Here is a 72,089-nt window from a genome sequence, read left to right as displayed (position 1 = left end):
TCGGGCCTCTCGCCTGGTCCACTTGAAGCCGGGCAGGAGGAGATTACATGTAGAAATGCCCAAATATTTGAGCAGCCACATGAGACACAATTGCCAGAAAGTCAGGAGGAGGACCAGGGTGTGTAAATGGAAGACGAGGTGATGGATGATATAGTAACTGACCCAACTTGGCAGGAGGACATGCAAAGCAAAGACAGCAGCACACAGAAGGAGGGAGGCAGAGCACCCCAACAGGCAGGAAGAAGCAGTGTGGTGGCCACAGACAGAAGACGGGCAACCAGTCCCCATGAGACCAACACAATGGACGTTGCCAGCAAAACTGTTAGGTCTTCCCGAGTCTGATTGTTTTTTAAAGACTGCTGATAACCCCAAAAAGGCCATTTGCACCACCTGCCAGGCAAGCATTAGCAGGGATAGCAAAACTACTAGCCTGACCACCAACAGCATGATCAGGCACTTGGCAGCAAAGCACCTGACTTTGTGAGCCAGACCCCAGGGTCCAGGAACAGTGTTTGCGGGGGACACCACTGCTTCTTCCGCTGTTGTGTGTGCTAGCCAATCCCCTGTCCATACTGCATGCAAAGATGCCTCCGACCTTGCATTTGTCATTGCACACTCTCAACTAGCACCATCAGCAAGCACGTCATTGTCCAAGCACAGCATTCAGTTGCCAATACCCCAGTCCTTGGAACGCAAGCGCAAATACGCAGCCAACGCCCCATTGGCCACGCTACTAAATCCCCACATTTCGCGACTGCTTGTGCTCGAAATGTTGCCTTTTAGACTCATGCATTGCAGGCGGAGCATGATGAGATGGAGCAAGGAATCATATAGGGTGATTACACACAGCCCAGCCTCATCTCATCCCAACGTGGATTGGTTGACAATGAAGAAGAGGAGGAGGAAGAACAGGAGCTAGTTTCATGCGCTATAGACAGTACTACCTGCACAACTGTCTTACCGTCTGTTCAGCGTGGATGGCCTGAGGACAGAGAGGAGGAGGAGACCATGGTCAGTCGTCCTCTTTTTGAGGACACGGAAGACTTGCCTATTAGCAGTCTGGCTTGCATGGCTTAGTTTATGTTAGGCTGCCTTTCCCATGACCCTCGTGTTCTCAAAATTTTGGGTGACAGTCATTACTGGTTGGTGACAATTCTAGACCCACGCTACAAGGAGAACTTTATATCTCTTATTCCTGAGGCTGACAAGTCTACAAAAATGGAGAAGTACCAGAAAGCCTTTGTTGCGGAACTATTTAAAAAATCCCATCTGAAAACGCTGGCTGCAGAGGTCACAGTTCAATGGACAACCAAGGAATACAGGCGAGAGAGACACAACTCCAATCCAGCAGAGGCTGAGGAACACTGTCAAAGTTCTGGGAGAGTTTTCTCAGCTCCTCTCATTGCACAGGCACTGAGGCGCGGGGTACTCTCACAAGTAGTGCAAGTTTGGGAAATTGGTGAGGGAGTACTTTGCCGACCATACCAATGTCCTCCGTGATTCCTCTGAGCCTTATAATTATTGGGCATTCAAGCTGGACACGTGGAATGAACTGACTCTCTATGCTTTAGGGGTCGTGGCCCACCCTGCCGCTAACGTTTTATCAGAGTGGGTTTTTAGTGCTGCTAGTGGAATTATAACTAGTGATGAGCGAGCACTAAAGTGCTTGGGTGCTCGATGCTCGGGTCGAGAACATTGGAATACTCTGCTACTCGACCCGAGCAATGAGCCCAATGTAAGTCTATGGGAAACTCGAGCGTTTTTCAGACGGCACCACCGGCGGTCTGCAGAGGGCCTAAAAATTGCCCTAATCGATGGGAACAGTGCTCAAATGACATGTGGACAGCATAGGGATGACTCCTGAAAGCATTTCTGACTCCCAGGACACTTCTGTCAACAACATTGTCAGAGGTATTACACCACTTTTACGGACTTACAATTAGAGACGAGCGGTGTTCGACTCGAACTGTTCGCCATTCTCAAATTCGAGCTGTTTTGGGCGGTGTTCGAGCCGTTTGGCGAACACGAATGGCTGTTCGAGGTTATGTTCAATAACTGTTCGTGCACCAAAATCATAACTGGATTTTTTCTCAGTAATGCTGAAAATTAATGTTAATACGCAGTTTGAGTGTACAGCGGGGCGGGGGGAGGGGCAGGGGATGGATCTCTGCAGGAATAATGAAGATCTCCATTTTTTTTTCTCTTTCCCGCATTTACAGTGGGGAGGTGCAATCTGTCAGCCTATCAGCAGCGCACACACGGAGCGAAGTGCTTTTTTTCACACAAGCAATGGCATGTGTCATTGGCAGTGTATGTCACATGTCCTTGCCCTATAAGACCCAGCCATTTTCCCCGTCGCCACCATTTTCTCACAGCTGCAGCTGCGTGTTAGACGGCACCGCTGTTGCTGTGTGCGCTATACTTTCAGTGTTAATTTCAAGCCAATTTTCACACAAATCTACAGATAGCTTGGGAGTAGGGAATAGTTGTGATTGCAGTCCTTTAAAGGACTAGATTACATCATTTCATACGACTTTTATCACGCAGGTCTGTGCTCTAAAATTGATAGGTTGGGAGTAAAGACAAATTGTAATTGCAGTCCTTTTCAGGACTAAGTTACATCAGTTCCTATCACTTTTATCAGGCAGGTCTGTGCTCTTAAATAGATTGGTTGGGAGTAAAGACTAATTGCAATTGCAGTCCTTATCAGGACTAAGTTACATCATTTCCTTTCACTTTTTGCCAGGCAGGTCTGTGCCAGTGCTGTGCAAGTTTTTTTCACAGCATTTGGCAAAATCTAGCAAAGCAAATCCTTTTTGGCCTATTGCAGAGTGTGCTAGTCAGTGGAGTAGTCTATCTGTGTTGCAAGCTACACCACCTGTGTATAGAAAACAAATTTTTTTACTGCACCTAGTGAAGTGAAACCTTTTGGGCACAGCATCATTCTATTAGTCCATCTAAACTAACCTCCATCAGGTTGCAAATGCAATATAATATTTTTCTGCATCTAGCTCTGAAAAAATATTTAGGCTTCTAGCAGTGTGTGGGACTTGTTCTATTAGTCCATCTATACTGACCTCCATCAGGTTACAAATTGAATATAATTTTTTTCTGCATCTAGCTCTGAAAAAATATTTCGGCTTCTAGCAGTGTGTGGGACTTGTTCTATTAGTCCATCTATACTAACCTCCATCAGGTTGCAAATTCAATCTAATTTTTTTCTGCATCTAGCTCTGAAAAAATATTTCGGCTTCTAGCAGAGTCTGGGACTTGTTCTATTAGTCCATCTATACTGACCTCCATCAGGTTGCAAATTCAATCTAATTTTTTTCTGCATCTAGCTCTGAAAAAATATTTCAGCTTGTAGCAGTGTGTGGGACTTATTCTATTAGTCCATCTTTACTGACCTCCATCAGGTTGAAAATTTAATCTAGTTTTTTTCTGCATCTAGCTCTGAAAAAATATTTCAGCTTGAAGCAGTGTGTGGGACTTGTTCTATTAGTCCATATATACTGACCTCCATCAGGTTGCAAATTCAATATAATTTTTTTCTGCATCTAGCTCTGAAAAAATATTTCGACTTCTAGCAGTGTGTGGGACTTGTTATATTAGTCCATCTATACTAACCTCCATCAGGTTGCAAATTCAATCTAATTTTGTTCTGCATCTAGCTCTGAAAAAATATTTCATCTTCTAGCATTGTGTGAGACTTGTTCTATTAGTCCATCTATACTGACCTCCATCTGGTTGCAAATTCAATATAATTTTTTTCTGCATCTAGCTCTGAAAAAATATTTTGGTTTCTAGCAGTTTGTGGGACTTGTTCTATTAGTCCATCTAAACTAACCTCCATCAGGTTGCAAATTCAATCTAATTTTTCTCTGCATCTAGCTCTGAAAAAAATATTTCAGCAAGTAGCAATGTGTGGGACTTGTTCTATTAGTCCATCTATTCTAACCTCCATTAGGTTGCAAATTCAATCTAATTTTTTTCTGCATCTAGCTCTGAAAAAATATTTCAGCTTGTAGCAGTGTGTGGGACTTGTTCTATTAGTCCATCTATATGGACCTCCATCAGGTTGCAAATTCAATCTAATTTTTTTCTGCATCTAGCTCTGAAAAAATTTTTTGGCTTCTAGCAGTGTGTGGGACTTGTTCTATTGGTCCATCTATACTAACCTCCATCAGGTTGCAAATTCAATATAATTTTTTTCTGCATCTAGCTCTGAAAAAAAATGTCAGCTTGTAGCAGTGTGTGGGACTTGTTCTATTAGTCCATCTATACTGACCTCCATCAGGTTGCAAATTCAATATAATTTTTTCTGCATCTAGCTCTGAAAAAATATTTCAGCTTGTAGCAGTGCGTGGGACTTGTTCTATTAGTCCATCTATACTGACCTCCATCAGGTTGCAAATTCAATATAATTTTTTTCTGCATCTAGCTCTGAAAAAATATTTCTGCTTCTAGCAGTGTGTGGGACTTGTTCTTTTAGTCCATCTATACTAACCTCCATCAGGTTGCAAATTCAATCTAATTTTTTTCTGCATCTAGCTCTGAAAAAATAATTCAGCTTGTAGCAATGTGTGGGACTTGTTCTATTAGTCCATCTATACTGACGTCGATCAGGTTGCAAATTCAATCTAATTTTTTTCTGCATCTAGCGCTGAAAAAATATTTCAACTTGTAGCAGTGTCTGGGACTTGTTCTATTAGTCCATCTATACTGACCTCCATCAGGTTGCAAATTCAATATATTTTTTTTCTGCATCTAGCTCTGAAAGAATATTTCAGTTTGTAGCAGTGTGTGGGACATGTTCTATTAGTCCATCTATACTGACCTCCATCAGGTTGTAAATTCAAAATAATTTTTTTCTGCATCTAGCTCTGAAAAAATATTTCAGCTTGTAGCAGTGTGTGGGACATGTTCTATTAGTTCATCAATACTAACCTCCATCAGGTTGCAAATTCAATATAATTTTTTTCTGCATCTAGCTCTGAAAAAATATTTCGGCTTCTAGCAGTGTGTGGGACTTGTTCTATTAATCCATCTATACTAACTCCATCAGGTTGCAAATTCAATCTAATTTTTTTCTGCATCTAGCTCTAAAAAAATATTTCAGCTTGTAGCAGTGTGTGGGACTTGTTCTATTAGTCCATCTATACTGACCTCCATCAGGTTGCAGATTCAATCTAATTTTTTTCTGCATCTAGCACTGAAAAAATATTTCAGCCTATAGCAGTGTGTGTGACTTGTTCTATTAGTCCATCTATACTGACCTCCATCAGGTTGCAAATTCAATCTATTTTTTTTTCTGCATCTAGCTCTGAAAAAATATTTCAGCTTGTAGCAGTGTGTGGGACTTGTTCTATTAGTTCATCTATACTGACCTCCATCAGGTTGCAAATTCAATATAATTTTTTTCTGCATCTAGCTCTGAAAAAATATTTCAGCATGTAGGAGTGTGTGGGACTTGTTATATTAGTCCATCTATACTGACCTCCATCAGGTTGCAAATTCAATATAATTTTTTTCTGCATCTAGCTGTGAAAAAATATTTCGGCTTCTAGCAGTGTGTGGGACTTGTTCTGTTAGTTCATCTATACTAACCTCCATCAGGTTGCAAATTCAATATAATATTTTTCTGCATCTAGCTCTTAAAAAATATTTTGCCTTCTAGCAGTGTGTGGGACTTGTTCTATTGGTCCATCTATACTAACCTCCATCAGGTTGCAAATTCAATATAATTTTTTTCTGCATCTAACTCTGAAAAAATATTTTGCCTTCTAGCAGTGTGTGGGACTTGTTCTATTGGTCCATCTATACTAACCTCCATCAGGTTGCAAATTCAATATAAATTTTTTCTGCATCTAGCTCTGAAAAAATATTTCAGCTTGTAGCAGTGTGTGGGACTTGTTCTTGTTAGAACCTTGCTGTTAGGTTTTTTTTCCTTTGCTGGTCACATGACCTTGTTGGCCTATTTAGTCCTGCTCCGCCCTTCTGGCTTTGCTGGACTTCATTGTATATCTACTTTCTAGCTAGCCTGTGCTCTGTATCTAGCTCTGTTAGTTTGCTTGGTCTACGGACCTCTATGTTCTATCTATTTTGTTTGTTCGTCTGTCTGCTACTATTTCTGTTAGGAGGTGTCCCATATTCCTCCCAGTCCTTAGTACTTGTAGGGATTCCCTCCCCACATCTATAGGTCTCCGTACAGACTAGATTAGGACTTTAGCAGGTCTGATCGCAGGATCAGGTTCCCTGTTACATCGTAGGGATTCAGCTGAGTCCTATAGTAGGGACAGATCTCCTCTCTTTCCTTAGCTTTGGTAGCAGAACATAACAGTAAGTCCAGCCAGCAAATTCTCTAAGGAAAGATTTTTCTGTTCCATCATGGTGTCGGTTCAGGATTTGGCTCATCGCCTGCAGGGACTCTCTCTGGAGGTGGCCGAGCTCCGTCAGCACGTGAGTAACTGTCCTGGAGCACATTTCTTGGAGCCTAAGGTATGTTTGCCGGATTTATTTTTTGGTGAACACCGAGAATTTTTTTCATTTAAAAATGCTTGCTTATTGTATTTTCGTTTGAGACCTAAGTCCTCTGGGGATGAATCCCAGCGCGTAGGGTTCATAATGTCACTTTTGCGCAAAGAGCCTCAGGAGTGGGCCTTTTCTTTGCAACCTAGTGATTCATGCTTCAGATCAGTGGATAGTTTTTTTTCTGCTTTGGGACTATTATATGATGATCCTGACCGTGTCGCATCAGCTGAGACTGAGTTGAGACGTCTAAAACAAGGATCGGGTAATGTGGAAAAATATTGTACACATTTTCGTCGTTGGTCCACTCAAACAGGGTGGAACGATTCTGCTCTGAAAAGTCTATTTCTTGCTGGGCTCAGTGAAAGGGTTAAAGACCTGCTAATTGCTTATCCTACACCTGAAGATTTGCAACAGGCTATGCAATTAGCTATATGGGTGGATAGAAGACTGCGTGCTAGGGTTAATGAGAGCAAATCCTCTGCTATGTCAGTTTCTGGTTATGATAATGTGTGTATTAACAGTGGTGAACCGATGGAGATTGGATTGGTGGCACCTCGCTCTCAAGAAAAAGACCGTCGTTTTTCGGAAGGCTTGTGTTTCTATTGCGGAAAATCTGGTCATTTGATTAAAGGCTGTGAGCTTCGTATGAAGAAAGAAAAAAAAATGGTCAGTCACGCCCGTATTGCCTGTTTAAATTCCAAGGGTATATTTTTAGCTGCTTCCACGATTGCTCAGAAAAAATTGATGGAATTTCGGGTGTTTGTTGATTGCGGGTCTACACTGAATGTAATTGATGGGGGATTCGTGGAAAAACTCAATTTAAAACCTGAACCTTTATCATCCCCCATTGCTGTGGTTTCTGTGGATGGCTCCCCTTTGAAGAATATTACTCTCAAGGTCAGTGAATTTCCTCTCACTATTAATGGTGTTCACCATGAGAAATTGGATTTGGTAGTGTTGAATAACTTGCCTTCTCCAGTAATATTGGGTTTGCCCTGGTTAAAATTTCACAATCCTGTACTGGATTGGTCTACCAGTGAAATTAAATCCTGGAGCCATAAATGTTATGACAAGTGTTGTAACGGGCGTATTGCAGCTTTGGATAGGGGAGAATTGCCTGTTCCTATTCAGGATTTTTGGAGAGTTTTTTCTGAGAAGGAATCGCAGGTTTTGCCTCCCCATAGAGACTATGATTGTTCTATTGAATTTGTCTCTGGAGCGACTCTTCCTAAGAGTCGTTTATTTAACCTTACTATTCCTGAGAGGAAGGCTTTGGAGGAATACATACAGACAAGCTTGGCCGCCGGTCACATTAGGCCCTCTAAGTCTCCTGTGGCGGTTGGATTTTTTTTTGTAAAAAAAAAGGACGGCGGTTTACGTCCTTGTCTGGATTTTCGTGAGATTAACAAAATTACGGTACGCAATCCTTACCCACTGCCATTGATTCCTGATCTGTTTAACCAGTTATTGGGGGCCAAGTGGTTCTCTAAAATTGACCTTAAGGGGGCATACAATCTGTTGCGCATGAAGGAGGGTGATGAATGGAAGACTGCTTTTAACACTCCTGTGGGTCATTTTGAGAATCTAGTTATGCCTTTTGGTCTTACTAATGCTCCTGCATTTTTTCAGAATCTGATTAATGACATCCTTAGACCTTTGATCGGTAAAAATGTGGTTGTGTATTTGGATGACATTTTGATTTATTCGCCAGATCTGGAGTCTCATTGGCGGAGCGTGCGTGAGGTATTACAGTTATTAATGGACAATTCGCTTTTTGCTAAGCTGGAGAAATGTGAGTTCGCTGTACAGAGAATTAGTTTTTTGGGCTACATTATCTCCAGCAAAGGTTTTGAGATGGATCCGGTTAAGGTTCAGGCTGTGCAGGAATGGCCTAGGCCTATTGGTTTGAAATCGATACAGAGGTTTTTGGGTTTCGCCAATTACTATAGAAAGTTCATAAAAAATTTTTCTAGTATTGTCAAACCTCTGACTGATCTCACCAGGAAAGGTGCTGATGCGGTTCAGTGGTCTTCTGAGGCCATTGAAGCTTTTGTGTATCTCAAGGAGAGGTTCACCTCTGCTCCCATCCTTATGCAGCCTGATGTTACTAGGCCGTTTTTGGTTGAGGTTGATGCTTCCTCTGTGGGGGTTGGCGCAGTATTGTCTCAGGATAACGGGGATGGATTACATCCCTGTGCCTTTTTTTCAAAAAAATTTTCGGAGACTGAATTGAATTACGATATTGGTAATCGGGAATTATTGGCTATTAAACTCGCATTTGAACACTGGCGCCACTTCTTGGAAGGTGCGGAATTTCCCGTTCAGGTTCTTACGGATCATAAAAATCTGATATATCTTGATGCTGCCAAGCGCCTGAATGCCCGTCAGGCTAGGTGGGCACTGTTTTTCTCGCGGTTTAATTTCTCCGTTACTTACATCCCTGGTACTAAGAATGTTAAGGTGGATGCCTTGTCTCGCAGTTTTTCTCCCATAGTCGGTGCTGAGAAAGAGGAAAACATTTTACAAGAAGGTGTTGTGATAGCTGCTTTAGACTCCGTTTTGGAAGATGAGATTCTTAAAGCTCAGGAGAATGCCCCATCTAACACTCCTCATGGGAGGTTGTTTGTGCCTGGGACCTTTAGGAGAGATTTGTTTGTTGAGTGTCACGAATCTCGGTTGGCAGGTCATCCCGGAATCTCTGAGACCAAGAGACTGGTGGGTCGCAGTTTTTGGTGGCCTGGATGGCAGAAGGAAGTCATTAAGTGGGTGCGCCAATGTACTATATGTGCTAGATCTAAGTCCTCACATACTCCTGCTGCGGGGTTGCTTTGTCCTTTGGAGGTCCCCAGTGCTCCTTGGACACATTTGGCTATGGACTTTATAACTGACCTTCCCCCCTCTGAGGGTTTTACTGTCATCTGGGTGGTCGTGGACCGTTTTAGCAAGATGTGTCATTTGGTTCCCTTCGTCAAACTGCCCTGCGCTAAAACTCTCGCTAAGGCCTTTGTCAAGGAAATTGTCAGACTTCATGGCGTTCCTACTGACATTGTTTCTGATAGGGGTCCTCAGTTCGTGGCTCGTTTTTGGCGTGCCTTTTGTGACAGGTTGGGAATTCATTTGTCGTTTTCGTCCGGATATCATCCTGAATCTAATGGCCAGACAGAAAGGAAAAACCAGGATGTTGAGCAGTTCTTGCGTTGTTTTGTGGCAGACAATCAAGAGGGGTGGTCTGAGTTTCTGCCACTTGCCGAATTTGCTCTGAACAATCATACATCTTCTTCTGCTGGTTGTTCGCCTTTTTTTTGTTGTTCTGGGAGACATCCGTCGTTTGGGTCGTTCTCCAAGTTGGGATCTGCCGTGCCTGAGGAGAATTTTTCCGGTGATTTGGAAAGAGTTTGGACGGATGTGCGTGGTAATCTTCAGGAGGCCAACAGAAAATCTAAAGACTACTTTGATAGGAAACGACAGGAGGTTTTGTTCGCTGTTGGTGACATGGTTTGGTTGTCCTCTAGGAATCTGCGGTTGAGGATTCCTTCTAAGAAATTGGGTCCCAAGTTTGTAGGGCCCTTTAAGGTGCTTCAGGTTGTCAACCAATCTGCTGTTAGGTTGGAGGTTCCTACCTCCTGGAGAATTAATCCGGTCTTTCATGTCTCTCTGTTAAAAAAAGCTGTTGTGTCGGATAGTGACGCCTCTGCCTCTGTTCCTCCGGTGGTGGAGGACGGGGAATATGAAATTTCTCGCATCCTTGACTCTAGACGGTATAGAGGTAGTTTGCAGTATCTTGTGGCCTGGAAAGGTTTCGGACCCGAGGATAACTCTTGGGTGAGGTCAGATGATGTTTCCGCGTCCAGACTTATCAGAGCGTTTCACAGGAGATTTCCTGATAAGCCTGGTCCTAGGGGATCCGGAGGATCCTCTTAGAAGGGGGGGTACTGTTAGAACCTTGCTGTTAGGTTTTTTTTCCTTTGCTGGTCACATGACCTTGTTGGCCTATTTAGTCCTGCTCCGCCCTTCTGGCTTTGCTGGACTTCATTGTATATCTACTTTCTAGCTAGCCTGTGCTCTGTATCTAGCTCTGTTCGTTTGCTTGGTCTACGGACCTCTATGTTCTATCTATTTTGTTTGTTCGTCTGTCTGCTACTATTTCTGTTAGGAGGTGTCCCATATTCCTCCCAGTCCTTAGTACTTGTAGGGAATCCCTCCCCACATCTATAGGTCTCCGTACAGACTAGATTAGGACTTTAGCAGGTCTGATCGCAGGATCAGGTTCCCTGTTACATCGTAGGGATTCAGCTGAGTCCTATAGTAGGGACAGATCTCCTCTCTTTCCTTAGCTTTGGTAGCAGAACATAACAGTTCTATTAGTCCATCTATACTGACCTCCATCAGGTTGCAAATTCAATCTAATTTTTTTCTGCATCTAGCTCTGAAAAAATATTTCAGCTTGTAGCAATGTGTGGGACTTGTTCTATTAGTCCATCTATACTGACCTTCATCAGGTTGCAAATTCAATCTAATTTTTTTCTGCAACTAGCTCTGAAAAAATATTTCAGCTTGTAGCAGTGTCTGGGACTTGTTCTATTAGTCCATCTATACTGACCTCCATCAGGTTGCAAATTCAATATATTAGTTTTCTGCATCTAGCTCTGAAAAAATATTTTAGCTTGTAGCAGTGTGTGGGACATGTTCTATTAGTCCATCTATACTGACCTCCATCAGGTTGCAAATTCAATATAATTTTTTTCTACATCTAGCTCTGAAAAAATATTTCAGCTTGTAGCAGTGTGTGGGACTTGTTTTATTAGTTCATCTATACTGACCTCCATCAGGTTGCAAATTCAATATAATTTTTTTCTGCATCTAGCTCTGAAAAAATATTTCTGCTTGTAGCAGTGTGTGGGACTTGTTCTATTTGTCCATCTATATTGACCTCCATCAGTTTGCAAATTCAATATAATTTTTTTCTGCATCTAGCTCTGAAAAAATATTTCGGCTTCTAGCAGTGTGTGGGACTTCTTCTATTAGTCCATCTATACTAACCTCCATCAGGTTGCAAATTCAATCTATTTTTTTTCTGCATCTAGCTCTAAAAAAATATTATAGCTTGTAGCAGTATGTGGGACTTGTTCTATTAGTCCATCTATACTTACCTCCATCAGGTTGCAAATTCAATCTAATTTTTTTCTGCATCTAGCTCTGAAAAAATATTTCAGCTTGTAGCAGTGTGTGGGACTTGTTCTATTAGTCCATCTATACTGACCTCCATTAGGTTGCAAATTCAATATATTTTTTTTTCTGCAACTAGCTCTGAAAAAATATTTCAGCTTGTAGCAGTGTCTGGGACTTGTTCTATTAGTCCATCTATACTGACCTCAATCAGGTTGCAAATTGAATATAATTTTTTTCAGCATCTAGCTCTGAAAAAATATTTCAGCTAGTAGCAGTGTGTGGGACTTGTTCTTTTAGTCCATCTATACTGACCTCCATCAGGTTGCAAATTCAATCTATTTTTTTTCTGCAACTAGCTCTGAAAAAATATTTCAGCTTGTAGCAGTGTCTGGGACTTGTTCTATTAGTCCATCTATACTGACCTCCATCAGGTTGCAAATTCAATATATTTTTTTTCTGCATCTAGCTCTGAAAAAATATTTTAGCTTGGAGCAGTGTGTGGGACTTGTTCTATTAGTCCATCTATACTGACCTCCATCAGGTTGCAAATTCAATATAATTTTTTTCTGCATTTAGCTCTGAAAAAATATTTCAGCTAGTAGCAGTGTGTGGGACTTGTTCTATTAGTCCATCTATATTGACCTCCATCAGGTTGCAAATTCAATATAATTTTTTTCTGCATCTAGCTCTTAAAAAAATATTTCGGCTTCTAGCAGTGTGTGGGACTTCTTCTATTAGTCCGTCTATACTAACCTCCATCAGGTTGCAAATTCAATCTTTTTTTTTTCTGCATCTAGCTCTGAAAAAATATTTCAACTTGAAACAGTGTGTGGGACTTGTTCTATTAGTCCATCTATACTAACCTCCATCAGGTTGCAAGTTCAATATAATTTTTTTCTGCACCTAGCTCTGAAAAAAATTTTAGGCTTCTAGCAGTGTGTGGGACTTGTTCTATTAGTCCATCTATACTGACCTCCATCAGGTTGCAAATTCAATATAATTTTTTTCTGCATCTAGCTCTGAAAAAATATTTCAGCTTGTAGCAGTGTGCGGTACTTGTTCTATTAGTCCATCTCTACTGACCTCCATCAGGTTGCAAATTCAATTTTATTTTTTTCTGCATCTAGCTCTGAAAAAATATTTCAGCTTGTAGCAATGTGTGGGACTTGTTCTATTAGTCCATCTATACTGACCTCGATCAGGTTGCAAATTCAATCTAATTTTTTTCTACATCTAGCTCTGAAAAAATATTTCAGCTTGTAGCAGTGTCTGGGACTTGTTCTATTAGTCCATCTATACTGACCTCCATCAGGTTGCAAATTCAATATATTTTGTTTCTGCATCTAGCTCTGAAAAAATATTTCAGTTTGTAGCAGTGTGTGGGACTTGTTCTATTAGTCCATCTATACTGACCTTCATCAGGTTCAAATTCAATATAATTTTTTTCTGCATCTAGCTCTGAAAAAATATTTCGGCTTCTAGCAATGTGTGGGACTTGTTCTATTAGTCTATCTATACTAACCTCCATCAGGTTGAAAATTCAATCTAATTTTTTTCTGCATCTAGCTCTAAAAAATATTTCAGCTTGTAGCAGTGTGTGGGACTTGTTCTATTTGTCCATCTATACTGACCTCCATCAGGTTGCAAATTCAATCTAATTTTTTTCTGCATCTAGCTCTGAAAAAATATTTCAGCTTGTAGCAGTGTGGGGGACTTGTTCTATTAGTCCATCTATACTGACCTCCATCAGGTTGCAAATTCAATATAATTTTTTTCTGCATCTAGCTCTGAAAAAATATTTCAGCTTGTAGGAGTGTGTGGGACTTGTTCTATTAGTCCATCTATACTGACCTCCATCAGGTTGCAAATTCAATATAATTTTTTTCTGCATCTAGCTGTGAAAAAATATTTCGGCTTCTAGCAGTGTGTGGGACTTGTTCTATTAGTTCATCTATACTAACCTACATCAGGTTGCAAATTCAATATAATATTTTTCTGCTTCTAGCTCTTAAAAAATATTTAGGCTTCTAGCAGTGTGTGGGACTTTTTCTATTAGTCCTTCCATACTGACCTCCATCAGGTTGCAAATTCAATATAATTTTTTTCTGCATCTAGCTCTGAAAAAATATTTTGGCTTCTAGCAGTGTGTTGGACTTGTTCTATTGGTCCATCTATACTAACCTCCATCAGGTTGCAAATTCAATCTAATTTTTTTCTGCATCTAGCTCTGCAAAAATATTTCAGCTTGTAGCAGTGTGCGGGACTTGTTCTATTAGTCCATTTATACTGACCTCCATCAGGTTGCAAATTCAATCTAATTTTTTTCTGCATCTAGCTCTGAAAAAATATTTCAGCTTGTAGCAATGTCTGGGACTTGTTCTATTAGTCCATCTATACTGACCTCCATGAGGTTGCAAATTCAAAATAATTTTGTTCTGCATCTAGCTCTGAAAAATATTTCAGCTTGTAGCAGTGTGTGGGACATGTTCTATTAGTTCATCTATACTGACCTCCATCAGGTTGCAAAATCAATATAATTTTTTTCTGCATCTAGCTCTGAAAAAATATTTCGGCTTCTAGCAGTGTGTGGGACTTGTTCTATTAGTTCATCAATACTGACCTCCATCAGGTTGCAAATTCAACATAATTTTTTTCTGCATCTATCTCTGAAAAAATATTTCAGCTTGTAGCAGTGTGTGGGACTTGTTCTATTAGTCCATATATACTGACCTCCATCAGGTTGCAAATTCAATATAATTTTTTTCTGCATCTAGCTCTGAAAAAATATTTCGACTTCTAGCAGTGTGTGGGACTTGTTATATTAGTCCATCTATCCTTTCCTCCATCAGGTTGCAAATTCAATCTAATTTTGTTCTCCATCTAGCTCTGAAAAAATATTTCGTCTTCTAGCATTGTGTGAGACTTGTTCTATTAGTCCATCTATTCTAACCTCCATCAGGTTGCAAATTCAAGATAATTTGTTTCTTCATCTAGCTCTGAAAAAATATTTCAGCATGTAGCATTGTGTAGGACTTGTTCTATTAGTCCATCTATACTGACCTCCATCAGGTTGCAAATTCAATATAATTTTTTTCTGCATCTAGCTCTGAAAAAATATTTTGGCTTCTAGCAGTTTGTGGGACTTGTTCTATTCGTCCATCTAAACTAACCTCCATCAGGTTGCAAATTCAATCTAATTTTTCTCTGCATCTAGCTCTGAAAAAAATATTTCAGCAAGTAGCAATGTGTGGGACTTGTTCTATTAGTCCATCTATACTAACCTCCATTAGGTTGCAAATTCAATCTAATTTTTTTCTGCATCTAGCTCTGAAAAAATATTTCAGCTTGTAGCAGTGTGTGGGACTTGTTCTATTAGTCCATCTATATGGACCTCCATCAGGTTGCAAATTCAATATAATTTTTTTCTGCATCTAGCTCTGAAAATTTTTTTTGGCTTCTAGCAGTGTGTGGGACTTGTTCTATTGGTCGATCTATACTAACCTCTATCAGGTTGCAAATTCAATATAATTTTTTTCTGCATCTAGCTCTGAAAGAATATTTCAGTTTGTAGCAGTGTGTGGGACATGTTCTATTAGTCCATCTATACTGACCTCCATCAGGTTGCAAATTCAATCTATTTTTTTTCTGCATCTAGCTCTGAAAAAATATTTCAGCTTGTACAGTGTGTGGGCCTTGTTCTATTAGTTCATCTATACTGACCTCCATCAGGTTGCAAATTCAATATAATTTTTTTCTGCATCTAGCTCTGAAAAAATATTTCAGCATGTAGGAGTGTGTGGGACTTGTTATATTAGTCCATCTATACTGACCTCCATCAGGTTGCAAATTCAATATAATTTTTTTCTGCATCTAGCCGTGAAAAAATATTTTGGCTTCTAGCAGTGTGTGGGACTTGTTCTGTTAGTTCATCGATACTAACCTCCATCAGGTTGCAAATTCAATATAATATTTTTCTGCATCTAGCTCTTAAAAAATATTTAGGCTTCTAGCAGTGTGTGGGACTTTTTCTATTAGTCCATCTATACTGACTTCCATCAGGTTGCAAATTCAATATAATTTTTTCTGCATCTAGCTCTGAAAAAATATTTTGCCTTCTAGCAGTGTGTGGGACTTGTTCTATTGGTCCATCTATACTAACCTCCATCAGGTTGCAAATTCAATATAATTTTTTTCTGCATCTAGCTCTGAAAAAATATTTCAGCTTGTAGCAGTGTGTGGGACTTGTTCTATTAGTCCATCTATACTGACCTCCATCAGGTTGCAAATTCAATCTAATTTTTTTCTGCATCTAGCTCTGAAAAAATATTTCAGCTTGTAGCATTGTGTGGGACTTGTTCTATTAGTCCATCTATACTGACCTCCATTAGGTTGCAAATTCAATCTATTTTTTTTCTGCAACTAGCTCTGAAAAAATATTTCAGCTTGTAGCAGTGTCTGGGGCTTGTTCTATTAGTCCATTTATACTGACCTCCATCAGGTTGCAAATTCAATATATTTTTTTTCTGCATCTAGCTCTGAAAAAATATTTTAGCTTGGAGCAGTGTGTGGGATTTGTTCTATTAGTCCATCTATACTGACCTCCATCAGGTTGCAAATTGAATCTAATTTTTTTCTGCATCTAGCTCTGAAAAAATATTTCAGCTAGTAGCAGTGTGTGGGACTTGTTCTATTAGTCCATCTATATTGACCTCCATCAGGCTGCAAATTCAATATAATTTTTTTCTGCATCTAGCTCTGAAAAAATATTTCGGCTTCTAGCAGTGTGTGGGACATCTTCTATTAGTCCATCTATACTAACCTCCATCAGGTTGCAAATTCAATCTAATTTTTTTCTGCATCTAGCTCTAAAAAAATATTTCAGCTTGTAGCAGTGTGTGGGACTTGTTCTATTAGTCCATCTATACTGACCTCCATCAGGTTGCAAATTCAATCTAATTGTTTCCTGCATCTACCTCTGAAAAAATATTTCAGCTTGTAGGAGTGTGTGGGACTATTTCTATTAGTCCATCTATACTGACCTCCATCAGGTTGCAAATTCAATATAATTTTTTTCTGCATCTAGCTCTGAAAAAATATTTAGGCTTCTAGCAGTGTGTGGGACTTGTTCTATTAGTCCATCTATACTAACCTCCATCAGGTTGCAAATTCAATATAATATTTTTCTGCATCTATCTCTTAAAAAATATTTAGGCTTCAAGCAGTGTGTGGGACTTTTTCTATTAGTCCACCTATACTGACCTTCATCAGGTTGCAAATTCAATATAATTTTTTTCTGCATCTAGCTCTGAAAAAATATTTTAGCTTGTAGCAGTGTGTGGGACATGTTCTATTAGACCATCTATTCTGACCTCCATCAGGTTGCAAATTCAATATAATTTTTTTCTGCATCTAGCTCTGAAAAAATATTTCAGCTAGTAGCAGTGTGTGGGACTTGTTCTATTAGTCCATCTATATTGACCTCCATCAGGTTGCAAATTCAATATAATTTTTTTCTGCATCTAGCTCTGAAAAAATATTTCGGCTTCTAGCAGTGTGCGGGACTTGTTCTATTAGTCCATCTATACTGACCTCCATCAGGTTGCAAATTCAATCTAATTTTTTTCTGCATCTAGCTCTGAAAAAATATTTCAGCTTGTAGCAATGTGTGGGACTTTTTCTATTAGTCCATCTATACTGACCTCGATCAGGTTGCAAATTCAATCTAATTTTTTTCGGCATCTAGCTCTGAAAAATTATCTCAGCTTGTAGCAGTGTCTGGGACTTGTTCTATTAGTCCATCTATACTGACCTCCAACAGGTTGCAAATTCAATATATTTTTTTTCTGCATCTAGCTCTGAAAAAATATTTCAGTTTGTAGCAGTGTGTGGGACTTGTTCTATTAGTCCATCTATACTGACCTTCATCAGGTTGCAAATTCAATATAATTTTTTTCTGCATCTAGCTCTGAAAAAATATTTCGGCTTCTAGCAATGTGTGGGACTTGTTCTATTAGTCCATCTATACTAACCTCCATCAGGTTTCAAATTCAATCTAATTTTTTTCTGCATCTAGCTCTAAAAAAATATTTCAGCTTGTAGCAGTGTGTGGGACTTGTTCTATTTGTCCATCTATACTGACCTCCATCAGGTTGCAAATTCAATCTAATTTTTTTCTGTATCTAGCTCTGAAAAAATATTTCAGCTTGTAGCAGTGTGGGGGACTTGTTCTATTAGTCCATCTATACTGACCTCCATCAGGTTGCAAATTCAATATAATTTTTTTCTGCATCTAGCTCTGAAAAAATATTTCAGCTTGTAGGAGTGTGTCGGACTTGTTATATTAGTCCATCTATACTGACCTCCATCAGGTTGCAAATTCAATATAATTTTTTTCTGCATCTAGCTGTGAAAAAATATTTCGGCTTCTAGCAGTGTGTGGGACTTGTTCTATTAGTTCATGTATACTAACCTCCATCAGGTTGCAAATTCAATATAATATTTTTCTGCATCTAGCTCTTAAAAAATATTTAGGCTTCTAGCAGTGTGTGGGACTTTTTCTATTAGTCCATCCATACTGACCTCCATGAGGTTGCAAATTCAATATAATTTTTTTCTGCATCTAGCTCTGAAAAAATATTTTGGCTTCTAGCAGTGTGTGGGACTTGTTCTATTGGTCCATCTATACTAACCTCCATCAGGTTGCAAATTCAATCTAATTTTTTTCTGCATTTAGCTCTGAAAAAATATTTCAGCTTGTAGCAGTGTGCGGGACTTGTTCTATTAGTCCATTTATACTGACCTCCATCAGGTTGCAAATTCAATCTAATTTTTTTCTGCATCTAGCTCTGAAAAAATATTTTAGCTTGTAGCAATGTCTGGGACTTGTTCTATTAGTCCATCTATACTGACCTCCATCAGGTTGCAAATTCAATATATTTTTTTTCTGCATCTAGCTCTGAAAAAATATTTCAGTTTGTAGCAGTGTGTGGGACATGTTCTATTAGTCCATCTATACTGACCTCCATCAGGTTGCAAATTCAAAATAATTTTTTTCTGCATCTAGCTCTGAAAAAATATTTCAGCCTGTAGCAGTGTGTGTGACTTGTTCTATTAGTCCATCTATACTGACCTCCATCAGGTTGCAAATTCAATCTATTTTTTATTCTGCATCTAGCTCTGAAAAAATATTTCAGCTTGTAGCAGTGTGTGGGACTTGTTCTATTAGTCCATCTATACTGACCTCCATCAGGTTGCAAATTCAATATAATTTTTTTCTGCATCTAGCTCTGAAAAAATATTTCAGCTTGTAGGAGTGTGTGGGACTTGTTATATTGGTCCATCTATACTGACCTCCATCAGGTTGCAAATTCAATATAATTTTTTTCTGCATCTAGCTGTGAAAAAATATTTCGGCTTCTAGCATTGTGTGGGACTTGTTCTAATAGTTCATCTATACTAACCTCCATCTGGTTGCAAATTCAATATAATATTTTTCTGCATCTAGCTCTTAAAAAATATTTAGGCTTCTAGCAGTGTGTGGGACTTTTTCTATTAGTCCATCCATACTGACCTCCATCAGGTTGCAAATTCAATATAATTTTTTTCTGCATCTAGCTCTGAAAAAATATTTTGGCTTCTAGCAGTGTGTGGGACTTGTTCTATTGGTCCATCTATACTAACCTCCATCAGGTTGCAAATTCAATCTAATTTTTTTCTGCATCTAGCTCTGAAAAAATATTTCAGCTTGTAGCAGTGTGCGGGACTTGTTCTATTAGTCCATCTATACTGACCTCCATCAGGTTGCAAATTCAATCTAATTTTTTTCTGCATCTAGCTCTGAAAAAATATTTCAGCTTGTAGAAATGTGTGGGACTTGTTCTATTAGTCCATCTATACTGACCTCGATCAGGTTGCAAATTCAATCTAATTTTTTTCTGCATCTAGCTCTGAAAAAATATTTCAGCTTGTAGCAGTGTCTGGGACTTGTTCTATTAGTCCATCTATACTGACCTCCATCAGGTTGCAAATTCAATATATTTTTTTTCTGCATCTAGCTCTGAAAAAATATTTCAGTTTGTAGCAGTGTGTGGGACTTGTTCTATTAGTCCATCTATACTAACCTCGATCAGGTTGCAACTTCAATCTAATTTTTTTCTGTATCTAGCTCTAAAAAAATATTTCAGCTTGTAGCAGTGTGTGGGACTTGTTCTATTTGTCCATCTATACTGACCTCCATCAGGTTGCAAATTCAATCTAATTTTTTTCTGCATCAAGCTCTGAAAAAATATTTCAGCTTGTAGCATTGTGGGGGACTTGTTCTATTAGTCCATCTATACTGACCTCCATCAGGTTGCAAATTCAATATAATTTTTTTCTGCATCTAGCTCTGAAAAAATATTTCAGCTTGTAGGAGTGTGTGGGACTTGTTATATTAGTCCATCTATACTGACCTCCATCAGGTTGCAAATTCAATATAATTTTTTTCTGCATCTAGCTGTGAAAAAATATTTCGGCTTCTAGCAGTGTGTGGGACTTGTTCTATTAGTTCATCTATACTAACCTCCATCAGGTTGCAAATTCAATATAATATTTTTCTGCATCTAGCTCTTAAAAAATATTTAGACTTCTAGCAGTGTGTGGGACTTTTTCTATTAGTCCATCCATACTGACCTCCATCAGGTTGCAAATTCAATATATTTTTTTTCTGCATCTAGCTCTGAAAAAATATTTTGGCTTCTAGCAGTGTGTGGGACTTGTTCTATTGGTCCATCTATACTAACCTCCATCAGGTTGCAAATTCAATCTAATTTTTTTCTGCATCTAGCTCTGAAAAAATATTTCAGCTTGTAGCAATGTCTGGGACTTGTTCTATTAGTCCATCTATACTGACCTCCATCAGGTTGCAAATTCAATATATTTTTTTTCTGCATCTAGCTCTGAAAAAATATTTCAGTTTGTAGCAGTGTGTGGGACATGTTCTATTAGTCCATCTATACTGACCTCCATCAGGTTGCAAATTCAAAATAATTTTTTTTTGCATCTAGCTCTGAAAAAATATTTCAGCTTGTAGCAGTGTGTGGGACATGTTCTATTAGTTCATCTATACTGACCTCCATCAGGTTGCAAATTCAATCTAATTTTTTTCTGCATCTAGCTCTGAAAAAATATTTCAGCTTGTAGCAATGTCTGGGACTTGTTCTATTAGTCCATCTATACTGACCTCCATCAGGTTGCAAATTCAATATATTTTTTTTCTGCATCTAGCTCTGAAAAAATATTTCAGTTTGTAGCAGTGTGTGGGACATGTTCTATTAGTCCATCTATACTGACCTCCATCAGGTTGCAAATTCAAAATAATTTTTTTCTGCATCTAGCTCTGAAAAAATATTTCAGCTTGTAGCAGTGTGTGGGACATGTTCTATTAGTTCATCTATACTGACCTCCATCAGGTTGCAAATTCAATCTAATTTTTTTCTGCATCTAGCTCTGAAAAAATATTTCAGCTTGTAGCAATGTCTGGGACTTGTTCTATTAGTCCATCTATACTGACCTCCATCAGGTTGCAAATTCAATATATTTTTTTTCTGCATCTAGCTCTGAAAAAATATTTCAGTTTGTAGCAGTGTGTGGGACATGTTCTATTAGTCCATCTATACTGACCTCCATCAGGTTGCAAATTCAAAATAATTTTTTTCTGCATCTAGCTCTGAAAAAATATTTCAGCTTGTAGCAGTGTGTGGGACATGTTCTATTAGTTCATCTATACTGACCTCCATCAGGTTGCAAAGTCAATATAATTTTTTTCTGCATCTAGCTCTGAAAAAATATTTCAGCCTGTAGCAGTGTGTGTGACTTGTTCTATTAGTCCATCTATACTGACCTCCATCAGGTTGCAAATTCAATCTATTTTTTATTCTGCATCTAGCTCTGAAAAAATATTTCAGCTTGTAGCAGTGTGTGGGACTTGTTCTATTAGTCCATCTATACTGACCTCCATCAGGTTGCAAATTCAATATAATTTTTTTCTGCATCTAGCTGTGAAAAAATATTTCAGCATGTAGGAGTGTGTGGGACTTGTCATATTAGTCCATCTATACTGACCTCCATCAGGTTGCAAATTCAATATAATTTTTTTCTGCATCTAGCTCTGAAAAAATATTTCGGCTTCTAGCAGTGTGTGGGACTTGTTCTATTAGTCCATCTATACTGACCTCCATCAGGTTGCAAATTCAATATAATTTATTTCTGCATCTAGTTCTGAAAAAATATTTCAGCTTGTAGGAGTGTGTGGGACTTGTTATATTAGTCCATCTATACTGATCTCCATCAGGTTGCAAATTCAATATAATTTTTTTCTGCATCTAGCTGTGAAAAAATATTTCGGCTTCTAGCAGTGTGTGGGACTTGTTCTATTAGTTCATCTATACTAACCTCCATCAGGTTGCAAATTCAATATAATATTTTTCTGCATCTAGCTCTTAAAAAATATTTAGACTTCTAGCAGTGTGTGGGACTTGTTCTATTAGTTCATCTATACTAACCTCCATCAGGTTGCAAATTCAATATAATATTTTTCTGCATCTAGCTCTGAAAAAATATTTTTGCTTGTAGCAGTGTGTGGGACATGTTCTATTAGTCCATCTATACTGACCTCCATCAGGTTGCAAATTCAAAATAATTTTTTTCTGCATCTAGCTCTGAAAAAATATTTCAGCTTGTAGCAGTGTGTGGGACATGTTCTTTTAGTTCATCTATACTGACCTCCATCAGGTTGCAAAGTCAATATAATTTTTTTCTGCATCTAGCTCTGAAAAAATATTTCAGCTTGTAGCAGTGTGTGGGACTTGTTCTATTAGTCCATCTATACTGACCTCCATCAGGTTGCAAATTCAATCTAATTTTTTTCTGCATCTAGCTCTGAAAAAATATTTCAGCCTGTAGCAGTGTGTGTGACTTGTTCTATTAGTCCATCTCTACTGACCTCCATCAGGTTGCAAATTCAATCTATTTTTTATTCTGCATCTAGCTCTGAAAAAATATTTCAGCTTGTAGCAGTGTGTGGGACTTTTTCTATTAGTCCATCTATACTGACCTCCATCAGGTTGCAAATTCAATATAATTTTTTTCTGCATCTAGCTCTGAAAAAATATTTCAGCTTGTAGGAGTGTGTGGGACTTGTTCTATTGGTCCATCTATACTAACCTCCATCAGGTTGCAAATTCAATCTAATTTTTTTCTGCATCTAGCTCTGAAAAAATATTTCAGCTTGTAGCAATGTCTGGGACTTGTTCTATTAGTCCATCTATACTGACCTCCATCAGGTTGCAAATTCAATATATTTTTTTTCTGCATCTAGCTCTGAAAAAATATTTCAGTTTGTAGCAGTGTGTGGGACATGTTCTATTAGTCCATCTATACTGACCTCCATCAGGTTGCAAATTCAAAATAATTTTTTTCTGCATCTAGCTCTGAAAAAATATTTCAGCTTGTAGCAGTGTGTGGGACATGTTCTATTAGTTCATCTATACTGACCTCCATCAGGTTGCAAAGTCAATATAATTTTTTTCTGCATCTAGCTCTGAAAAAATATTTCGGCTTCTAGCAGTGTGTGGGACTTGTTCTATTAGTTCATCTATACTGACCTCCATCAGGTTGCAAATTCAATATAATTTTTTTCTTCATCTAGCTCTGAAAAAATATTTCAGCTTGTAGCAGTGTGTGGGACTTGTTCTATTAGTCCATCTATACTGACCTCCATCAGGTTGCAAATTCAATCTAATTTTTTTCTGCATCTAGCTCTGAAAAAATATTTCAGCCTGTAGCAGTGTGTGTGACTTGTTCTATTAGTCCATCTATACTGACCTCCATCAGGTTGCAAATTCAATCTATTTTTTATTCTGCATCTAGCTCTGAAAAAATATTTCAGCTTGTAGCAGTGTGTGGGACTTGTTCTATTAGTCCATCTATACTGACCTCCATCAGGTTGCAAATTCAATATAATTTTTTTCTGCATCTAGCTGTGAAAAAATATTTCAGCATGTAGGAGTGTGTGGGACTTGTCATATTAGTCCATCTATACTGACCTCCATCAGGTTGCAAATTCAATATAATTTTTTTCTGCATCTAGCTCTGAAAAAATATTTCGACTTCTAGCAGTGTGTGGGACTTGTTCTATTAGTCCATCTATACTGACCTCCATCAGGTTGCAAATTCAATATAATTTATATCTGCATCTAGTTCTGAAAAAATATTTCAGCTTGTAGCAGTGTGGGGGACTTGTTCTATTAGTCCATCTATACTGACCTCCATCAGGTTGCAAATTCAATATAATTTTTTTCTGCATCTAGCTCTGAAAAAATATTTCAGCTTGTACGAGTGTGTGGGACTTGTTATATTAGTCCATCTATACTGACCTCCATCAGGTTGCAAATTCAATATAATTTTTTTCTGCATCTAGCTCTGAAAAAATATTTCAGCTTCTAGCAGTGTGTGGGACTTGTTCTATTAGTTCATCTATACTAACCTCCATCAGGTTGCAAATTCAATATAATATTTTTCTGCATCTAGCTCTTAAAAAATATTTCGGCTTCTAGCAGTGTGTGGGACTTTTTCTATTAGTCCACCTATACTGACCTCCATCAGGTTGCAAATTCAATATTTTTTTTCTGCATCTAGCTCTGAAAAAATATTTTAGCTTGTAGCAGTGTGTGGGACATGTTCTATTAGTCCATCTATACTGACCTCCATCAGGTTGCAAATTCAAAATAATTTTTTTCTGCATCTAGCTCTGAAAAAATATTTCAGCTTGTAGCAGTGTGTGGGACATGTTCTATTAGTCCATCTATACTGACCTCCATCAGGTTGCAAATTCAATCTAATTTTTTTCTGCATCTAGCTCTGAAAAAATATTTCGGCTTGTAGCAATGTGTGGGACTTGTTCTATTAGTCCATCTATACTGACCTTCATCAGGTTGCAAATTTAATATAATTTTTTTCTGCATCTAGCTCTGAAAAAATATTTCGGCTTCTAGCAATGTGTGAGACTTGTTCTATTAGTCCATCTATACTAACCTCCATCAGGTTGCAAATTCAATCTAATTTTTTTCTGTGTCTAGCTCTAAAAAAATATTTCAGCTTGTAGCAGTGTGTGGGACTTGTTCTATTTGTCCATCTATACTGACCTCCATCAGGTTGCAAATTCAATCTAATTTTTTTCTGCATCTAGCTATGAAAAAATATTTCAGCTTGTAGCAGTGTGGGGGACTTGTTCTATTAGTCCATTTATACTGACCTCCATCAGGTTGCAAATTCAATATAATTTTTTTCTGCATCTAGCTCTGAAAAAATATTTCAGCTTGAAGGAGTGTGTGGGACTTGTTATATTAGTCCATCTATACTGACCTCCATCTGGTTGCAAATTCAGTATAATTTTTTTCTGCATCTAGCTGTGAAAAAATATTTCGGCTTCTAGCAGTGTGTGGGACTTGTTCTATTAGTTCATCTATACTAACCTCCATCAGGTTGCAAATTCAATATAATATTTTTCTGCATCTAGCTCTTAAAAAATATTTAGGCTTCTAGCAGTGTGTGGGACTTTTTCTATTAGTCCATCCATACTGACCTCCATCAGGTTGCAAATTCAATATAATTTTTTCTGCATCTAGCTCTGAAAAAATATTTCAGCCTGTAGCAGTGTGTGTGACTTGTTCTATTAGTCCATCTATACTGACCTCCATCAGGTTGCAAATTCAATCTATTTTTTATTCTGCATCTAGCTCTGAAAAAATATTTCAGCTTGTAGCAGTGTGTGGGACTTGTTCTATTAGTCCATCTATACTGACCTCCATCAGGTTGCAAATTCAATATAATTTTTTTCTGCATCTAGCTGTGAAAAAATATTTCAGCATGTAGGAGTGTGTGGGACTTGTCATATTAGTCCATCTATACTGACCTCCATCAGGTTGCAAATTCAATATAATTTTTTTCTGCATCTAGCTCTGAAAAAATATTTCGACTTCTAGCAGTGTGTGGGACTTGTTCTATTAGTCCATCTATACTGACCTCCATCAGGTTGCAAATTCAATATAATTTATATCTGCATCTAGTTCTGAAAAAATATTTCAGCTTGTAGCAGTGTGGGGGACTTGTTCTATTAGTCCATCTATACTGACCTCCATCAGGTTGCAAATTCAATATAATTTTTTTCTGCATCTAGCTCTGAAAAAATATTTCAGCTTGTACGAGTGTGTGGGACTTGTTATATTAGTCCATCTATACTGACCTCCATCAGGTTGCAAATTCAATATAATTTTTTTCTGCATCTAGCTCTGAAAAAATATTTCAGCTTCTAGCAGTGTGTGGGACTTGTTCTATTAGTTCATCTATACTAACCTCCATCAGGTTGCAAATTCAATATAATATTTTTCTGCATCTAGGTCTTAAAAAATATTTCGGCTTCTAGCAGTGTGTGGGACTTTTTCTATTAGTCCACCTATACTGACCTCCATCAGGTTGCAAATTCAATATTTTTTTTCTGCATCTAGCTCTGAAAAAATATTTTAGCTTGTAGCAGTGTGTGGGACATGTTCTATTAGTCCATCTATACTGACCTCCATCAGGTTGCAAATTCAAAATAATTTTTTTCTGCATCTAGCTCTGAAAAAATATTTCAGCTTGTAGCAGTGTGTGGGATATGTTCTATTAGTCCATCTATACTGACCTCCATCAGGTTGCAAATTCAATCTAATTTTTTTCTGCATCTAGCTCTGAAAAAATATTTCGGCTTGTAGCAATGTGTGGGACTTGTTCTATTAGTCCATCTATACTGACCTCGATCAGGTTGCAAACTCAATCTAATTTTTTTCTGCATCTAGCTCTGAAAAAATATTTCAGCTTGTAGCAGTGTGGGGGACTTGTTCTATTAGTCCATCTATACTGACCTCCATCAGGTTGCAAATTCAATATAATTTTTTTCTGCATCTAGCTCTGAAAAAATATTTCGACTTCTAGCAGTGTGTGGGACTTGTTCTATTAGTCCATCTATACTGACCTCCATCAGGTTGCAAATTCAATATAATTTATATCTGCATCTAGTTCTGAAAAAATATTTCAGCTTGTAGCAGTGTGGGGGACTTGTTCTATTAGTCCATCTATACTGACCTCCATCAGGTTGCAAATTCAATATAATTTTTTTCTGCATCTAGCTCTGAAAAAATATTTCAGCTTGTACGAGTGTGTGGGACTTGTTATATTAGTCCATCTATACTGACCTCCATCAGGTTGCAAATTCAATATAATTTTTTTCTGCATCTAGCTCTGAAAAAATATTTCAGCTTCTAGCAGTGTGTGGGACTTGTTCTATTAGTTCATCTATACTAACCTCCATCAGGTTGCAAATTCAATATAATATTTTTCTGCATCTAGCTCTTAAAAAATATTTCGGCTTCTAGCAGTGTGTGGGACTTTTTCTATTAGTCCACCTATACTGACCTCCATCAGGTTGCAAATTCAATATTTTTTTTCTGCATCTAGCTCTGAAAAAATATTTTAGCTTGTAGCAGTGTGTGGGACATGTTCTATTAGTCCATCTATACTGACCTCCATCAGGTTGCAAATTCAAAATAATTTTTTTCTGCATCTAGCTCTGAAAAAATATTTCAGCTTGTAGCAGTGTGTGGGATATGTTCTATTAGTCCATCTATACTGACCTCCATCAGGTTGCAAATTCAATCTAATTTTTTTCTGCATCTAGCTCTGAAAAAATATTTCGGCTTGTAGCAATGTGTGGGACTTGTTCTATTAGTCCATCTATACTGACCTCGATCAGGTTGCAAACTCAATCTAATTTTTTTCTGCATCTAGCTCTGAAAAAATATTTCAGCTTGTAGCAGTGTGGGGGACTTGTTCTATTAGTCCATCTATACTGACCTTCATCAGGTTGCAAATTTAATATAATTTTTTTCTGCATCTAGCTCTGAAAAAATATTTCGGCTTCTAGCAATGTGTGAGACTTGTTCTATTAGTCCATCTATACTAACCTCCATCAGGTTGCAAATTCAATCTAATTTTTTTCTGTGTCTAGCTCTAAAAAAATATTTCAGCTTGTAGCAGTGTGTGGGACTTGTTCTATTTGTCCATCTATACTGACCTCCATCAGGTTGCAAATTCAATCTAATTTTTTTCTGCATCTAGCTATGAAAAAATATTTCAGCTTGTAGCAGTGTGGGGGACTTGTTCTATTAGTCCATTTATACTGACCTCCATCAGGTTGCAAATTCAATATAATTTTTTTCTGCATCTAGCTCTGAAAAAATATTTCAGCTTGAAGGAGTGTGTGGGACTTGTTATATTAGTCCATCTATACTGACCTCCATCTGGTTGCAAATTCAGTATAATTTTTTTCTGCATCTAGCTGTGAAAAAATATTTCGGCTTCTAGCAGTGTGTGGGACTTGTTCTATTAGTTCATCTATACTAACCTCCATCAGGTTGCAAATTCAATATAATATTTTTCTGCATCTAGCTCTTAAAAAATATTTAGGCTTCTAGCAGTGTGTGGGACTTTTTCTATTAGTCCATCCATACTGACCTCCATCAGGTTGCAAATTCAATATAATTTTTTCTGCATCTAGCTCTGAAAAAATATTTCAGCCTGTAGCAGTGTGTGTGACTTGTTCTATTAGTCCATCTATACTGACCTCCATCAGGTTGCAAATTCAATCTATTTTTTATTCTGCATCTAGCTCTGAAAAAATATTTCAGCTTGTAGCAGTGTGTGGGACTTGTTCTATTAGTCCATCTATACTGACCTCCATCAGGTTGCAAATTCAATATAATTTTTTTCTGCATCTAGCTGTGAAAAAATATTTCAGCATGTAGGAGTGTGTGAGACTTGTCATATTAGTCCATCTATACTGACCTCCATCAGGTTGCAAATTCAATATAATTTTTTTCTGCATCTAGCTCTGAAAAAATATTTCGACTTCTAGCAGTGTGTGGGACTTGTTCTATTAGTCCATCTATACTGACCTCCATCAGGTTGCAAATTCAATATAATTTATATCTGCATCTAGTTCTGAAAAAATATTTCAGCTTGTAGCAGTGTGGGGGACTTGTTCTATTAGTCCATCTATACTGACCTCCATCAGGTTGCAAATTCAATATAATTTTTTTCTGCATCTAGCTCTGAAAAAATATTTCAGCTTGTACGAGTGTGTGGGACTTGTTATATTAGTCCATCTATACTGACCTCCATCAGGTTGCAAATTCAATATAATTTTTTTCTGCATCTAGCTCTGAAAAAATATTTCAGCTTCTAGCAGTGTGTGGGACTTGTTCTATTAGTTCATCTATACTAACCTCCATCAGGTTGCAAATTCAATATAATATTTTTCTGCATCTAGCTCTTAAAAAATATTTCGGCTTCTAGCAGTGTGTGGGACTTTTTCTATTAGTCCACCTATACTGACCTCCATCAGGTTGCAAATTCAATATTTTTTTTCTGCATCTAGCTCTGAAAAAATATTTTAGCTTGTAGCAGTGTGTGGGACATGTTCTATTAGTCCATCTATACTGACCTCCATCAGGTTGCAAATTCAAAATAATTTTTTTCTGCATCTAGCTCTGAAAAAATATTTCAGCTTGTAGCAGTGTGTGGGATATGTTCTATTAGTCCATCTATACTGACCTCCATCAGGTTGCAAATTCAATCTAATTTTTTTCTGCATCTAGCTCTGAAAAAATATTTCGGCTTGTAGCAATGTGTGGGACTTGTTCTATTAGTCCATCTATACTGACCTCGATCAGGTTGCAAACTCAATCTAATTTTTTTCTGCATCTAGCTCTGAAAAAATATTTCAGCTTGTAGCAGTGTGGGGGACTTGTTCTATTAGTCCATCTATACTGACCTTCATCAGGTTGCAAATTTAATATAATTTTTTTCTGCATCTAGCTCTTAAAAAATATTTCGGCTTCTAGCAATGTGTGAGACTTGTTCTATTAGTCCATCTATACTAACCTCCATCAGGTTGCAAATTCAATCTAATTTTTTTCTGTGTCTAGCTCTAAAAAAATATTTCAGCTTGTAGCAGTGTGTGGGACTTGTTCTATTTGTCCATCTATACTGACCTCCATCAGGTTGCAAATTCAATCTAATTTTTTTCTGCATCTAGCTATGAAAAAATATTTCAGCTTGTAGCAGTGTGGGGGACTTGTTCTATTAGTCCATTTATACTGACCTCCATCAGGTTGCAAATTCAATATAATTTTTTTCTGCATCTAGCTCTGAAAAAATATTTCAGCTTGAAGGAGTGTGTGGGACTTGTTATATTAGTCCATCTATACTGACCTCCATCAGGTTGCAAATTCAGTATAATTTTTTTCTGCATCTAGCTGTGAAAAAATATTTCGGCTTCTAGCAGTGTGTGGGACTTGTTCTATTAGTTCATCTATACTAACCTCCATCAGGTTGCAAATTCAATATAATATTTTTCTGCATCTAGCTCTTAAAAAATATTTAGGCTTCTAGCAGTGTGTGGGACTTTTTCTATTAGTCCATCCATACTGACCTCCATCAGGTTGCAAATTCAATATAATTTTTTTCTGCATCTAGCTCTGAAAAAATATTTTGGCTTCTAGCAGTGTGTGGGACTTGTTCTATAGGTCCATCTATACTGACCTCCATCAGGTTGCAAATTCAAAATAATTTTTTTCTGCATCTAGCTCTGAAAAAATATTTCAGCTTGTAGCAGTGTGTGGGACATGTTCTATTAGTTCATCAATACTGACCTCCATCAGGTTGCAAAGTCAATATAATTTTTTTCTGCATCTAGCTCTGAAAAAATATTTCGGCTTCTAGCAGTGTGTGGGACTTGTTCTATTAGTCCATCTATACTGACCTCCATCAGGTTGCAAATTCAATATAATTTATTTCTGCATCTAGTTCTGAAAATATGTTTCAGCTTGTAGCATTGTGGGGGACTTGTTCTATTGGTCCATCTATACTGACCTCCATCAGGTTGCAAATTCAATATAATTTTTTTCTGCCTCTAGCTCTGAAAAAATATTTCAGCTTGTACGAGTGTGTGGTACTTGTTATATTAGTCCATCTATACTGACCTCCATCAGGTTGCAAATTCAATCTATTTTTTTTCTGCATCTAGCTCTGAAAAAATATTTCAGCTTGTAGCAGTGTGCGGGACTTGTTCTATTTGTCCATTTATACTGACCTCCATCAGGTTGCAAATTCAATCTATTTTTTTTCTGCATCTAGCTCTGAAAAAATATTTCAGATTGTAGGAGTGTGTGGGACTTGTTGTATTGGTCCATCTATACTGACCTCCATCAGGTTGCAAATTCAATATAATTTTTTTCTGCATCTAGCTGTGAAAAAATATTTCGGCTTCTAGCATTGTGTGGGACTTGTTCTATTAGTTCATCTATACTGACCTCCATCAGGTTGCAAATTCAATATAATTTTTTTCTGCATCTAGCTCTGAAAAAATATTTCAGCTCGTAGCAGTGTCTGGGACTTGTTCTATTAGTCCATCTATACTGACCTCCATCAGGTTGCAAATTCAATATATTTTTTTTCTGCATCTAGCTCTGAAAAAATATTTCAGTTTGTAGCAGTGTGTGGGACTTGTTCTATTAGTCCATCTATACTGACCTTCATCAGGTTGCAAATTCAATATAATTTTTTTCTGCATCTAGCTCTGAAAAAATATTTCGGCTTCTAGCAATGTGTGGGACTTGTTCTATTAGTCCATCTATACTAACCTCCATCAGGTTGAAAATTCAATCTAATTTTTTTCTGCATCTAGCTCTAAAAAAATATTTCAGCTTCTAGCAGTGTGTGGGACTTGTTCTATTTGTCCATCTATACTGACCTCCATCAGGTTGCAAATTCAATCTAATTTTTTTCTGCATCTAGCTCTGAAAAAATATTTCAGCTTGTAGCAGTGTCTGGGACTTGTTATATTAGTCCATCTATACTGACCTCCATCAGGTTGCAAATTCAATATAATTTTTTTCTGCATCTAGCTGTGAAAAAATATTTCGGCTTCTAGCAGTGTGTGGGACTTGTTCTATTAGTTCATGTATACTAACCTCCATCAGGTTGCAAATTCAATATAATATTTTTCTGCATCTAGCTCTTAAAAAATATTTAGGCTTCTAGCAGTGTGTGGGACTTTTTCTATTTGTCCATCCATACTGACCTCCATCAGGTTGCAAATTCAATATAATTTTTTTCTGCATCTAGCTCTGAAAAAATATTTTGGCTTCTAGCAGTGTGTGAGACTTGTTCTATTGGTCCATCTATACTAACCTCCATCAGGTTGCAAATTCAATCTAATTTTTTTCTGCATTTAGCTCTGAAAAAATATTTCAGCTTGTAGCAGTGTGCGGGACTTGTTCTATTAGTCCATTTATACTGACCTCCATCAGGTTGCAAATTCAATCTAATTTTTTTCTGCATCTAGCTCTGAAAAAATATTTCAGCCTGTAGCAATGTCTGGGACTTTTTCTATTAGTCCATCTATACTGAGCTCCATCAGGTTGCAAATTCAATATATTTTTTTTCTGCATCTAGCTCTGAAAAAATATTTCAGTTTGTAGCAGTGTGTGGGACATGTTCTATTAGTCCATCTATACTGACCTCCATCAGGTTGCAAATTCAAAATAATTTTTTTCTGCATCTAGCTCTGAAAAAATATTTCAGCTTGTAGCAGTGTGTGGGACATGTTCTATTAGTTTATCTATACTGACCTCCATCAGGTTGCAAAGTCAATATAATTTTTTTCTGCATCTAGCTCTGAAAAAATATTTCAGCTTGTAGCAATGTGTGGGACTTGTTCTATTAGTCCATCTATACTGACCTCGATCAGGTTGCAAATTCAATCTAATTTTTTTCTGCATCTAGCTCTGAAAAAATAATTCAGCTTGTAGCAGTGTCTGGGACTTGTTCTATTAGTCCATCTATACTGACCTCCATCAGGTTGCAAATTCAATATATTTTTTTTCTGCATCTAGCTCTGAAAAAATATTTCAGTTTGTAGCAGTGTGTGGGACTTGTTCTATTAGTCCATCTATACTGACCTTCATCAGGTTGCAAATTCAATATAATTTTTTTCTGCATCTAGCTCTGAAAAAATATTTCGGCTTCTAGCAATGTGTGGGACTTGTTCTATTAGTCCATCTATACTAACCTCCATCAGGTTGAAAATTCAATCTAATTTTTTTCTGCATCTAGCTCTAAAAAAATATTTCAGCTTCTAGCAGTGTGTGGGACTTGTTCTATTTGTCCATCTATACTGACCTCCATCAGGTTGCAAATTCAATCTAATTTTTTTCTGCATCTAGCTCTGAAAAAATATTTCAGCTTGTAGCAGTGTCTGGGACTTGTTATATTAGTCCATCTATACTGACCTCCATCAGGTTGCAAATTCAATATAATTTTTTTCTGCATCTAGCTGTGAAAAAATATTTCGGCTTCTAGCAGTGTGTGGGACTTATTCTATTAGTTCATGTATACTAACCTCCATCAGGTTGCAAATTCAATATAATATTTTTCTGCATCTAGCTCTTAAAAAATATTTAGGCTTCTAGCAGTGTGTGGGACTTTTTCTATTTGTCCATCCATACTGACCTCCATCAGGTTGCAAATTCAATATAATTTTTTTCTGCATCTAGCTCTGAAAAAATATTTTGGCTTCTAGCAGTGTGTGAGACTTGTTCTATTGGTCCATCTATACTAACCTCCATCAGGTTGCAAATTCAATCTAATTTTTTTCTGCATTTAGCTCTGAAAAAATATTTCAGCTTGTAGCAGTGTGCGGGACTTGTTCTATTAGTCCATTTATACTGACCTCCATCAGGTTGCAAATTCAATCTAATTTTTTTCTGCATCTAGCTCTGAAAAAATATTTCAGCCTGTAGCAATGTCTGGGACTTTTTCTATTAGTCCATCTATACTGAGCTCCATCAGGTTGCAAATTCAATATATTTTTTTTCTGCATCTAGCTCTGAAAAAATATTTCAGTTTGTAGCAGTGTGTGGGACATGTTCTATTAGTCCATCTATACTGACCTCCATCAGGTTGCAAATTCAAAATAATTTTTTTCTGCATCTAGCTCTGAAAAAATATTTCAGCTTGTAGCAGTGTGTGGGACATGTTCTATTAGTTCATCTATACTGACCTCCATCAGGTTGCAAAGTCAATATAATTTTTTTCTGCATCTAGCTCTGAAAAAATATTTCAGCTTGTAGCAATGTGTGGGACTTGTTCTATTAGTCCATCTATACTGACCTCGATCAGGTTGCAAATTCAATCTAATTTTTTTCTGCATCTAGCTCTGAAAAAATAATTCAGCTTGTAGCAGTGTCTGGGACTTGTTCTATTAGTCCATCTATACTGACCTCCATCAGGTTGCAAATTCAATATATTTTTTTTCTGCATCTAGCTCTGAAAAAATAATTCAGCTTCTAGCAGTGTGTGGGACATGTTCTATTAGTTCATCTATACTGACCTCCATCAGGTTGCAAAGTCAATATAATTTTTTTCTGCATCTAGCTCTGAAAAAATATTTCGGCTTCTAGCAGTGTGTGGGACTTGTTCTATTAGTCCATCTATACTGACCTCCATCAGGTTGCAAATTCAATATAATTTATTTCTGCATCTAGTTCTGAAAAAATATTTCAGCTTGTAGCATTGTGGGGGACTTGTTCTATTAGTCCATCTATACTGACCTCCATCAGGTTGCAAATTCAATATAATTTTTTTCTGCATCTAGCTCTGAAAAAATATTTTGGCTTCTAGCAGTGTGTGAGACTTGTTCTATTGGTCCATCTATACTAACCTCCATCAGGTTGCAAATTCAATCTAATTTTTTTCTGCATTTAGCTCTGAAAAAATATTTCAGCTTGTAGCAGTGTGCGGGACTTGTTCTATTAGTCCATTTATACTGACCTCCATCAGGTTGCAAATTCAATCTAATTTTTTTCTGCATCTAGCTCTGAAAAAATATTTCAGCCTGTAGCAATGTCTGGGACTTTTTCTATTAGTCCATCTATACTGACCTCCATCAGGTTGCAAATTCAATATATTTTTTTTCTGCATCTAGCTCTGAAAAAATATTTCAGTTTGTAGCAGTGTGTGGGACATGTTCTATTAGTCCATCTATACTGACCTCCATCAGGTTGCAAATTCAAAATAATTTTTTTCTGCATCTAGCTCTGAAAAAATATTTCAGCTTGTAGCAGTGTGTGGGACATGTTCTATTAGTTCATCTATACTGACCTCCATCAGGTTGCAAAGTCAATATAATTTTTTTCTGCATCTAGCTCTGAAAAAATATTTCAGCTTGTAGCAATGTGTGGGACTTGTTCTATTAGTCCATCTATACTGACCTCGATCAGGTTGCAAATTCAATCTAATTTTTTTCTGCATCTAGCTCTGAAAAAATAATTCAGCTTGTAGCAGTGTCTGGGACTTGTTCTATTAGTCCATCTATACTGACCTCCATCAGGTTGCAAATTCAATATATTTTTTTTCTGCATCTAGCTCTGAAAAAATATTTCAGTTTGTAGCAGTGTGTGGGACTTGTTCTATTAGTCCATCTATACTGACCTTCATCAGGTTGCAAATTCAATATAATTTTTTTCTGCATCTAGCTCTGAAAAAATATTTCGGCTTCTAGCAATGTGTGGGACTTGTTCTATTAGTCCATCTATACTAACCTCCATCAGGTTGAAAATTCAATCTAATTTTTTTCTGCATCTAGCTCTAAAAAAATATTTCAGCTTCTAGCAGTGTGTGGGACTTGTTCTATTTGTCCATCTATACTGACCTCCATCAGGTTGCAAATTCAATCTAATTTTTTTCTGCATCTAGCTCTGAAAAAATATTTCAGCTTGTAGCAGTGTCTGGGACTTGTTATATTAGTCCATCTATACTGACCTCCATCAGGTTGCAAATTCAATATAATTTTTTTCTGCATCTAGCTGTGAAAAAATATTTCGGCTTCTAGCAGTGTGTGGGACTTGTTCTATTAGTTCATGTATACTAACCTCCATCAGGTTGCAAATTCAATATAATATTTTTCTGCATCTAGCTCTTAAAAAATATTTAGGCTTCTAGCAGTGTGTGGGACTTTTTCTATTTGTCCATCCATACTGACCTCCATCAGGTTGCAAATTCAATATAATTTTTTTCTGCATCTAGCTCTGAAAAAATATTTTGGCTTCTAGCAGTGTGTGAGACTTGTTCTATTGGTCCATCTATACTAACCTCCATCAGGTTGCAAATTCAATCTAATTTTTTTCTGCATTTAGCTCTGAAAAAATATTTCAGCTTGTAGCAGTGTGCGGGACTTGTTCTATTAGTCCATTTATACTGACCTCCATCAGGTTGCAAATTCAATCTAATTTTTTTCTGCATCTAGCTCTGAAAAAATATTTCAGCCTGTAGCAATGTCTGGGACTTTTTCTATTAGTCCATCTATACTGAGCTCCATCAGGTTGCAAATTCAATATATTTTTTTTCTGCATCTAGCTCTGAAAAAATATTTCAGTTTGTAGCAGTGTGTGGGACATGTTCTATTAGTCCATCTATACTGACCTCCATCAGGTTGCAAATTCAAAATAATTTTTTTCTGCATCTAGCTCTGAAAAAATATTTCAGCTTGTAGCAGTGTGTGGGACATGTTCTATTAGTTCATCTATACTGACCTCCATCAGGTTGCAAAGTCAATATAATTTTTTTCTGCATCTAGCTCTGAAAAAATATTTCAGCTTGTAGCAATGTGTGGGACTTGTTCTATTAGTCCATCTATACTGACCTCGATCAGGTTGCAAATTCAATCTAATTTTTTTCTGCATCTAGCTCTGAAAAAATAATTCAGCTTGTAGCAGTGTCTGGGACTTGTTCTATTAGTCCATCTATACTGACCTCCATCAGGTTGCAAATTCAATATATTTTTTTTCTGCATCTAGCTCTGAAAAAATAATTCAGCTTCTAGCAGTGTGTGGGACATGTTCTATTAGTTCATCTATACTGACCTCCATCAGGTTGCAAAGTCAATATAATTTTTTTCTGCATCTAGCTCTGAAAAAATATTTCGGCTTCTAGCAGTGTGTGGGACTTGTTCTATTAGTCCATCTATACTGACCTCCATCAGGTTGCAAATTCAATATAATTTATTTCTGCATCTAGTTCTGAAAAAATATTTCAGCTTGTAGCATTGTGGGGGACTTGTTCTATTAGTCCATCTATACTGACCTCCATCAGGTTGCAAATTCAATATAATTTTTTTCTGCCTCTAGCTCTGAAAAAATATTTCAGATTGTATGAGTGTGTGGGACTTGTTATATTAGTCCATCTATACTGACCTCCATCAGGTTGCAAATTCAATATAATTTTTTTCTGCATCTAGCTGTGAAAAAATATTTCAGCTTCTAGCAGTGTGTGGGACATGTTCTTTTAGTTCATCTATACTGACCTCCATCAGGTTGCAAAGTCAATATAATTTTTTTCTGCATCTAGCTCTGAAAAAATATTTCGGCTTCTAGCAGTGTGTGGGACTTGTTCTATTAGTTCATCTATACTGACCTCCATCAGGTTGCAAATTCAATATAATTTTTTTCTTCATCTAGCTCTGAAAAAATATTTCAGCTTGTAGCAGTGTGTGGGACTTGTTCTATTAGTCCATCTATACTGACCTCCATCAGGTTGCAAATTCAATCTAATTTTTTTCTGCATCTAGCTCTGAAAAAATATTTCAGCCTGTAGCAGTGTGTGTGACTTGTTCTATTAGTCCATCTATACTGACCTCCATCAGGTTAATATTCAATCTATTTTTTATTCTGCATCTAGCTCTGAAAAAATATTTCAGCTTGTAGCAGTGTGTGGGACTTGTTCTATTAGTCCATCTATACTGACCTCCATCAGGTTGCAATTTCAATATAATTTTTTTCTGTATCTAGCTGTGAAAAAATATTTCAGCATGTAGGAGTGTGTGGGACTTGTCATATTAGTCCATCTATACTGACCTCCATCAGGTTGCAAATTCAATATAATTTTTTTCTGCATCTAGCACTGAAAAAATATTTCGGCTTCTAGCCGTGTGTGGGACTTGTTCTATTAGTCCATCTATACTGACCTCCATCAGGTTGCAAATTCAATATAATTTATTTCTGCATCTAGTTCTGAAAAAATATTTCAGCTTGTAGCAGTGTGGGGGACTTGTTCTATTAGTCCATCTATACTGACCTCCATCAGGTTGCAAATTCAATATAATTTTTTTCTGCATCTAGCTCTGAAAAAATATTTCAGCTTGTACGAGTGTGTGGGACTTGTTATATTAGTCCATCTATACTGATCTCCATCAGGTTGCAAATTCAATATAATTATTTTCTGCATCTAGCTGTGAAAAAATATTTCAGCTTCTAGCAGTGTGTGGGACTTGTTCTATTAGTTCATCTATACTAACCTCCATCAGGTTGAAAATTCAATATAATATTTTTCTGCATCTAGCTCTTAAAAAATATTTCGGCTTCTAGCAGTGTGTGGGACTTTTTCTATTAGTCCACCTATACTGACCTCCATCAGGTTGCAAATTCAATATTTTTTTTCTGCATCTAGCTCTGAAAAAATATTTTAGCTTGTAGCAGTGTGTGGGACATGTTCTATTAGTCCATCTATTCTGACCTCCATCAGGTTGCAAATTCAATATAATTTTTTTCTGCAACTAGCTCTGAAAAAATATTTCAGCTTGTATCAGTGTGTGGGACTTGTTTTATTAGTTCATCTATACTGACCTCCATCAGATTGTAAATTCAATATAATTTTTTTCTGCATCTAGCTCTGAAAAAATATTTCAGCTTGTAGGAGTGTGTGGGACTTGTTATATTGGTCCATCTATACTGACCTCCATCAGGTTGCAAATTCAATATGATTTTTTTCTGCATCTAGCTGTGAAAAAATATTTCGGCTTCTAGCATTGTGTGGGACTTGTTCTATTAGTTCATCTATACTAACCTCCATCTGGTTGCAAATTCAATATAATATTTTTCTGCATCTAGCTCTTAAAAAATATTTAGGCTTCTAGCAGTGTGTGGGACTTTTTCTATTAGTCCATCCATACTGACCTCCATCAGGTTGCAAATTCAATATAATTTTTTTCTGCATCTAGCTCTGAAAAAATATTTTGGCTTCTAGCAGTGTGTGGGACTTGTTCTATTGGTCCATCTATACTAACCTCCATCAGGTTGCAAATTCAATCTAATTTTTTTCTGCATCTAGCTCTGAAAAAATATTTCAGCTTGTAGCAGTGTGCGGGACTTGTTCTATTAGTCCATCTATACTGACCTCCATCAGGTTGCAAATTCAATCTAATTGTTTTCTGCATCTAGCTCTGAAAAAATATTTCAGCTTGTAGCAATGTGTGGGACTTGTTCTATTAGTCCATCTATACTGACCTCGATCAGGTTGCAAATTCAATCTAACTTTTTTCTGCATCTAGCTCTGAAAAAATAATTCAGCTTGTAGCAGTGTCTGGGACTTGTTCTATTAGTCCATCTATACTGACCTCCATCAGGTTGCAAATTCAATATATTTTTTTTCTGCATCTAGCTCTGAAAAAATATTTCAGTTTGTAGCAGTGTGTGGGACTTGTTCTATTAGTCCATCTATACTGACCTTCATCAGGTTGAAAATTCAATATAATTTTTTTCTGCATCTAGCTCTGAAAAAATATTTCGTCTTCTAGCAATTTGTGGGACTTGTTCTATTAGTCCTTCTATACTAACCTCCATCAGGTTGCAAATTCAATCTAATTTTTTTCTGCATCTAGCTCTAAAAAAATATTTCAGCTTCTAGCAGTGTGTGGGACTTGTTCCATTTGTCCATCTTTACTGACCTCCATCAGGTTGCAAATTCAATCTAATTTTTTTCTGCATCTAGCTCTGAAAAAATATTTCAGCTTGTAGCAGTGTGGGGGACTTGTTCTATTAGTCCATCTATACTGACCTCCATCAGGTTGCAAATTCGATATAATTTTTTTCTGCATCTAGCTCTGAAAAAATATTTCAGCTTGTAGGAGTGTGTGGGACTTGTTATATTAGTCCATCTATACTGACCTCCATCAGGTTGCAAATTCAATATAATTTTTTTCTGCATCTAGCTGTGAAAAAAATATTTCGGCTTCTAGCAGTGTGTGGGACTTGTTCTATTAGTTCATGTATACTAACCTCCATCAGGTTGCAAATTCAATATAATATTTTTCTGCATCGAGCTCTTAAAAAATATTTAGGCTTCTAGCAGTGTTTGGGACTTTTTCTATTAGTCCATCCATACTGACCTCCATCAGGTTGCAAATTCAATATAATTTTTTTCTGCATCTAGCTCTGAAAAAATATTTTGGCTTCTAGCAGTGTGTGGGACTTGTTCTATTGGTCCATCTATACTAACCTCCATCAGGTTGCAAATTCAATAAAAAAATTTTCTGCATTTAGCTCTGAAAAAATATTTCAGCTTGTAGCAGTGTGCGGGACGTGTTCTATTAGTCCATTTATACTGACCTCCATCAGGTTGCAAATTCAATCTAATTTTTTTCTGCATCTAGCTCTGAAAAAATATTTCAGTTTGTAGCAATGTCTGGGACTTTTTCTATTAGTCCATCTATACTGACCTCCATCAGGTTGCAAATTCAATATATTTTTTTTCTGCATCTAGCTCTGAAAAAATATTTCAGTTTGTAGCAGTGTGTGGGACATGTTCTATTAGTCCATCTATACTGACCTCCATCAGGTTGCAAATTCAAAATAATTTTTTTCTGCATCTAGCTCTGAAAAAATATTTCAGCTTGTAGCAGTGTGTGGGACATGTTCTATTAGTTCATCTATACTGACCTCCATCAGGTTGCAACGTCAATATCATTTTTTCTGCATCTAGCTCTGAAAAAATATTTCAGCTTGTAGCAGTGTGTGGGACTTGTTCTATTAGTCCATCTATACTGACCTCCATCAGGTTGCAAATTCAATATAATTTTTTTCTGCATCTAGCTCTGAAAAAATATTTCAGCTTGTAGGAGTGTGTGGGACTTGTTATATTGGTCCACCTATACTGACCTCCATCAGGTTGCAAATTCAATATAATTTTTTTCTGCATCTAGCTGTGAAAAAATATTTCGGCTTCTAGCATTGTGTGGGACTTGTTCTAATAGTTCATCTATACTAACCTCCATCTGGTTGCAAATTCAATATAATATTTTTCTGCATCTAGCTCTTAAAAAATATTTAGGCTTCTAGCAGTGTGTGGGACTTTTTCTATTAGTCCATCCATACTGACCTCCATCAGGTTGCAAATTCAATCTAATATTTTCTGCATCTAGCTCTGAAAAAATATTTCAGCTTGTAGCAGTGTGCGGGACTTGTTCTATTAGTCCATCTATACTGACCTCCATCAGGTTGCAAATTCAATCTAATTTTTTTCTTCATCTAGCTCTGAAAAAATATTTCAGCTTGTAGCAATGTGTGGGACTTGTTCTATTAGTCCATCTATACTGACCTCGATCAGGTTGCAAATTCAATCTAATTTTTTTCTGCATCTAGCTCTGAAAAAATATTTCAGCTTGTAGCAGTGTGGGGGACTTGTTCTATTAGTCCATCTATACTGACCTTCATCAGGTTGCAAATTTAATATAATTTTTTTCTGCATCTAGCTCTGAAAAAATATTTCGGCTTCTAGCAATGTGTGGGACTTGTTCTATTAGTCCATCTATACTAACCTCCATCAGGTTGCAAATTCAATCTAATTTTTTTCTGTGTCTAGCTCTAAAAAAATATTTCAGCTTCTAGCAGTGTGTGGGACTTGTTCTATTTGTCCATCTATACTGACCTCCATCAGGTTGCAAATTCAATCTAATTTTTTTCTGCATCTAGCTCTGAAAAAATATTTCAGCTTGTAGCAGTGTGGGGGACTTGTTCTATTAGTCCATCTATACTGACCTCCATCAGGTTGCAAATTCAATATAATTTTTTTCTGCATCTAGCTCTGAAAAAATATTTCAGCTTGTAGGAGTGTGTGGGACTTGTTATATTAGTCCATCTATACTGACCTCCATCAGGTTGCAAATTCAATATATTTTTTTTCTGCATCTAGCTCTGAAAAAATATTTCAGTTTGTAGCAGTGTGTGGGACATGTTCTATTAGTCCATCTATACTGACCTCCATCAGGTTGCAAATTCAAAATAATTTTTTTCTGCATCTAGCTCTGAAAAAATATTTCAGCTTGTAGCAGTGTGTGGGACATGTTCTATTAGTTCATCTATACTGACCTCCATCAGGTTGCAAAGTCAATATAATTTTTTTCTGCATCTAGCTCTGAAAAAATATTTCGGCTTCTAGCAGTGTGTGGGACTTGTTCTATTAGTCCATCTATACTGACCTCTATCAGGTTGCAAATTCAATATATTTTTTTTCTGCAACTAGCTCTGAAAAAATATTTCAGCTTGTAGCAGTGTCTGGGACGTGTTCTATTAGTCCATCTATATTGACCTCCATCAGGTTGCAAATTCAATATATTTTTTTTCTGCATCTAGCTCTGAAAAAATATTTTAGCTTGTAGCAGTGTGTGGGACATGTTCTATTAGTCCATCTATACTGACCTCCATCAGGTTGCAAATTCAATCTAATTTTTTTCTGCATCTAGCTCTGAAAAAATATTTCAGCTTGTAGCAGTGTGTGGGACTTGTTCTATTAGTCCATCTATACTGACCTCCATCAGGTTGCAAATTCAATCTAATTGTTTCCTGCATCTACCTCTGAAAAAATATTTCAGCTTGTAGCAGTGTGTGGGACTTGTTCTATTAGTCCATCTATACTGACCTCCATCAGGTTGCAAATTCAATCTTTTTTTTTTCTGCATCTAGCTCAGAAAAAATATTTCAACTTGTAGCACTGTGTGGGACTTGTTCTATTAGTCCATCTATACTAACCTCCATCAGGTTGCAAATTCAATCTAATTTTTTTCTGCATCTAGCTCTAAAAAAATATTTCAGCTTCTAGCAGTGTGTGGGACTTGTTCCATTTGTCCATCTTTACTGACCTCCATCAGGTTGCAAATTCAATCTAATTTTTTTCTGCATCTAGCTCTGAAAAAATATTTCAGCTTGTAGCAGTGTGGGGGACTTGTTCTATTAGTCCATCTATACTGACCTCCATCAGGTTGCAAATTCGATATAATTTTTTTCTGCATCTAGCTCTGAAAAAATATTTCAGCTTGTAGGAGTGTGTGGGACTTGTTATATTAGTCCATCTATACTGACCTCCATCAGGTTGCAAATTCAATATAATTTTTTTCTGCATCTAGCTGTGAAAAAAATATTTCGGCTTCTAGCAGTGTGTGGGACTTGTTCTATTAGTTCATGTATACTAACCTCCATCAGGTTGCAAATTCAATATAATATTTTTCTGCATCTAGCTCTTAAAAAATATTTAGGCTTCTAGCAGTGTGTGGGACTTTTTCTATTAGTCCATCCATACTGACCTCCATCAGGTTGCAAATTCAATATAATTTTTTTCTGCATCTAGCTCTGAAAAAATATTTTGGCTTCTAGCAGTGTGTGGGACTTGTTCTATTGGTCCATCTATACTAACCTCCATCAGGTTGCAAATTCAATAAAAAAATTTTCTGCATTTAGCTCTGAAAAAATATTTCAGCTTGTAGCAGTGTGCGGGACGTGTTCTATTAGTCCATTTATACTGACCTCCATCAGGTTGCAAATTCAATCTAATTTTTTTCTGCATCTAGCTCTGAAAAAATATTTCAGCTTGTAGCAATGTCTGGGACTTTTTCTATTAGTCCATCTATACTGACCTCCATCAGGTTGCAAATTCAATATATTTTTTTTCTGCATCTAGCTCTGAAAAAATATTTCAGTTTGTAGCAGTGTGTGGGACATGTTCTATTAGTCCATCTATACTGACCTCCATCAGGTTGCAAATTCAAAATAATTTTTTTCTGCATCTAGCTCTGAAAAAATATTTCAGCTTGTAGCAGTGTGTGGGACATGTTCTATTAGTTCATCTATACTGACCTCCATCAGGTTGCAAAGTCAATATCATTTTTTCTGCATCTAGCTCTGAAAAAATATTTCAGCTTGTAGCAGTGTGTGGGACTTGTTCTATTAGTCCATCTATACTGACCTCCATCAGGTTGCAAATTCAATATAATTTTTTTCTGCATCTAGCTCTGAAAAAATATTTCAGCTTGTAGGAGTGTGTGGGACTTGTTATATTGGTCCACCTATACTGACCTCCATCAGGTTGCAAATTCAATATAATTTTTTTCTGCATCTAGCTGTGAAAAAATATTTCGGCTTCTAGCATTGTGTGGGACTTGTTCTAATAGTTCATCTATACTAACCTCCATCTGGTTGCAAATTCAATATAATATTTTTCTGCATCTAGCTCTTAAAAAATATTTAGGCTTCTAGCAGTGTGTGGGACTTTTTCTATTAGTCCATCCATACTGACCTCCATCAGGTTGCAAATTCAATCTAATATTTTCTGCATCTAGCTCTGAAAAAATATTTCAGCTTGTAGCAGTGTGCGGGACTTGTTCTATTAGTCCATCTATACTGACCTCCATCAGGTTGCAAATTCAATCTAATTTTTTTCTGCATCTAGCTCTGAAAAAATATTTCAGCTTGTAGCAATGTGTGGGACTTGTTCTATTAGTCCATCTATACTGACCTCGATCAGGTTGCAAATTCAATCTAATTTTTTTCTGCATCTAGCTCTGAAAAAATATTTCAGCTTGTAGCAGTGTGGGGGACTTGTTCTATTAGTCCATCTATACTGACCTTCATCAGGTTGCAAATTTAATATAATTTTTTTCTGCATCTAGCTCTGAAAAAATATTTCGGCTTCTAGCAATGTGTGGGACTTGTTCTATTAGTCCATCTATACTAACCTCCATCAGGTTGCAAATTCAATCTAATTTTTTTCTGTGTCTAGCTCTAAAAAAATATTTCAGCTTCTAGCAGTGTGTGGGACTTGTTCTATTTGTCCATCTATACTGACCTCCATCAGGTTGCAAATTCAATCTAATTTTTTTCTGCATCTAGCTCTGAAAAAATATTTCAGCTTGTAGCAGTGTGGGGGACTTGTTCTATTAGTCCATCTATACTGACCTCCATCAGGTTGCAAATTCAATATAATTTTTTTCTGCATCTAGCTCTGAAAAAATATTTCAGCTTGTAGGAGTGTGTGGGACTTGTTATATTAGTCCATCTATACTGACCTCCATCAGGTTGCAAATTCAATATATTTTTTTTCTGCATCTAGCTCTGAAAAAATATTTCAGTTTGTAGCAGTGTGTGGGACATGTTCTATTAGTCCATCTATACTGACCTCCATCAGGTTGCAAATTCAAAATAATTTTTTTCTGCATCTAGCTCTGAAAAAATATTTCAGCTTGTAGCAGTGTGTGGGACATGTTCTATTAGTTCATCTATACTGACCTCCATCAGGTTGCAAAGTCAATATAATTTTTTTCTGCATCTAGCTCTGAAAAAATATTTCGGCTTCTAGCAGTGTGTGGGACTTGTTCTATTAGTCCATCTATACTGACCTCTATCAGGTTGCAAATTCAATATATTTTTTTTCTGCAACTAGCTCTGAAAAAATATTTCAGCTTGTAGCAGTGTCTGGGACTTGTTCTATTAGTCCATCTATATTGACCTCCATCAGGTTGCAAATTCAATATATTTTTTTTCTGCATCTAGCTCTGAAAAAATATTTTAGCTTGTAGCAGTGTGTGGGACATGTTCTATTAGTCCATCTATACTGACCTCCATCAGGTTGCAAATTCAATCTAATTTTTTTCTGCATCTAGCTCTAAAAAAATATTTCAGCTTGTAGCAGTGTGTGGGACTTGTTCTATTAGTCCATCTATACTGACCTCCATCAGGTTGCAAATTCAATCTAATTGTTTCCTGCATCTACCTCTGAAAAAATATTTCAGCTTGTAGCAGTGTGTGGGACTTGTTCTATTAGTCCATCTATACTGACCTCCATCAGGTTGCAAATTCAATCTTTTTTTTTCTGCATCTAGCTCAGAAAAAATATTTCAACTTGTAGCAGTGTGTGGGACTTGTTCTATTAGTCCATCTATACTAACCTCCATCAGGTTGCAAATTCAATAAAAAAAATTTCTGCACCTAGCTCTGAAAAAAAATTTAGGCTTCTAGCAGTGTGTGGGACTTGTTCTATTAGTCCATCTATACTGACCTCCATCAGGTTGCAAATTCAATATAATTTTTTTCTGCTTCTGGCTCTGAAAAAATATTTCAGCTTGTAGGAGTGTGTGGGACTTGTTCTATTAGTCCATCTATACTGACCTCCATCAGGTTGCAAATTCAATATAATTTTTTTCCGCATCTAGCTCTTAAAAAATATTTAGGCTTCTAGCAGTGTGTGGGACTTTTTCTATTAGTCAATCTATACTGACCTCCATCAGGTTGCAAATTCAATATTTTTTTTTCTGCATCTAGCTCTGAAAAAATATTTTAGCTTGTAGCAGTGTGTAGGACATGTTCTATTAGTCCATCTATACTGACCTCCATCAGGTTGCCAATTCAATATAATTTTTTTCTGCATCTAGCTCTGAAAAAATATTTCAGCTTGTAGCAGTGTGTGGGACTTGTTTTATTAGTTCATCTATACTGACCTTCATCAGGTTGCAAATTTAATATAATTTTTTTGTGCATCTAGCTCTGAAAAAATATTTAAGCTTGTAGCAGTGTGTGGGACTTGTTCTATTAGGCCATCTATACTGACCTCCATCAGGTTGCAAATTGAATATAATTTTTTTCTGCATCTGGCTCTGAAAAAATATTTCAGCTTGTAGGAGTGTGTGGGACTTTTTCTATTAGTCCACCTATACTGACCTCCATCAGGTTGCAAATTCAATATTTTTTTTCTGCATCTAGCTCTGAAAAAATATTTTAGCTTGTAGCAGTGTGTGGGACATGTTCTATTAGTCCATCTATTCTGACCTCCATCAGGTTGCAAATTCAATATAATTTTTTTCTGCATCTAGCTCTGAAAAAATATTTCAGCTAGTAGCAGTGTGTGGGACTTGTTCTATTAGTCCATCTATACTGACCTCCATCAGGTTGCAAATTCAATCTTTTTTTTTTCTGCATCTAGCTCAGAAAAAATATTTCAACTTGTAGCAGTGTGTGGGACTTGTTCTATTAGTCCATCTATACTAACCTCCATCAGGTTGCAAATTCAATATAATTTTTTTCTGCACCTAGCTCTGAAAAAAAATTTAGGCTTCTAGCAGTGTGTGGGACTTGTTCTATTAGTCCATCTATACTGACCTCCATCAGGTTGCAAATTCAATATAATTTTTTTCTGCATCTGGCTCTGAAAAAATATTTCAGCTTGTAGGAGTGTGTGCGACTTGTTCTATTAGTCCATCTATACTGACCTCCATCAGGTTGCAAATTCAATATAATTTTTTTCTGCATCTCGCTCTGAAAAAATATTTAGGCTTCTAGCAGTGTGTGGGACTTGTTCTATTAGTCCATCTATACTAACCTCCATCAGGTTGCAAATTCAATATAATATTTTTCTGCATCTAGCTCTTAAAAAATATTTAGTCTTCTAGCAGTGTGTGGGACTTTTTCTATTAGTCCATCTATACAGACCTCCATCAGGTTGCAAATTCAATATTTTTTTTTCTGCATCTAGCTCTGAAAAAATATTTTAGCTTGTAGCAGTCTGTAAGACATGTTCTATTAGTCCATCTATACTGACCTCCATCAGGTTGCCAATTCAATATAATTTTTTTCTGCATCTAGCTATGAAAAAATATTTCAGCTTGTAGCAGTGTGTGGGACTTGTTTTATTAGTTCATCTATACTGACCTTCATCAGGTTGCAAATTTAATATAATTTTTTCTGCATCTAGCTCTGAAAAAATATTTCAGCTTGTAGCAGTGTGTGGGACTTGTTCTATTAGTCCATCTCTACTGACCTCCATCAGGTTGCAAATTCAAAATAATTTTTTTCTGCATCTAGCTCTGAAAAAATATTTCAGCTTGTAGCAGTGTGTGGGACATGTTCTATTAGTTCATCTATACTGACCTCCATCAGGTTGCAAAGTCAATATAAATTTTTTCTGCATCTAGCTCTGAAAAAATATTTCGGCTTCTAGCAGTGTGTGTGACTTTTTCTATTAGTCCACCTATACTGACCTCCATCAGGTTGCAAATTCAATATATTTTTTTTCTGCAACTAGCTCTGAAAAAATATTTCAGCTTGTAGCAGTGTCTGGGACTTGTTCTATTAGTCCATCTATATTGACCTCCATCAGGTTGCAAATTCAATATATTTTTTTTCTGCATCTAGCTCTGAAAAAATATTTTAGCTTGTAGCAGTGTGTGGGACATGTTCTATTAGTCCATCTATACTGACCTCCATCAGGTTGCAAATTCAATCTAATTTTTTTCTGCATCTAGCTCTAAAAAAATATTTCAGCTTGTAGCAGTGTGTGGGACTTGTTCTATTAGTCCATCTATACTGACCTCCATCAGGTTGCAAATTCAATCTAATTGTTTCCTGCATCTACCTCTGAAAAAATATTTCAGCTTGTAGCAGTGTGTGGGACTTGTTCTATTAGTCCATCTATACTGACCTCCATCAGGTTGCAAATTCAATCTTTTTTTTTCTGCATCTAGCTCAGAAAAAATATTTCAACTTGTAGCAGTGTGTGGGACTTGTTCTATTAGTCCATCTATACTAACCTCCATCAGGTTGCAAATTCAATAAAAAAAATTTCTGCACCTAGCTCTGAAAAAAAATTTAGGCTTCTAGCAGTGTGTGGGACTTGTTCTATTAGTCCATCTATACTGACCTCCATCAGGTTGCAAATTCAATATAATTTTTTTCTGCTTCTGGCTCTGAAAAAATATTTCAGCTTGTAGGAGTGTGTGGGACTTGTTCTATTAGTCCATCTATACTGACCTCCATCAGGTTGCAAATTCAATATAATTTTTTTCCGCATCTAGCTCTTAAAAAATATTTAGGCTTCTAGCAGTGTGTGGGACTTTTTCTATTAGTCAATCTATACTGACCTCCATCAGGTTGCAAATTCAATATTTTTTTTTCTGCATCTAGCTCTGAAAAAATATTTTAGCTTGTAGCAGTGTGTAGGACATGTTCTATTAGTCCATCTATACTGACCTCCATCAGGTTGCCAATTCAATATAATTTTTTTCTGCATCTAGCTCTGAAAAAATATTTCAGCTTGTAGCAGTGTGTGGGACTTGTTTTATTAGTTCATCTATACTGACCTTCATCAGGTTGCAAATTTAATATAATTTTTTTGTGCATCTAGCTCTGAAAAAATATTTAAGCTTGTAGCAGTGTGTGGGACTTGTTCTATTAGGCCATCTATACTGACCTCCATCAGGTTGCAAATTGAATATAATTTTTTTCTGCATCTGGCTCTGAAAAAATATTTCAGCTTGTAGGAGTGTGTGGGACTTTTTCTATTAGTCCACCTATACTGACCTCCATCAGGTTGCAAATTCAATATTTTTTTTCTGCATCTAGCTCTGAAAAAATATTTTAGCTTGTAGCAGTGTGTGGGACATGTTCTATTAGTCCATCTATTCTGACCTCCATCAGGTTGCAAATTCAATATAATTTTTTTCTGCATCTAGCTCTGAAAAAATATTTCAGCTAGTAGCAGTGTGTGGGACTTGTTCTATTAGTCCATCTATACTGACCTCCATCAGGTTGCAAATTCAATCTTTTTTTTTTCTGCATCTAGCTCAGAAAAAATATTTCAACTTGTAGCAGTGTGTGGGACTTGTTCTATTAGTCCATCTATACTAACCTCCATCAGGTTGCAAATTCAATATAATTTTTTTCTGCACCTAGCTCTGAAAAAAAATTTAGGCTTCTAGCAGTGTGTGGGACTTGTTCTATTAGTCCATCTATACTGACCTCCATCAGGTTGCAAATTCAATATAATTTTTTTCTGCATCTGGCTCTGAAAAAATATTTCAGCTTGTAGGAGTGTGTGCGACTTGTTCTATTAGTCCATCTATACTGACCTCCATCAGGTTGCAAATTCAATATAATTTTTTTCTGCATCTCGCTCTGAAAAAATATTTAGGCTTCTAGCAGTGTGTGGGACTTGTTCTATTAGTCCATCTATACTAACCTCCATCAGGTTGCAAATTCAATATAATATTTTTCTGCATCTAGCTCTTAAAAAATATTTAGTCTTCTAGCAGTGTGTGGGACTTTTTCTATTAGTCCATCTATACAGACCTCCATCAGGTTGCAAATTCAATATTTTTTTTTCTGCATCTAGCTCTGAAAAAATATTTTAGCTTGTAGCAGTCTGTAAGACATGTTCTATTAGTCCATCTATACTGACCTCCATCAGGTTGCCAATTCAATATAATTTTTTTCTGCATCTAGCTATGAAAAAATATTTCAGCTTGTAGCAGTGTGTGGGACTTGTTTTATTAGTTCATCTATACTGACCTTCATCAGGTTGCAAATTTAATATAATTTTTTCTGCATCTAGCTCTGAAAAAATATTTCAGCTTGTAGCAGTGTGTGGGACTTGTTCTATTAGTCCATCTCTACTGACCTCCATCAGGTTGCAAATTCAAAATAATTTTTTTCTGCATCTAGCTCTGAAAAAATATTTCAGCTTGTAGCAGTGTGTGGGACATGTTCTATTAGTTCATCTATACTGACCTCCATCAGGTTGCAAAGTCAATATAAATTTTTTCTGCATCTAGCTCTGAAAAAATATTTCGGCTTCTAGCAGTGTGTGTGACTTTTTCTATTAGTCCACCTATACTGACCTCCATCAGGTTGCAAATTCAATATAATTTTTTTCTGCTTCTGGCTCTGAAAAAATATTTCAGCTTGTAGGAGTGTGTGGGACTTGTTCTATTAGTCCATCTATACTGACCTCCATCAGGTTGCAAATTCAATATAATTTTTTTCCGCATCTAGCTCTTAAAAAATATTTAGGCTTCTAGCAGTGTGTGGGACTTTTTCTATTAGTCAATCTATACTGACCTCCATCAGGTTGCAAATTCAATATTTTTTTTTCTGCATCTAGCTCTGAAAAAATATTTTAGCTTGTAGCAGTGTGTAGGACATGTTCTATTAGTCCATCTATACTGACCTCCATCAGGTTGCCAATTCAATATAATTTTTTTCTGCATCTAGCTCTGAAAAAATATTTCAGCTTGTAGCAGTGTGTGGGACTTGTTTTATTAGTTCATCTATACTGACCTTCATCAGGTTGCAAATTTAATATAATTTTTTTGTGCATCTAGCTCTGAAAAAATATTTAAGCTTGTAGCAGTGTGTGGGACTTGTTCTATTAGGCCATCTATACTGACCTCCATCAGGTTGCAAATTGAATATAATTTTTTTCTGCATCTGGCTCTGAAAAAATATTTCAGCTTGTAGGAGTGTGTGGGACTTTTTCTATTAGTCCACCTATACTGACCTCCATCAGGTTGCAAATTCAATATTTTTTTTCTGCATCTAGCTCTGAAAAAATATTTTAGCTTGTAGCAGTGTGTGGGACATGTTCTATTAGTCCATCTATTCTGACCTCCATCAGGTTGCAAATTCAATATAATTTTTTTCTGCATCTAGCTCTGAAAAAATATTTCAGCTAGTAGCAGTGTGTGGGACTTGTTCTATTAGTCCATCTATACTGACCTCCATCAGGTTGCAAATTCAATCTTTTTTTTTTCTGCATCTAGCTCAGAAAAAATATTTCAACTTGTAGCAGTGTGTGGGACTTGTTCTATTAGTCCATCTATACTAACCTCCATCACGTTGCAAATTCAATATAATTTTTTTCTGCACCTAGCTCTGAAAAAAAATTTAGGCTTCTAGCAGTGTGTGGGACTTGTTCTATTAGTCCATCTATACTGACCTCCATCAGGTTGCAAATTCAATATAATTTTTTTCTGCATCTGGCTCTGAAAAAATATTTCAGCTTGTAGGAGTGTGTGCGACTTGTTCTATTAGTCCATCTATACTGACCTCCATCAGGTTGCAAATTCAATATAATTTTTTTCTGCATCTCGCTCTGAAAAAATATTTAGGCTTCTAGCAGTGTGTGGGACTTGTTCTATTAGTCCATCTATACTAACCTCCATCAGGTTGCAAATTCAATATAATATTTTTCTGCATCTAGCTCTTAAAAAATATTTAGTCTTCTAGCAGTGTGTGGGACTTTTTCTATTAGTCCATCTATACAGACCTCCATCAGGTTGCAAATTCAATATTTTTTTTTCTGCATCTAGCTCTGAAAAAATATTTTAGCTTGTAGCAGTCTGTAAGACATGTTCTATTAGTCCATCTATACTGACCTCCATCAGGTTGCCAATTCAATATAATTTTTTTCTGCATCTAGCTATGAAAAAATATTTCAGCTTGTAGCAGTGTGTGGGACTTGTTTTATTAGTTCATCTATACTGACCTTCATCAGGTTGCAAATTTAATATAATTTTTTCTGCATCTAGCTCTGAAAAAATATTTCAGCTTGTAGCAGTGTGTGGGACTTGTTCTATTAGTCCATCTCTACTGACCTCCATCAGGTTGCAAATTCAAAATAATTTTTTTCTGCATCTAGCTCTGAAAAAATATTTCAGCTTGTAGCAGTGTGTGGGACATGTTCTATTAGTTCATCTATACTGACCTCCATCAGGTTGCAAAGTCAATATAAATTTTTTCTGCATCTAGCTCTGAAAAAATATTTCGGCTTCTAGCAGTGTGTGTGACTTTTTCTATTAGTCCACCTATACTGACCTCCATCAGGTTGCAAATTCAATATTTTTTTTCTGCATCTAGCTCTGAAAAAATATTTCAGCCTGTAGCAGTGTGTGTGACTTGTTCTATTAATCCATCTATACTGACCTCCATCAGGTTGCAAATTCAATCTATTTTTTTTTCTGCATCTAGCTCTGAAAAAATATTTCAGCTTGTAGCAGTGTGTGGGACTTGTTCTATTAGTCCATCTATACTGACCTCCATCAGGTTGCAAATTCAATATAATTTTTTTCTGCATCTAGCTCTGAAATATATTTCAGCATGTAGGAGTGTATGGGACTTGTCATATTAGTCCATCTATACTGACCTCCATCAGGTTGCAAATTCAATATAATTTTTTTCTGCATCTAGCTCTGAAAAAATAAGTGTGTGGGACTTGATCTATTAGTCCATCTATACTGACCTCCATCAGGTTGCAAATTCAATATAATTTATTTCTGCATCTAGTTCTGAAAAAATATTTCAGCTTGTAGCAGTGTGGGGGACTTGTTCTATTAGTCCATCTATACTGACCTCCATCAGGTTGCAAATTCAATATAATTTTTTTCTGCATCTAGCTCTGAAAAAATATTTCAGCTTGTACGAGTGTGTGGGACTTGTTATATTAGTCCATCTATACTGACCTCCATCAGGTTGAAAATTCAATATAATTTTTTTCTGCATCTAGCTGTGAAAAAATATTTCGGCTTCTAGCAGTGTGTTGGACTTGTTCTATTAGTTCATCTATACTAACCTCCATCAGGTTGCAAATTCAATATAATATTTTTCTGCATCTAGCTCTTAAAAAATATTTCGGCTTCTTGCAGTGTGTGGGACTTTTTCTATTAGTCCACCTATACTGACCTCCATCAGGTTGCAAATTTAATATTTTTTTTCTGCATCTAGCTCTGAAAAAATATTTTAGCTTGTAGCAGTGTGTGGGACATGTTCTATTAGTCCATCTATTCTGACCTCCATCAGGTTGCAAATTCAATATAATTTTTTTCTGTATCTAGCTCTGAAAAAATATCTCAGCTTGTAGCAGTGTGTGGGACTTGTTTTATTAGTTCATCTATACTGACCTCCATCAGGTTGCAAATTCAATATAATTTTTTTCTGCATCTAGCTCTGAAAAAATATTTCAGCTTGTAGCAGTGTGTGGGACTTGTTCTATTAGTCCATCTATACTGACCTTCATCAGGTTGCAAATTCAATATAATTTTTTTCTGCATCTAGCTCTGAAAAAATATTTCGGCTTCTAGCAATGTGTGGGACTTGTTCTATTAGTCCATCTATACTAACCTCCATCAGGTTGCAAATTCAATCTAATTTTTTTCTGCATCTAGCTCTAAAAAAAATTTCAGCTTGTAGCAGTGTGTGGGACTTGTTCTATTAGTCCATCTATACTGACGTCCATCAGGTTGCAAATTCAATCTAATTTTTGTCTGCATCTAGCTCTGAAAAAATATTTCAGCTTGTAGCAGTGTGGGGGACTTGTTCTATTAGTCCATCTATACTGACCTCCATCAGGATGCAAATTCAATATAATTTTTTTCTGCATCTAGCTCTGAAAAAATATTTCGGCTTCTAGCAGTGTGTGGGACTTGTTCTATTTGTCCATCTATACTGACCTCCATCAGGTTGCAAATTCAATATAATTTATTTCTGCATCTAGTTCTGAAAAAATATTTCAGCTTGTAGCAGTGTGGGGGACTTGTTCTATTAGTCCATCTATACTGACCTCCATCAGGTTGCAAATTCAATATAATTTTTTTCTGCATCTAGCTCTGAAAAAATATTTCAGCTTGTACGAGTGTGTGGGACTTGTTATATTGGTCCATCTATACTGACCTCCATCAGGTTGCAAATTCAATATAATTTTTTTCTGCATCTAGCTGTGAAAAAATATTTCGGCTTCTAGCAGTGTGTGGGACTTGTTCTATTAGTTCATCTATACTAACCTCCATCAGGTTGCAAATTCAATATAATATTTTTCTGCATCTAGCTCTTAAAAAATATTTCGGCTTCTAGCAGTGTGTGGGACTATTTCTATTAGTCCACCTATACTGACCTCCATCAGGTTGCAAATTGAATATTTTTTTTCTGCATCTAGCTCTGAAAAAATATTTCAGCTTGTAGCAGTGTGTGGGAATTGTTCTATTACTCCATCTATACTGACCTTCATCAGGTTGCAAATTCAATATAATTTTTTTCTGCATCTAGCTCTGAAAAAATATTTTGGCTTCTAGCAATGTGTGGGACTTGTTCTATTAGTCCATCTATACTAACCTCCATCAGGTTGCAAATTCAATCTAATTTTTTTCTGCATCTAGCTCTAAAAAAAATTTCAGCTTGTAGCAGTGTATGGGACTTGTTCTATTAGTCCATCTATACTGACCTCCATCAGGTTGCAAATTCAATATAATTTTTTTCTGCATCTAGCTCTGAAAAAATATTTCAGCTTGTAGGAGTGTGTGGGACTTGTTATATTGGTCCATCTATACTGACCTCCATCAGGTTGCAAATTCAATATAATTTTTTTCTGCATCTAGCTGTGAAAAAATATTTCGGCTTCTAGCATTGTGTGGGACTTGTTCTATTAGTTCATCTATACTAACCTCCATCTGGTTGCTAATTCAATCAAATTTTTTTCTACATCTAGCTCTAAAAAAATATTTCAGCTTGTAGCAGTGTGTGGGACTTGTTATATTGGTCCATCTATACTGACCTCCATCAGGTTGCAAATTCAATATAATTTTTTTCTGCATCTAGCTGTGAAAAAATATTTCGGCTTCTAGCAGTGTGTGGGACTTGTTCTATTAGTTCATCTATACTAACCTCCATCAGGTTGCAAATTCAATATAAAATTTTTCTGCATCTAGCTCTTAAAAAATATTTAGGCTTCTAGCAGTGTGTGGGACTTTTTCTATTAGTCCATCCATACTGACCTCCATCAGGTTGCAAATTCAATATAATTTTTTTCTGCATCTAGCTCTGAAAAAATATTTTGGCTTCTAGCAGTGTGTGGGACTTGTTCTATTGGTCTATCTATACTAACCTCCATCAGATTGCAAATTCAATCTAATTTTTTTCTGCATCTAGCTCTGAAAAAATATTTCAACTTGTAGCAGTGTGCCTGACTTGTTCTATTAGTCCATTTATACTGACCTCCATCAGTTTGCAAATTCAATCTAATTTTTTTTCTGCATCTAGCTCTGAAAAAATATTTCAGCTTGTAGCAATGTCTGGGACTTGTTCTATTAGTCCATCTATACTGACCTCCATCAGGTTGCAAATTCAATATATTTTTTTTCTGCATCTAGCTCTGAAAAAATATTTCAGTTTGTAGCAGTGTGTGGGACATGTTCTATTAGTCCATCTATACTGACCTCCATCAGGTTGCAAATTCAAAATAATTTTTTTCTGCATCTAGCTCTGAAAAAATATTTCAGCTTGTAGCAGTGTGTGGGACATGTTCTATTAGTTCATCTATACTGACCTCCATCAGGTTGCAAAGTCAATATAATTTTTTTCTGCATCTAGCTCTGAAAAAATAATTCGGCTTCTAGCAGTGTGTGGGACTTGTTCTATTAGTTCATCTATACTGACCTCCATCAGGTTGCAAATTCAATATAATTTTTTTCTGCATCTAGCTCTGAAAAAATATTTCAGCTTGTAGCAGTGTGTGAGACTTGTTCTATTAGTCCATCTATACTGACCTCCATCAGGTTGCAAATTCAATATAATTTTTTTCTGCATCTAGCTCTGAAAAAATATTTCGGCTTCTAGCAGTGTGTGGGACTTGTTCTATTAGTCCATCTATACGGACCTCCATCAGGTTGCAAATTAAATATATTTTTTTTCTGCATCTAGCTCTGAAAAAATATTTTAGCTTGTAGCAGTGTGTGGGACATGTTCTATTAGTCCATCTATACTGACCTCCATCAGGTTGCAAATTGAATATAATTTTTTTCTGCATCTAGCTCTGAAAAAATATTTCAGCTAGTAGCAGGGTGTGGGACTTCTTCTATTAGTCCATCTATACTAACCTCCATCAGGTTGCAAATTCAATCCAATTTTTTTCTGCATCTAGCTCTAAAAAAATATTTCAGCTTGTAGCAGTGTGTGGGACTTGTTCTATTAGTCCATCTATACTGACCTCCATCAGGTTGCAAATTCAATCTAATTGTTTCCTGCATCTAGCTCTGAAAAAATATTTCAGTTTGTACGAGTGTGTGGGACTTGTTATATTAGTCCATCTATACTGACCTCCATCAGGTTGCAAATTCAATATAATTTTTTTCTGCATCTAGCTGTGAAAAAATATTTCGGCTTCTAGCAATGTGTGGGACTTGTTCTATTAGTTCATCTATACTAACCTCCATCAGGTTCCAAATTCAATATAATATTTTTCTGCATCTAGCTCTTAAAAAATATTTCGGATTCTAGCAGTGTGTGGGACTTTTTCTATTAGTCCATCTATACTGACCTCCATCAGGTTGCAAATTCAATATAATTTTTTTCTGCATCTAGCTCTGAAAAAATATTTTGGCTTCTATCAATGTGTGGGACTTGTTCTATTGGTCCATCTATACTAACCTCCATCAGGTTGCAAATTCAATATAATTTTTTTCTGCATCTAGCTCTGAAAAAATATTTCAGCTTGTAGCAGTGTGTGGGACTTGTTCTATTAGTCCATCTATACTGACCTCCATCAGGTTGCAAATTCAATCTAATTTTTTTCTGCATCTAGCTCTGAAAAAATATTTCAGCTTCTAGCAATGTGTGGGACTAGTTCTATTAGTCCATCTATACTGACCTTCATCAGGTTGCAAATTCAATCTAATTTTTTCTGCAACTAGCTCTGAAAAAATATTTCAGCTTGTAGCAGTGTCTGGGACTTGTTCTATTAGTCCATCTATACTGACCTCCATCAGGTTGCAAATTCAAGATATTTGTTTTCTGCATCTAGCTCTGAAAAAATATTTTAGCTTGTAGCAGTGTGTGGGACATGTTCTATTAGTCCATCTATACTGACCTCCACCAGGTTGCAAATTCAATATAATTTTTTTCTGCATCTAGCTCTGAAAAAATATTTCAGCTTGTAGCAGTGTCTGGGACTTGTTCTATTAGTCCATCTATACTGACCTCCATCAGGTTGCAAATTCAATATAATTTTTTTCTGCATCTAGCTCTGAAAAAATATTTCAGTTTGTAGCAGTGTGTTTGACTTGTTCTATTAGTCCATCTATACTGACCTCCATCAGGTTGCAAATTCAATATAATTTTTTTCTGCATCTAGCTGTGAAAAAATATTTCGGCTTCTAGCAGTGTGTGGGACTTGTTGTATTAGTCCATCTATACTAACCTCCATCAGGTTGCAAATTCTATATAATATTTTTCTGCATCTAGCTCTTAAAAAATATTTAGGTTTCTAGCAGTGTGTGGTACTTTTTGTATTAGTCCATCCATACTGACCTCCATCAGGTTGCAAATTCAATATAATTTTTTTCTGCATCTAGCTCTGAAAAAATATTTTGGCTTCTAGCAGTGTGTGGGACTTGTTCTATTGGTCCATCTATACTAACCTCCATCAGGTTGCAAATTCAATCTCATTTTTTTCTGCATCTAGCTCTGAAAAAATATTTCAGCTTGTAGCAGTGTGCGGGATTTGTTCTATTAGTCCACTTATACTGACCTCCATCAGGTTGCAAATTCAATCTACTTTTTTCTGCATCTAGCTCTGAAAAAATATTTCAGCTTGTAGCAGTGTGTGGGACTTGTTCTATTAGTCCATCTATACTGACCTCCATCAGGTTGCAAATTCAATATAATTTTTTTCTGCATCTAGCTCTGAAAAAAACTTTTGGCTTCTAGCAGTGTGTGGGACTTGTTCTATTGGTCCATCTATACTAACCTCCATCAGGTTGCAAATTCAATCTAATTTTTTTCTGCATCTAGCTCTGAAAATATATTTCAGCTTGTAGCAGTGTGCGGGACTTGTTCTATTAGTCCATTTATACTGACCTCCATCAGGTTGCAAATTCAATCTAATTTTTTTCTGCATCTAGCTCTGAAAAAATATTTCAGCTTGTAGCAATGTCTGGGACTTGTTCTATTAGTCCATCTATACTGAACTCCATCAGGTTGCAAATTCAATATATTTTTTTTCTGCATCTAGCTCTGAAAAAATATTTCAGTTTGTAGCAGTGTGTGGGACATGTTCTATTAGTTCATCTATACTGACCTCCATCAGGTTGCAAATTCAAAATAATTTTTTTCTTCATCTAGCTCTGAAAAAATATTTCAGCTTGTAGCAGTGTGTGGGACATGTTCTATTAGTTCATCTATACTGACCTCCATCAGGTTGCAAAGTCAATATAATTTTTTTCTGCAACTAGCTCTGAAAAAATATTTCAGCTTGTAGCAGTGTGTGGGACATGTTCTATTAGTCCATCTATACTGACCTCAATCAGGTTGCAAATTGAATATAATTTTTTTCTGCATCTAGCTCTGAAAAAATATTTCAGCTTGTAACAGTGTCTGGGACTTGTTCTATTAGTCCATCTATACTGACCTCCATCAGGTTGCAAATTCAATCTAATTTTTTTCTGCATCTAGCTCTGAAAAAATATTTCAGCCTGTAGCAGTGTGTGTGACTTGTTCTATTAGTCCATCTATACTGACCTCCATCAGGTTGCAAATTCAATCTATTTTTTTTTCTGCATCTAGCTCTGAAAAAATATTTCAGCTTGTAGCAGTGTGTGGGACTTGTTCTATTAGTCCATCTATACTGACCTCCATCAGGTTGCAAATTCAATATAATTTTTTTCTGCATCTAGCTCTGAAAAAATATTTCAGCATGTAGGAGTGTGTGGGACTTGTTATATTAGTCCATCTATACTAACCTCAATCAGGTTGCAAATTCAATATAATTTTTTTCTGCATCAAGCTGTGAAAAAATATTTCGGCTTCTAGCAGTGTGTGGGACTTGTTCTATTAGTCCATCTATACTGACCTCCATCAGGTTGCAAATTCAATATAATTTATTTCTGCATCTAGTTCTGAAAAAATTATTCAGCTTGTAGCAGTGTGTGGGACTTGTTCTATTAGTCCATCTATACTGACCTCCATCAGGTTGCAAATTCAATATAATTTTTTTCTGCATCTGGCTGTGAAAAAATATTTCGGCTTCTAGCAGTGTGTGGGACTTGTTCTATTAGTTCATCTATACTAACCTCCATCAGGTTGCAAATTCAATATAATATTTTGCTGCATCTAGCTCTTATAAAATATTTCGGCTTCTAGCAGTGTGTGGGACTTTTTCTATTAGTCCATCTATACTGACCTCCATCAGGTTGCAAATTCAATTTAATTTTTTTCTGCATCTAGCTCTGAAAAAATATTTTGGCTTCTAGCAATGTGTGGGACTTGTTCTATTGGTCCATCTATACTAACCTCCATCAGGTTGCAAATTCAATATAATTTTTTTCTGCATCTAGCTCTGAAAAAATATTTCAGCTTGTAGCAGTGTGTGGGACTTGTTCTATTAGTCCATCTATACTGACCTCCATCAGGTTGCAAATTCAATCTAATTTTTTTCTGCATCTAGCTCTGAAAAAATATTTCAGCTTGTAGCAATGTGTGGGACTTGTTCTATTAGTCCATCTATACTGACCTTCATCAGGTTGCAAATTCAATCTAATTTTTTTCTGCAACTAGCTCTGAAAAAATATTTCAGCTTGCAGCAGTGTCTGGGACTTGTTCTATTAGTCCATCTATACTGACCTCCATCAGGTTGCAAATTCAATATATTTGTTTTCTGCATCTAGCTCTGAAAAAATATTTTAGCTTGTAGCAGTGTGTGGGACATGTTCTATTAGTCCATCTATACTGACCTCCATCAGGTTGCAAATTCAATATAATTTTTTTCTGCATCTAGCTCTGAAAAAATATTTCAGCTTGTAGCAGTGTGTGGGACTTGTTTTATTAGTTCATCTATACTGACCTCCATCAGGTTGCAAATTCAATATAATTTTTTTCTGCATCTAGCTCTGAAAAAATATTTCAGCTTGTAGCAGTGTGTGGGACTTGTTCTATTTGTCCATCTATACTGACCTCCATCAGGTTGCAAATTCAATATAATTTTTTTCTGCATCTAGCTCTGAAAAAATATTTCGGCTTCTAGCAGTGTGTGGGACTTCTTCTATTAGTCCATCTATACTAACCTCCATCAGGTTGCAAATTCAATCTAATTTTTTTCTGCATCTAGCTCTAAAAAAATATTATAGCGTGTAGCAGTGTGTGGGACTTGTTCTATTAGTCCATCTATGCTTACCTCCATCAGGTTGCAAATTCAATCTAATATTTTTCTGCATCTAGCTCTGAAAAAATATTTCAGCTTGTAGCAGTGTGTGGGACTTGTTCTATTAGTCCATCTATACTGACCTCCATTTGGTTGCAAATTCAATCTAATTTTTTTCTGCAACTAGCTCTGAAAAAATATTTCAGCTTGTAGCAGTGTGTGGGACATGTTCTATTAGTCCATCTATACTGACTAGAGATGAGCGTTGTTCTACTCGAACTGTTCGCCAATCTCAAATTCGAGCTGTTTTGGGCGGTGTTCGAGCCGGTCGGCGAACACGAACAATTTGAGAAAAATTCGGCTGTTCGAGGTTATGTTCGATAACTGTTCGTGCACCAAAATCATAACTGGATTTTTTCTCAGTAATGATGAAAATTAATGTTAATACGCAGTTTGAGTGTACAGCGGGGCGGGGGGAGGGGCAGGGGATGGATCTCTGCAGGAACAATGAAGATCTCCATTTTTTTTTCTCTTTCCCACATTTGCAGTGGGGAGGTGCAATCTGTCAGCCTATCAGCAGCGCACACACGGAGCGAAGTGCTTTTTTTCACACAAGCAAGGGCATGTGTGATTGGCAGTGTATGTCACATGTCCTTGCCCTATAAGACCAAGCCATTTTCCCCGTCGCCACCATTTTCTCACTGCTGCAGCTGCGTGTTAGATGGCACCGCTGTTGCTGTGTGCGCTATACCTTGTTAATTTCAAGCCAATTTTCGCACAAATATACAGATAGCTTGGGAGTAGGGAATAGTTGTGATTGCAGTCCTTTTAAGGACTAGGTTACAGCATTTCCTACGACTTTTATCAAGCAGGTCTGTGCTCTTAAATAGATTGTGGGAGTAAAGACTAATTGTAATTGGAGTCCTTTTCAGGACTAGGTTACATCAGTTCCTATCAGTTTTTGCCAGGCAGGTCTGTGCCAGTGCTGTGCAAGTTTTTTTCACAGCATTTGGCTGAATCTAGCAAAGCTAATCCTTTTTGGCCTATTGCAGAGTGTGTTAGTCAGTGGAGTAGCCTATCTGTGTTGCAAGATATACCACCTGTGTATAGAATACCAATTTTTTTACTGCACCTAGTGAAGTAAAATCTTTTGGGCATAGCATCATTCTATTAGTCCATCTATACTGACCTCCATCAGGTTGCAAATTAAAAATAATTTTTTTCTGCATCTAGCTCTGAAAAAATATTTGGGCTTCTAGCAGTGTGTGGGACTTGGTCTATTAGTCCATCTATACTGACCTCCATCAGGTTGCAAATTTAAAATAATTTTTTTCTTCATTTATCTCTGAAAAAATATTTGGGCTTCTAGCAGCGTGTGGGACTTGTTCTATTAGTCCATCTATACTGACCTCCATCAGGTTGCAAATTAAAAATAATTTTTTTCTGCATCTAGCTCTGAAAAAATATTTGGGCTTCTAGCAGTGTGTGGGACTTGGTCTATTAGTCCATCTATACTGACCTCCATCAGGTTGCAAATTAAAAATATTTTTTTTCTGCATCTAGCTCTGAAAAAATATTTGGGCTTCTAGCAGTGTGTGGGACTTGGTCTATTAGTCCATCTATACTGACCTCCATCAGGTTGCAAATTGAATAAAAAAAATTTCTGCATCTAGCTCTGAAAAAATATTTGGGCTTCTAGCGGTGTGTGGGACTTGGTCTATTAGTCCATCTATACTGACCTCCATCAGGTTGCAAATTAAAAATAATTTTTTTCTGCATCTATCCCAGCCAATAGTTTTGGCCTAATACCACAGTTTGGCCACTCAGCTCTGCTCGGTTACCATCCATTGTTTTTTTGTGCAAACAACTCCAGAGTTGTGAATTAGTTAACCACCAAAATGAGAGGAAAAAGGCCTGCTGCTGGTGGAAAGGGGAATAGGCGTGTTGGGAAGGGGAAAAAAGGTTGTGTCCGTGGGGTAGGTGCAGAAGAAAGACCATCTTCCAGCCAAACTAAAATGTCTACTTCTTTTAGCGGACAATGTGATAAGATCCCTTTCTTACGGCCACGCCAATCGCTACAAATTCCAGATGAGGCACAAAAACAGCAGGTGCTTCAACGGATATCAAGTGCTCCTTTAAGTGGGCTCTCCTCCACATCAACTTCAACATCACAAATACTCCAGTCCTCAAAGGTGTCACCCAAATCGCACTTGCTTCCTCACAGCTCCCAAATCTCCAGCTGCCCGTCTGAGTATGAGGTAGAACAGATGGTTGAGTCTGCAGAGCTGTTTACTCATACTATAGCCTGGGAATCATAGGTCGACTCCAGCGCTTCTGTGAATCCAGACGAGGAAATGATCTGCACTGATGCCCAGAATCTTTATGAGTCGGATCCAGGACCAGTCGCAGAAGGTTCTGACCATAATGTAGACCCTCATTCCCAAACTGTAACTCCTGTTGGTGGAGACAATGAGGAAGACGATGATAAGACTCAAATACCTGATTGGAGCGACAACTTTAGTTTTTTGTCAGGGCAGGAACAGGTTGGCTCTGAGGACGACGGGTGTGATAACGCACAGGGTGATGATGATGAGGTCGGAGATCCCACTTACTGTCAACCCACAGTCAGCCAAGAGATGAGGTCAGCAGAGGAGGTGGAGGAAGATGCTAGTGACGACGAGGTCAGGTTGCGCCTTCCTGGACAGAGACGTAGTACTGGAAGCACGTCAACAACTGCATCCTCAAACACAACTCTGCCTCTCACCACAAGTCGTGGTGGCTCTTCAGGTCGCATGGGTGCTAAGCCTTGCATAGCCTGGGCATTTTTTCAGATCGATAAAGATGACCCAACTCGTGTTATCTGTAACATTTGTCAGCAAAAGCTAAGTAGAGGCCAAAAAATACATAGTTTGAGTACTTCATGCATGAACCGGCACATGGACATGAAGCATAAGTTGCAGTGGGAAGCTCAGTGTGCTACAATGCGGCCTAGCCGGCCGGGCCAACCACCGTCTGCCATATCTTGTGCATCCGCGGCCTCTTCATCCTCTGTGACTGGGGGGACAGCAGTCACACCTGTTTTGGGGCGCAGACCTGCCACCTCTTTACCCGCAACAGCCAGCGTGATTGGCAGGTCATCATTTTCTTTGGAGGTGGTAACACCAGCTGGTCTTGAGCGCTGTCCGACATCGATAGCACCACCTTTGGATCAAGGCAACCTAACATGTCCGCCTGCATCTTCCTCACAGACCGGCAGTTTGCCGGGGACACCCTTATCAACCCCGTCTAAGCACAATAGCCAGCCCTCGGTCCCTCAGATGTGGACAAGTAAAAGACCATTTCCTCCTAGCCATGAGAAAGCTAAGAGGTTGAATTTCACCATCTGCAAGCTCTTGGCTACAGAAATGCTGCCTTTCCGCCTGGTGGACACAGAGGATTTTCGAGACCTTATGTCCGTCGCAGTGCCCCAGTACCAGATGCCCAGTCGGCACTACTTCTCAAAGAAAGGTGTGCCTGCGCTCCACCAGCATGTCGCACACAACATCACCGCTTCTTTGAGAAACTCTGTGTGTGACAGGGTGCATTTCACCACAGACACTTGGACGAGTAGGCATGGACAGGGGCGTTACATGTCGCTGACTGGGCACTGGGTAACTATGGTGACAGCAGGACAAGGGGCTGCTGTCCAAGTCTTGCCGTCCCCACGAGTTGTGCGTCAATCCTCTTTATGTCAAAGTTCCTCCACTGCTTCTGCCTCCTCAACCTCCTCTCGGTCTTCCACCTGCACCCAAAGCCTGTCTGGTCATGCCACAAGCTTTCTAACTGCGCAGAAGGGATCCTGCACACCTCCTTACTATGCTGGCAGTAGGGCTCAACGTCATCAGGCGGTTTTTACATTGAAATGTCGGGGAAATGTGAGTCACACAGCTGAGGAGTTGTGGTCAGCTCTGGAGAACCAATTTCATGAATGGTTATCTCCACTGGACCTGAAACCAGGGAAGGCCGTGTGCGACAATGCTGCAAACCTGGGTGCGGCCCTTCGCCGGGGCAATGTCACACACGTGCCTTGTATGGCTCACGTGTTGAACCTGGTTGTCCAGCAATTTTTAGCCCACTATCCCAGACTAGATGGCCTTCTGCAGAGGGCACGGTCGCTGTGTGCTCACTTCCGCCGTTCGCATCCCGCAGCTCAGCGACTTACATCTCTACAGAAGTCGTTGGGCCTGCCACTTCACCGGCTAAAGTGCGATGTGCCTACCCGGTGGAATTCAACTCTGCACATGTTGCAGCGACTGTGGCAGCACCGACAAGCCCTGGTGCAATACGTTCTGACGTATAGCCTGGGCCAACAAGATTCAGAGGTGGGGCAAATCACGCTGGAGGAGTGGTCTCAGATCAGGGACCTATGCACCCTTCTGCACAGTTTTGAAATGGCGACGAAGATGTTTAGTGCTGACGATGCCATTATCAGCATGACTATTCCGGTGATTTACATGCTGGAGCACATGTTAAACAGAATTCGGAGTCAGGTGGTGGCACAAGAGGAGGTGGAGGAAGTAGAGGAGGAGGAGTTGTATGCAGAAGGGCTAACATCTGCAAGGTCCAGACGGTCGGCAGCACCAAGGCGGCAGGCATGTGAGGGTGGGGGAGATGATTTTACCAGGGCGCATGGTAGCAGCCAAACTAGTGAGGAAGGTGCAGGAGCCCAGGAAGAAGTGGAGGACGAACTGATGGAAGACTCATCAGATGAGGGAGACCTTGATCACATTTCTGTTGTGCGAGGTTGGGGGGAGAGGACAGAGGAAGGAAGCATGATTGTTACCTCGCCACCAACACAACAGGGACTTGGTGCTCCTGGATGCGCAACACACATGAGTGCCTTCTTGCTGCACTACCTGCAACATGACCCTCGAATTGTGAGAATTAGAAATAATCCTGACTACTGGGTTGCCACACTGTTAGATCCCCGGTACAAAAGTAAATTTGCAGAAATTATTCCTGCCATAGAAAGGGATGCACGCATGCAGGAGTATCAGCAGAGACTGTTGCAGAATCTTACATGTGCTTTTCCACAAAATACCAGTGGTGCACGTAGTGAATCTCACAGTTCCAACTTGACAACCGTGGGACCGTCAAGTGTTCAGCACTCAAACCGTAACAGAACCACAGTATCTGCTGGTAACATCAATTTTGCGGAATCATTTCACCACTTTTTTAGCCCATCCTTTGCAAGGCCACAGGAGACAAGAAGTCTGACACATAGTCAACGCCTAGAGACGATGGTACAGGAGTATCTCCAAGTAAACATTGAAGCCACGACTGTGTCACTGGACCCTTGCTCTTTTTGGGCTTCCAATCTGGATAAATGGCCGGAGCTAGCCACTTACGCCTTGGAGATCTTGTCATGCCCCGCAGCCAGCGTTCTGTCTGAACGTGTGTTCAGCGCTGCTGGTGGTGTGCTGACAGATAAGCGCACGCGGCTCTCCACTGATAATGTAGACAGACTCACGTTCATAAAGATGAACAAATCATGGATCCGAAACGACTTTTCTACCCCTGTGTCATTCTGGGGAGAGTAAAAGCTTGATGATTGGTTAAAATCACCCTACCAACCGTTTTATGCTTTCAAATTACTAATCATGTTTATCTGTATCTTGACTGGAAAATAATTTGGGCTTTGTAGCAGTGTGCAGCACTGATCCTATTAGGCCATCTATAATAAGCTTCACCAGATTTAAAATTAAAAATAATTTTTAGCTGCATCTAGCCCGGAAAATAATTTTGGGGCTCCGAGATGCGCAAGACACATAAGTGCCTTCTTGCTGCACTACCTGCAGCATGACCCTCATATTGTCAGAATTCGAAGTAATCATGACTACTGGGTTGCCACACTCTTAGATCCCCCAAACTTTTCGATCAACCTTTTCATTTTAATAAAGACCAAAAAAATGGTCATTTTTGAAATTATAAGCATTAGCAGGTTGTTAGAAACTGAAATCAAACAGTTTTCAACTCAAAACTTTATTCTAGGTGATGTTACATTTTCACATAGGACCCCTTGTTCGAAAGGAGCTTCTGAACTCTCTCGTCCATTGAATTTGTCAGGTTTTGGATGGTTTCTGCTTCAATTGTTTTGCATGAGGACAGAATACCCTCCCAGAGCTGTTGCTTAGATGTGAACTGCCTCCCGCCATCATAGACACTCCTTTTAATGATGCTCCAAAGGTTCTGAATGGGGTAGAGGTCAGGGGAGCATGGGGGTCACACCATAAGTTTGTCCCCTTTTATGCCCATATCAGCCAGAGATGCAGATGTTTTATGTGCAGCATGAGATGGTGCATTATCATGCAGAAAAATGATCTTGCTGTGAAATACACGGTTCTTCTTCTTGAACCATGGCAGGAAGTGCTGTTTGAGAAAATCCACATACATTATGGAGTTCATCTTTAGCGCCTTCAGGGATCCTAAAGGGGCCGACAATCTCTCTCCCCATGATTCCAGCCCAAAACATTACTCCACCTCCTCCTTGTTGGCGCTGTAGCCGTGTTTGCGTGGGGTGTCCATCAACCAGCCATCCTCCACTCCATTCATCTGGACCATCGAGCGCTGCACGGCACTCATCCGTGAACAAAACAGTTTTGAAATCAGTCTTCATGTAATGTTTGGCCCACTGGAGCCGTTTCTGCTTGTGTGAAGTGGATAGAGGAGGTCGACAGGATGGCGTATGCACAGCTGCAAACCTCTGAAGGACCCTGCATCTTGTTGTTCGGGGGACGTTGGAGGCACAAGCAGCTTCAAAAACTTGTCTGCTGCTATGACAAGGCTTTTTTGCCGCTGCTCTTTCAACCTGACGTAATTGCCTGTAGGAAAGAGTCCTCAATTTGCCCTTATCAGCACGCACACGTGTGTACTGTGAATCAGCTACATACTTCTTGATTGCCAAGACACTTCATCCTGATCATCGCACAATGTTGATTGTAGTCATGCCTTGACCTAAACACTCCACAATTTGTTGCTTCTCAGCAGTCGACACATCCTTTTTCTTTCCCATTTTGGCAGAAAATGTAGGCTTCTTAATAATGTGAGAGAGCCTTCTTAAGTAGTCTTGCCTTTCATTGGACACACCTGCCAAACTAATTAGCACAGGTGTCTGCAATTGCTTACAGTGATATAAAGAGCCCTGACACACATCACCATCAATGAGTTTAACTGACAAACAAACAAATTCTTCCCTTATCACTCCTAAACACTTTTTGCATAATAATTTGGAACGCGGTGTACATGTGCTTTTCCACAAAACACCAGTGGTTCACGTAGTGAATCTTACAGTTCTAACTTGCCAACCGTGGTCTGTATGGAATTTTTCAATAAAGGGCCCAAAATTAAGATAACATAGATGGGAGAGGTCTCTATGAATAGGAATTCCTAAGTATTTGATACCCTGTGAGGGCCAGGCAAAGGGAAAGTTGGACTGGATGGAATCCTATATGGATTTAGGGAGGGAGATATCGAGGGCCTCAGACTTCGCTGCATTGATTTTAAAATTTTACCATGTAACAAAGTGATCTATTTCAGCCATAACAGCAGGGATGGATATATGTGATTGAGTGATATATACTAGGACATCATCAGCAAATAGAGAGCACTTGTACTCGGTGCCTCCCACCTCAATCCACCTAATATTGGGGTTATGGCGAATTGATGAGAGCAGGTGCTCCGTCACTAGGATGTATAAGAGAGGGGACAGAGGACATCCCTGCCTTGTCCCATTGGTGATTGTGAAAGGTGATGAAAATGTTCTGACGCACCCCCTGGGCCTTGGGACACCCGGAGCCGGACCCTTTTTGGTGGATGCTGGTGGTTGTAGTCTTCGTGGCGGCGACCCAGTTCCGTGGCTCAGGGCGGTCAAACCAGTGGCGGAACTATTTATGTGGTTTTGATGTTTAAATGTCCGACTACGCCACCCGTGGATTGCGGTCAGAGTGAACCGCCGCTACAGGGCAGACCGCTAAGGCTGGTGTTGTGGGTGCAGAAGAGCGTAGCATAACTCCCCACGGGAGGAGTATAGCCTCAGGGCAGTGTATGCGGAGGATGGGGGTGATGGTGCAGGGCAGCAGCAGTAACGACACGGAGTCAGTGATGCAGTTCAGGGCCTTTACTCACAGTTCTTATTATCCAGACCACGTCTGCAGGTAACGGCTGCCCACGTCGTACTGTGCTCACCAGGTGAGGGGCTCAGACAACTCCCAGATAACTTTGGAGCGCTTCACAGGACCCCCTTTGTGTGTCCTTTGTCTGGCCTTTCTTACCAACACTTCTGTCCGGCTGCCTCGGGCCTCCTCTTGGTAAACTTGGCGTCAGTTTCCCTGACCCTATGTGGTGCCTTCCTAGCGGGTGGAGCAAGGGGCTGCGCCACATAAAATGTCAGAGCCTCCGGTTTCTAGCTAAGGGTCGTTTCCTGCCTCCACTAGTTCGGGGACCGGTCTCCCCCTTTGGCCTGACCCCTCCACGCAGGTGGATTCGGGCGTGCGGTGGCGACTCGCCCGTCCGCACCCCTGGGATCCCTTCATTCCTCGTTCCTGGAGCCTTCTCCGCTCCTCTTCCTTCCTTCTCCCTCTTGCAGGCCTGGGCCTCTGTTACTAGGCCCGCCTCCGGAGCAGAGCTCATGCAGAGCCCCTGCTCCCTGCCACTTCTGCTCAGACTTCTCTGCACTGAACTAAGATGGTGCCCACCTTTTATACTCCCTTCTCAATGCACCCAGGAACTGCTTCCTCCCTGCTCCTGCACTGCAGGGTTCCCCTTCCTCAGTGTTCCCTCCCCCCACTCCAGCCAGGGACAGGGACTGTCGTGCCCATCTCAGGGGCATATTGGTCGCCCTGCCCCACGGCAATGTGGTGTAATGCATGCAGGTGTCGGGTCCTGATCCACACTCCATCCTTATCTGAGAGTGAGATATCACACCTCTGGGTGAGGTGCAATACGTCTGTAGCAACCGAGCCCTCGGTGCTACAGTTCCATTTATCTTCAGCCTAGGTGACGTATTGTGATACAGGGCCGTGATTTTGGCTATAAAAGGGTCCCCTAGACCCCTACCCCAAGCTTTTTAAGAGAATCATATATGGCGTGCCAGTAGATTCTATGGAGTGCTTTCTCAGCATCCAACGAGAGTATCTACTTACAAATTTTTAACTGCATCTAGCCCAGGAAATACTTTGTGCCTAGTAGCAGTGTCTGCTAGTCAGCGGATTATCCCGGCTGTTAAGCAAGCTACACCACCTGTAGTTTGGACACTTAATTTTTTCAAAGGACATGCTTCGGGACCACGGGATACTCAGTGAAGAGCATCAGGAGGCACCCCAAGGCATAGGGGCTGGGACTGGCACTAGGATGCCTTGCGGTGGACAGCCGAGCTCGATCCTTATAAAAGCTTTTTAACTGCAGCAGCTTTAGTGGACGCTACTGGAGCTGGAATTACGCGGCTGCTGGCATGAGACTTGCCCTCCAATAGATCCTTGTAAATGGATTTAAAGTGTATTCATTCAAATTAGAGGGACAATTTAAATTAAAAAGCTTAGAGCTGCCTCCACCACAGGGGGGCTCTCTCGACCCACCAGCGGACAGGCACCAGTATTGGGAGAGGGGGGCTGGCCGTCAGGGTTCACCGCGGCTCTGGCACAAACCCGGCGACACGGAGGTGGCACGGGCAGGAGCGGACTGGCCGTCTCGGCTTCTCACTTTTTGGATTTTAGAAGGGCATGACATGCCTATATCTGTGTCTCCCCCTCCTTTTACTCCTCCACCTCTTTTCTTTTCGCATGACTATATGTACTTGTCACTTTTCCATGTGTTAGTTGTGTCTTCTGAGCAGTTTGTCAGCTTTTGGACACCTTTGAAGGTGTTTTCTATGTGTTTCTATGTGTTTTTGTTTGCCTGCCATTGGTTTTAACGGTGTTCGAAGGTGTTCGACGAACAGTTCGACGAACAGTTCGGCGAACACACGGGTGTTCGACGAACCGAACCGAACTCGAACACTACGGGGGTGGCTCAACACTAATACTGACCTCAATCAGGTTGCAAATTGAATATAATTTTTTTCTGCATCTAGCTCTGAAAAAATATTTCAGCTTGTAGCAGTGTCTGGGACTTGTTCTATTAGTCCATCTATACTGACCTCCATCAGGTTGCAAATTCAATATATTTTTTTTCTGCATCTAGCTCTGAAAAAATATTTTAGCTTGTAGCAGTGTCTGGGACTTGTTCTATTAGTCCATCTATACTGACCTCCATCAGGTTGCAAATTCAATCTTTTTTTTTTCTGCATCTAGCTCTGAAAAAATATTTCAACTTGTAGCAGTGTGTGGGACTTGTTCTATTAGTCCATCTATACTAACCTCCATCAGGTTGCAAATTCAATATAATATTTTTCTGCACATAGCTCTGAAAAAAAATTTAGGCTTCTAGCAGTGTGTGGGACTTGTTCTATTAGTCCATCTATACTAACCTCCATCAGGTTGCAAATTCAATATAATATTTTTCTGCACATAGCTCTGAAAAAAAATTTAGGCTTCTAGCAGTGTGTGGGACTTGTTCTATTAGTCCATCTATACTGACCTCCATCAGGTTGCAAATTCAATATAATTTTTTTCTGCATCTGGCTCTGAAAAAATATTTCAGCTTGTAGGAGTGTGTGGGACTTGTTCTATTAGTCTATCTATACTGACCTCCATCAGGTTGCAAATTCAATATAATTTTTTTCTGCATCTCGCTCTGAAAAAATATTTAGGATTCTAGCAGTGTGTGGGACTTGTTCTATTAGTCCATCTATACTAACCTCCATCAGGTTGCAAATTCAATATAATATTTTTCTGCATCTAGCTCTTAAAAAATATTTAGGCTTCTAGCAGTGTGTGGGACTTGTTCTATTAGTCCATCTATACTGACCTCCATCAGGTTGCAAATTCAATATTTTTTTTTCTGCATCTAGCTCTGAAAAAATATTTTAGCTTGTAGCAGTGTGTGGGACATGTTCTATTAGTACATCTATACTGACCTCCATGAGGTTGCCAATTCAATATAATTTTTTTCTGCATCTAGCTCTGAAAAAATATTTCAGCTTGTAGCAGTGTGTGGGACTTGTTTTATTAGTTCATCTATACTGACCTCCATCAGGTTGCAAATTCAATATAATTTTTTTCTGCATCAAGCTCTGA

Source organism: Phyllobates terribilis, unplaced genomic scaffold (assembly GCF_046119375.1).
Source record: "Phyllobates terribilis strain yellow unplaced genomic scaffold, ASM4611937v1 Scaffold_7__3_contigs__length_470593459, whole genome shotgun sequence".
NCBI lineage: Eukaryota > Metazoa > Chordata > Amphibia > Anura > Dendrobatidae > Phyllobates > Phyllobates terribilis.
The sequence above is the reverse complement of the archived record's forward strand: the minus strand, read 5'-3'. Positions refer to the sequence as shown.